This window comes from Euphorbia lathyris, chromosome 9 (genome assembly GCF_963576675.1).
Source record: "Euphorbia lathyris chromosome 9, ddEupLath1.1, whole genome shotgun sequence".
NCBI lineage: Eukaryota > Viridiplantae > Streptophyta > Magnoliopsida > Malpighiales > Euphorbiaceae > Euphorbia > Euphorbia lathyris.
In genome coordinates this window covers 15,978,019-16,036,144 of record NC_088918.1, presented here as the reverse complement: position 1 = coordinate 16,036,144, position 58,126 = coordinate 15,978,019, and the positions used below count along the sequence as shown (strand labels likewise).

The 58,126-nt window shown below is 36.1% G+C and overlaps 4 protein-coding genes and 1 long non-coding RNA gene across 9 annotated transcripts; 3 read left to right on the top strand and 2 right to left on the bottom strand.

The window, feature by feature from the left end:
- Positions 1 to 2,990: 2,990 nt before the first annotated feature.
- LOC136207265 (uncharacterized) lies at positions 2,991 to 6,686 on the bottom strand. Its single transcript, XM_065998558.1, has 5 exons — positions 6,627 to 6,686; positions 5,757 to 6,299; positions 5,109 to 5,330; positions 3,721 to 4,602; positions 2,991 to 3,427 (listed from the first exon to the last, which is right to left on the bottom strand). Exons 1-5 carry the CDS (start codon positions 6,684 to 6,686, stop codon positions 3,056 to 3,058), a joined length of 2,079 nt encoding a protein of 692 aa, XP_065854630.1. The 3' UTR covers positions 2,991 to 3,055.
- A 10,821-nt stretch (positions 6,687 to 17,507) lies between these two features.
- Positions 17,508 to 22,501, bottom strand: LOC136206233 (putative pentatricopeptide repeat-containing protein At5g40405). Of its 3 annotated transcripts, none has more exons than XM_065997202.1 (4): positions 22,298 to 22,501; positions 18,386 to 21,030; positions 18,177 to 18,258; positions 17,508 to 17,963 (listed from the first exon to the last, which is right to left on the bottom strand). In XM_065997202.1, exon 2 carries the CDS (start codon positions 20,827 to 20,829, stop codon positions 18,433 to 18,435), a length of 2,397 nt encoding a protein of 798 aa, XP_065853274.1. In that variant the 5' UTR covers positions 20,830 to 21,030; positions 22,298 to 22,501; the 3' UTR covers positions 17,508 to 17,963; positions 18,177 to 18,258; positions 18,386 to 18,432. The 3 variants fall into 3 exon arrangements, with proteins under 3 accessions (XP_065853274.1, XP_065853275.1, XP_065853276.1); XM_065997203.1 differs by having other exon boundaries at positions 18,184 to 18,258; XM_065997204.1 differs by having other exon boundaries at positions 18,386 to 20,795; positions 22,298 to 22,453.
- On the top strand, positions 17,841 to 21,578 carry LOC136206235 (uncharacterized). The gene is made up of 2 exons (XR_010676230.1): positions 17,841 to 17,977; positions 21,359 to 21,578. It is a non-coding gene; the product is annotated as an uncharacterized lncRNA (long non-coding RNA).
- A 183-nt stretch (positions 22,502 to 22,684) lies between the features above and the next one.
- LOC136206234 (uncharacterized) lies at positions 22,685 to 25,489 on the top strand. Its single transcript, XM_065997205.1, has 6 exons — positions 22,685 to 22,841; positions 23,220 to 23,580; positions 23,741 to 23,955; positions 24,061 to 24,810; positions 24,892 to 25,302; positions 25,377 to 25,489. The coding sequence occupies exons 1-4, from the start codon at positions 22,803 to 22,805 to the stop codon at positions 24,154 to 24,156; spliced, it is 711 nt and encodes a 236-aa protein (XP_065853277.1). The 5' UTR covers positions 22,685 to 22,802; the 3' UTR covers positions 24,157 to 24,810; positions 24,892 to 25,302; positions 25,377 to 25,489.
- A 7,767-nt stretch (positions 25,490 to 33,256) lies between these two features.
- Positions 33,257 to 49,331, top strand: LOC136205309 (protein SUPPRESSOR OF QUENCHING 1, chloroplastic). 3 transcript variants are annotated; one of them, XM_065995842.1, is made up of 28 exons: positions 33,257 to 33,722; positions 35,465 to 35,565; positions 35,646 to 35,702; positions 35,789 to 35,883; positions 36,345 to 36,444; positions 36,751 to 36,809; positions 37,026 to 37,150; positions 37,449 to 37,569; positions 38,641 to 38,728; positions 39,435 to 39,513; positions 39,620 to 39,680; positions 39,799 to 39,874; positions 40,051 to 40,161; positions 40,455 to 40,550; positions 41,825 to 41,947; positions 42,119 to 42,316; positions 43,005 to 43,109; positions 43,239 to 43,303; positions 43,448 to 43,541; positions 43,699 to 43,856; positions 43,994 to 44,043; positions 44,154 to 44,275; positions 44,575 to 44,682; positions 45,219 to 45,348; positions 45,498 to 45,745; positions 46,247 to 46,396; positions 47,648 to 47,820; positions 49,091 to 49,331. In XM_065995842.1, the coding sequence occupies exons 1-27, from the start codon at positions 33,350 to 33,352 to the stop codon at positions 47,795 to 47,797; spliced, it is 3,243 nt and encodes a 1,080-aa protein (XP_065851914.1). In that variant the 5' UTR covers positions 33,257 to 33,349; the 3' UTR covers positions 47,798 to 47,820; positions 49,091 to 49,331. The 3 variants fall into 3 exon arrangements, with proteins under 3 accessions (XP_065851914.1, XP_065851915.1, XP_065851913.1); XM_065995843.1 differs by lacking the exon at positions 49,091 to 49,331 and having other exon boundaries at positions 33,258 to 33,722; positions 39,459 to 39,513; positions 47,648 to 47,935; XM_065995841.1 differs by lacking the exon at positions 49,091 to 49,331 and having other exon boundaries at positions 33,258 to 33,722; positions 47,648 to 47,935.
- The last annotated feature ends 8,795 nt before the right edge of the window (positions 49,332 to 58,126 follow it).

Here is a 58,126-nt window from a genome sequence, read left to right as displayed (position 1 = left end):
CGTTAGGGGTAAAATTGCTCCTGACCCAAAACGTCAGGGGTATTTTTGCCCCTTAACCCTTTTTTTTATCGTAACGTGTTCCACATAATTTTAATTTATTTTATAATTTTAATTTATTATTAAATAATAGTATGTATTAAATTTTTTTTTGGTAGAAATAGTATGTATTAAATTAATTATTATATTGAATAAATATTTTTATAATATTAATAATTAGTATTGAAATAATTATATTATTGGTTAAAAAATTATTAATTGTATATTAATCAAGTTAATAGAGTGTTTTATGATAAGTGGAGTCCACTAAAATTTAAAGTGATAAAATATTCTAATGGTATGTAACTAGAAGATGTTATTTTAGATGATGTGAAAGTGGTAAGTAACAAAGTTTTTGAAAGATCTCTTAGCTAAGCAGAAAAGACGCGGTTTGAGTCTGATATAGGACAAAAAAATTAAAAAAGAAAAGTTCAGCTCTTCATGTGCCCATAGAAGAATATGGAGGGGTAAGTAGAAGTAGTTTTCAAAATTGTGGGGTCGAATTTTAAATAATACTTTAATTAATAAGGAATGTTCTAAAACATTTTAGTGAAAATAATTATCTAATACTACCCTCTAATTTGTAGCCACATTCTTTGTCGTGATTGTTACTCAAACTAAAAAATAAAATCAGCAAGATTAGTAAACAAATATTATTAATGAGTCAAAGTAGATGAGTCCAATGCCTACTAAATTTGTTCCCCTAATTTCATGACATTGTAACATTTGAATTTTCATGTCAAATATTTTTAGAAAATTAGATATAAAATCTGTTTTGATTTGTGTCGCGGATACGACTTGATTTCGCGGTTTTATATGATGGTTCATGTTAGCCGACCCCGAATCATTTCGAGACTAAGACTTTGTTGTTGTTGTAGTAGTTATATACAATTATTTTGATTGGGTTTCAAAGAAAAAAAGAAAGTTTTCCCTTTAATGCTAAAATCACTTTTAATTTTTATATACTTATATTTTAAGAGATTCTTTTTAGAATATTGGATAGTTGTAAATAGTTAATCTAATCATGATTACTACGTAGTGTTCACATGGACCTGATGACTAAATGAATTTGACAATTTACCGTTAGATCTAGACTGATTACATCTAAGTATTAGAATGCTTTGAATCTTCATCCTGAAATTTTAATCGGTCTAAATCTAACGGTGAATGACTAAATATTTAGTCATCAGAGTACATGTGAATACTACTAATAAACTAAGGGTCAAATACAGGAATATCATAATTAAATACAAAAATTACAATTAAGTCATCTCACCAAACTTAATTCTTAATATGTCATTATTCTCTATATATTATGATTTTACACTATCATTTAAAAATTATAGACTTCTAATTTATAAATTCTAATCCTTAAAATATATTAAAAGTACTGATTTTACTAGTTTGACATAATTTAAAATTATAACTTGACATAGTTGTAAATAGTTTTTAAAAGATGAATTTCTGTGTAATTTTCCCATAAACTAATATGTACTTATCCATTTTTTTTTCGGGATAATTACTAATCTGACCTAATCAAGGACCCCAATTTACATATCTAACCCACATTGCTTCCAAGTTACCAAATTAGACACTTTCACCCATTTTGGACAAAACTACCCTTATTTGTATATAACAACCATCTCCTCTTTCCCTTTCATTTATTTTCACATTCTCACAACAAAATTCATCAACTCAACCCAAGATCTAAGCACATCCATACCCCATTCAAGTTCATGTAAGTATCATTTCTTCATTTTTCATACACATTACTAAAAATACGCAGTTGGTATTCAAATGCATTTGCTTGAATCTTGACATTTTCCGATTCCGCCATTGTCGTCCGATGTGTCGCATTCTGGTGCTCAAATGCGACACAGAGAATCCAAATGCGACAAGGATTCACATATAGCTTGTCGCATTCAGATCCATGTCGCATTTGCGGTCGCATTTGATGTAGCATGTCGCATTTAGCTGTCGCATTTTGATATAGAATGTCGCATTTGATATAGCATGTCGCATTAGATGTCGCATTTAAGTCGCATTTTGATATAACTTGTCATATTTGAGTCGCATTTACATATGAATTGGCTTTATTATGTTTTGATCACGTGTCCATTTTACTAAATGTAGAAGTATGTCAACCAAAGAGAGGTGTACGCGTTTTTTTTGTCTTGGAACGGACTGTGGAGAACATAGGGAACTGTGATGACATACGTGGGTGGTAAAGCGAAGTTGTTGGTTTTGCCAACAGAGATTGACTTGCAAAAGTTGAAAGAGAAAGTTTATGGTGCACTTCGCGTTGATTCAACCTCGTATGATCTCCAAATGTCCATGCAGGCGACATATGGTCCAAATAAATTGCGTGGTGGGATAGCACATATTGATGACGATGAAGATGTCATGGGATTCATAGAGTATTGCCGAATGAATCCGATCGATTTGATTCCACTGTATGTTACTCTAAACATGCGAACAACAGAAGCTTCAGCATTGCGACCTAACAAGGATGGACATGTTGGTCAAAGCAAACCAACGGAAGTAGTAAGTAATGATCCCACCATCGAAATGGATGCTCCTATACATGGTAAGGATGATAACGATGGTGGAAATGGTATCGATTATCAGAACTACAATAATGATGATTATCTGAATAATGATAATCATGATCATTATGATGAGCATTATGATAATGATCATTGTTACGATAATGGTGACAATGTGGAAAATGAAGATATCACTCGGAATGAAATTCCTGTTAAAAGTGTTCATGAAACAATCTGAATGCGTCCAACGTATCTCATATGAGGATGGTGATGAAGATAGAATGAAAAGGATGACTGATCCATTTCGATGGTGTCCAAAGCCATGTGTTGCGCCCGTGAATATGATTGCACCTAAGCAATCAAACGGAGAGACTACTTTGAGGGTCAATGATATATTTTCAAACAAAGTTGAATTGCAAGATTCACTTGGAAAATATGCAATTGAAAATTCATTTGAATGGAAGGTTTACAAATCAAACAAGTCTTTGTTTGAAGTGAAATGTAAAGATGTGGACAAATGTAAATGGAGGGCTAGAGGGATCGTCATTCCAGGTTCCAATTTGTTCAGGCTTTCCAGAATGGATGGTATGGACATCATATAAGGCTAATGGATCGGTGTACTGTAATGGATCGGTGAACGGTGAATTCAAATACTTGCTCACTTTAGGAACCCGTTTACCTCGTCCACGTGCTCTCCCTCTACCTCTAACTGTGCCTCCACCCCGGGTTGGACCTTTATCTTCACATTTCCCAGTCCCTCTACCTCCTCGGGTTGGACCTTTATCTTCACCTTTCCCAGTCCCTCTACCCCTCATTGGACCTTTATCTTCTTTTATGGCAACCACCTACAAAAGGAAAAACATGGTAATGAGCTTGTCTCATTGAAGCTGTAATGTAATAGCCTGTCGCATTGGAGGTGAATGCGCTCCAATGCGACAAGATTTAAGGTAATATCTTGTCGCATTGGAGGTGAATGCGCTCCAATGCGACAAGCTATTACCCTAAATCTTGTCGCATTTGGAGGTGAATGCGCTCCAATACGACAAGCTTTAAGGTAATAGCTTGTCGCATTGGAGCGCATTCCACAACAAAATGCGACCCAGAGATACGGTTTCATATATAAATGCACGACTTCTACCTTTTGGACTTCTTGGACTTGCTGCAACTTTGGTTTAACTTCTTTGACTTGTTCTTTTGGCACTTCATGGACAACCTCCCCTACTTGGGCAACTTCCTCAGGAACATAATCATCAAGATGGACAACTTCCTCGGGCACAGAATCATCTAATACGACAATAACACTCTCAACCTCCTCTCGATTTCCACCCATATTAACCTCATCGCCCTTGGTCAAATCCTCTTGAACCATATCTACCTCCTTCTGAACGTTTCCATCTTTACTTGGCTCCTCTTGAACCATAATAGCTGCCTCTTGCTCCTTTCCATCTTTACTTGGCTCCTCTTGAACCATGTCTACCTCCTCCCGAACAATACTGGCCTCAGCCTCCTCATTCTCCCGAACCTTCTCAACCCCATTCGCATTGTCTTCATCGATCTGATTAGTATTGGGTCGACTAGTCGCCTTTAAGTCTTTTATATCCCCCTCAATCAATGATACTCGTTCCTCTAGGCTGCCCAACCTACTACCGACCTTGCTAAATTCTCCCTTGCACCACCTATGATGCCTATCAAGCACATCCATCAGAACTTTCTGGAGTTGATCTATCCCGACCGTTTGTGTTCTTGATGCAATGATATATCTATCAACTTCATCATCCCCTTCCTCATCATCTTCAGCTCCCTCACCACCCTCTTCCTCATCACCTCCCTCCTCATCATCACCCTCCTCATCACCTCCCTCCTCATCATCTTCCACTTTCTCCTTACCTTTCCCTACTTGGGAAAATATTGCATCTATATCAGCTTCCCGTCCTTCAACATGGTCCACCAAATACGTGTACCAATCCAACTCTTTTTCTTCCTCCTCGACCACAAGACGCGCGTCTGGAGGATCAGCAACCTTACATTGCAAAAAAATAGCGATGTATTGGTAAAAAAATACAAAATAAATAGAAAACACAAAAATCTCATTGAACTTACAGTAAACGTTTCTCTAACTGTTTGGTTTAAGGGGGTTACTCTCTGGGTCCATCTCAGCAAACGTGGAAGTGGGTTGCCACTTCTCTTGTTGTAATATGCATGAGTCACCTTCCACAACTCAAGAATCCAACTCTGGAAAGAAGAGGTATGCTTTGATTAGCACTCAATACTTATAATCTTGTCGCATTCTATTTGAATGCGCTCAAATGCGACAAGGTTATATTGCTAACCTTGTCTCATTGGAGGTGAATGCGCTCAAATGCGACAAGGTTATATTGCTAACCTTGTCGCATTTGAGCGCATTCAACAATAAATGCGACACATATGTACACATAATAATCGCATTCGAGCGCATTCATACACCAAACATATATATACAGAAATCATACACCAAATCAATACCATATATAAAAATACAAACCATACCTGGAATACGTGTGCAAATCCGATAAGTTGATATGGAACACGTCCCCTCTTTCCCACTATATTTGCCTTGACTTTCTTCATCCTTTTCCTAATGGCCCAGTCCAATGTCCTATATGTCTCCTCCCAAGCCAACGTACCCCATGGAAACTCATTAAACAGTTTTGGATAATCTGCAAGATCCAATATCCAATCCTTTGCATGCCTATCGTGTAACATTCGTGTCTAAAATTTTATTTTTCAAAATAAATAATGTAAATTATTTATGAATTTAAATATATTATAGGGTTTAATTTAATGTTTTAAGGTGTGACAATTTTGATATCAGAGCTCTAGGTTATTTTCTTCGGACCTAGTGTGGTGGATTGTGATTTAAGAGTGTGAATTTTGGGATAGAAGTCTGAACGTTATATAGCTCGATAGTGGGTTAACAAAAAATCGTAATTAAGAAATTGTAACGATTAATTGTACTGAGTAAAAATCGGTATGAATTTCGAGGACGAAATTCTTTAAGGTGGGTAGAATTGTAACATCCGTGTCTAAAATTTTATTTTTCAAAATAAATAGTGTAAATTATTTATGAATTTAAATATATTATAGGGTTTAATTTAATGTTTTAAGGTGTGACATATCGTTAGCATTGTCCAGTACATTGCCATGCACAAAGTACAGCATGGCAATCATCACAGCATCTTGGTCAAATCTGTCAGTCGCATCCTTCTTCTTCTTCCATTCTATACTTTTCAAAACTTTGAAGAAGTTAATTGTCGTTATTGTCTTATATTGCTTGAAGTACTTCTTTCGCAACCTTTGCGGCATCTCTAATTCATTCATCCTTTCCATGAATTCTCCCGTGTTTACCCCAAACCTTAAACCACTAATCAGGCCAAATTCCCAATCTCTAAACCTCATATCAACTCCTCTCACCCTGAACCACATCTCCCTGTGTTTACTTTCTTTATGTTTAATCTCCCGCGATAGGACATGATGAACTATTGCAGAAGAGAAACTAGCAATCTTCATATCCAAATATTGACCAAAACATGTTTTCCTATAGATTTCTAATTGCTTTTCACTCAAGTACTTCTTTATCATGACCCCAGAATCCAAATTAAACCTCACTGTTATTTGAGCATCCGAATCAGACGCCTTGGGATATTTGAAAATGGAACTCTGTTTGCCCTTTTTGGCTTCCTTGGGATCATGTTGTAACAATTTTAAACATACACATATTAAATTCACTAACAAATCTGACATATTCTATGTATAATTCCTTGTTTTACTTACAACCTTGTCGCATTCGTCTGTGAATGCGCTCAAATGCGACAAGGTTTAAGGTAATAGCTTGTCGCATTTGAGCGCATTTAGATAACAAATGCGACAGGTTTATATACATGTACAATGCTCGCATTTGAGCGCATTCACAGACGAATGTGACAAGGTTTCCACGGTAGCCATTAACGTCGCATTCAAGCTTCATTAATGGCGCAAACAACAAGGAAGAAGATGAAGTATGCATACCTTGTGTTTCGTACGTCCTTCCTCTTCGTTTGCTGCCGCCGCCTTCCGTTTTCTCGCCATCCTCACCGCGCCGCAGTAGATGAAAACACACCGGAGGTAGGAGATGAAAATATAATGAAAATGCAGAGAAGAACGGACTGGATTATATATAGTGATGAAAATAAAACGTATAATGCAGTTGAAACGAACTGAAACTGAAGAAGATGAACCACAATGAAGTTGAATGGGAAAAGTCAGGTGAGGAAGTCGAAGTGGAAGCAGCGGGAGGTAGGAGATGAACCTTCAAACTAGAATAAGGGTAATTTTGTCCAAAATGGGTAAAAGTGTCTAATTTGGTAAAATGGAAGCAAGGTGGGTTAGATATGTAAATTGGGGTCTTTGATTGGGTTAGATTTGTAATTCTCTCTTTTTTTTCTTTCTAATTTCCCTTATTATTACTATCACGGTTGCATTTAACAATTGAACTAGAGATCCACACCGTTAGAATGGGCTTTGTCTTGGGTTATGGGCCACATTTGTTTGCTATTTCTACATGAAAATTAAAGGGAAAATTACATAGAGATTCATCTTTTAAAAACTATTTACAACTATGTCAAGTCATGCTCTGGTGGAGGTGATAGATGGCTAAGGGAGGAAGAGGAGGATGCCCAAAGCTGGCGGATTAGAACAGGAGCATTAGCTAGTGAAGCGAGCAATCTGCGTATGTTGGGGCGCAATAAAGGAAATGTGCAGGATGACAACTCTAATGCTATTTTACTGCATGACAAAACGGAGAAAGAGAATGGGGGCCTAATTTTTCCTGATGAACGTAAACGAAGAAGGGAAGAGGGGTGTGGAAGTAAAACTGGTACAGATTCGACTACAGAAGGGAATGAGATTGAGGCTATGATATGCGACTCTGACCGGAGTGGAGGAATAGGGGAGGAGCAAGTACAATCATTGGAGTCCGATCCAAAAAACGGAAATTTGGCAGGCCCGGATGGAAGGGCTTGCCCGAAGATATGAAAGTCCTGAGTTGGAACTGCCGGGGGCTAGGAAGTGCCAGGGCAGTTCCCGTTTTCTGTGAACTGGTTCGAGTTCACAGACCTGATATGATTTTTCTGTTTGAGACTTTGGTGTGTAAATCCCGTATTGATTTTCTACAAAATAAAATTAAGTTCGAAGGAAGTTTTAGTGTGGATTGTGTGGGGAGGAGTGGTGGCCTTTGTGTGTTTTGGAAGTCCACCCGGGACTGTTCTTTATTATCTTTCTCGTCAAATCATATAGATATGGAAGTTGTAGATGGGGTGAATGGAAATTGGCGAATTACTGGGTTCTACGGCCACCCCGAGAGATCGCGCAGGAGGCTTTCTTGGGCTTTACTCCGCTCCTTATCTGATGCGTCCACCTTACCATGGGCCATCCTTGGGGATTTTAATGATCTCCTATCCCCCGATGATAAATTCGGTTTACATGATCACCCAGATTGGTGTTTTAGGGGTTTCAGAGAGGCCATTGGAGATTGCGGGTTAATAGACATGCCGCTAGAAGGGTACCAATTTACATGGTCTCGCCATCGCGGGAAGCCCAACGAGGTGCAAGAGAAGCTTGATAGGGTCTTTGTTAATCAAGACTGGCAGCAGGTCTTTCCAAATGGCTCTTCGCACAACATGACAGCTCCGCTGTCCGATCACAATCCGATTGTCTTACAGACCAGCTCGGATGTTTGTTATCGGCCCTATAGACACTTCATGTTCGAGAATAAATGGTTGAGGGAGCCGGACTTAGAAGCCCGTGTTCAGGAGGGCTGGACGGCAGCGGCAAACTGTATGATTACTGAGAAATTGGCGTCAGTTGCGTCCATCCTCGATGGTTGGGGTCGACGTCTGATGCAAGCAGAGAGGCAGGAGATCAGAACTAATATGCTGCGCCTTGAGCATTTACAGGGGGATTCTTCAGCCGCAGCACTAGCAGAATACCAGCAAACGCGTCTAACAGTAGTGGACAGGTTGCTGAAATTGGAAGATCATTGGCGCCAGAGGGCAAAGATCCAATGGCATATGGAAGGAGACACGAACTCTAGATTCTTTCATGCTGTAGCGAACGGAAGGAGGAAAAAGAATAAAATTCTTAAGTTACAAAAGGAAGACGGAGGCTGGGTGTCAGATCAGGAGGGTCTTTGCGGTTTAGCCAAAAATTACTTCACCGAGCTGTTTGACGGAGGGGACGGAGACTCTAATCTGGTGACAAATTTAATTTCCCCAAAAGTATCTGCAAAGGATAATGTTAAACTGCTTCAGCCTTTTACAGTGGATGAATTTCGGTCGGCTCTATTTGAGATGCACCCGTCGAAATCCCCGGGGCCTGATGGCTTTAATCCGGAATTCTTTCAAAAATTTTGGGGGTTAATTGGTGAAGAAATTTTCCTTGCAGGCACCTCTTGGTTGAGTTCAGGTATTTTTCCATCCGAATTAAATCATACTATTATCTCGCTCATTCCTAAGGTGGATAATCCTATTTCTATGAAAGACATGCGACCTATCGCGCTTTGCAATGTGATTTACAAAATAATCTCCAAGGTCTTAGCAAATCGGCTTAAACTGCTTTTACCTAAGATTATTTCTGAAAATCAATCAGCCTTCATCAAAGATCGCTCGATCCATGATCATGTGCTTCTTGCCTTTGAGTTAATTCACAGTATGAAGAAAAATGTTGGGAAGAAAACTGGAGATGTTGCCCTTAAAATTGATATTAGCAAGGCCTATGATAGAGTAAGATGGGTATACCTAGCTTCTATGCTTAAGCAATTAGGCTTTGCTGAAATTTGGATCAAGTATATTATGCTCTGTGTGACCACTGTTACCTATTCGATTAAGATTAATGATAAACTTGTGGGGCCAATTACACCAAAACGGGGCCTTCGACAGGGTGACCCTTTGTCACCATATTTATTTCTCCTATGTATGGAAGGGTTGTCTGCTCTTATCGCCCACTCTGAAAATTTGGGTCGGCTGCACGGGATTAGGGTGTGTAAGCGGGCTCCGTCAATTTCACACCTACTTTTCGCAGACGATGCTTTCTTGTTCTTTAAGGCTAATATTGAGGAAAGTAGAGAGGTGAAACATATTCTTAAGTTGTTTGAAGAAGCCTCTGGGCAAGCTGTCAATTTTGCAAAATCAGGCATTCTGTGCAGCAGTAATGTAAATTGCTTCCTTAAAGAGGGCATCTCATCCATCTTGGGAGTCTGGCATCCCCTAAATACTGGCAGATACCTGGGATTACCTTCCTTGGTGGGTAGGAAGAAGAGAGCTATTTTTGCTCATATAAAAGACAGGCTTTGGAAAAAACTACAGGGTTGGAGGGGGAAGTCGTTGTCTAAGGCGGGCAAGGCAACATTGATTAAAGCTGCGGGCCAGGCGATTCCGGTTTATTACATGAGTGTGTTTCTAATCCCTCTTTCTTCTGCAGAAGAATTACAACGTATGTTGAACTCCTTCTGGTGGGGTAATCGAAAAGAGGGGTCTCGGGGCATTAATTGGATGTCTTGGGAGAAGATGTGTGTGTCTAGAGACGGTGGTGGTCTGGGCTTTAGAGATTTCACTGCTTTCAATCTAGCATTACTGGGTAAACAAGGGTGGCGGCTACAGTCATCCCCAGATTCTCTGGTCAGTAAAGTTTACAAAGCTAAATATTATCCAAATGGGGACTTTTTAAATGCTAGGCTGGGAAACTCACCTAGCTATATTTGGCGGAGTATCTGGAGCTCTCAATTTTTGCTTGAAAGAGGCGTGAGATGGAAAATCGGAGATGGTCGAAGGATTAAAGTATGGAAGGATCAGTGGTTACAGGATGAACACTATCAGAAGATTACCTCGCCTATGCCAGAAGGAATGGAGGAACTGACAGTCAGTGATCTATTTATTCCTCGCTCCTTTGATTGGGATCTAGAGTTACTCCAGGAGCTCTTTTCAGAACAGGATATTGCTGCCATTTGTAGATCCACGGTTCGAACGAGAATTGGAGCAGATAAAATCATCTGGCATGGCTCACGTGATGGTATATACTCTGTTAAGAGCGCCTACAGATTGGCAACGACAGTGCTAACAAATGATGAGGAATTGCAAAAAGAAGGGGCCTGGGAGATTATTTGGACCGCTGCTGTCCCCTATAAAGTTAGATACTTCTGCTGGAGGCTGTTACGCGACTGTGTCCCTACCTGAGCAAAAATTAAAAGTCGAGGAATTCAAATTAACGATGTCTGTGTCTTCTGCTCTCAAGATATTGAAGATATTTGGCACCTGTTCTGGCATTGCCCGAAGGCTCAGGAGCTTTGGATGGAATCGGGTTTGCTTGCTCCCATCGCTGCTGCCGCTGCTGCCACAGACAATTTTTTCGACTTATTCTTTCATATGTGCAGGTCTGCTGATAAACTGAGACAGGAGAAGTTTATGATGTTGCTCTCGTGGTGGTGGAAAGCACGGAACGATTTCATTTGGAGGCAGGCGAACACAACAGTGGCCCAAGTTGTGATTAGTGGATACAAAAGCCTTGCGGACTGGCAGCTAGCACAGAAACGCAGAGGAAGCTCGGATCAACGACCCTCCCAAAATCGCTGTGAAGTGTACTGGCATCGCCCCCCTCCGCACTTGGTTTCCTGCTGTACTGACTATAGTTCATTCACCATCCTGGGCCTGTCCGGTTGCAGCGCGGCGATAAGAGACACCAACGGGAACTTTATCAGTGCTAGGTCGAACCTCACCGAAGGATTGATGGAGAGCAGGGAGGGCGAGACTTGGGCGTTGCTGCAAGCTATGGAATGGATGATTGAGCTTGGTTACTCAAATGTTATTTTTGAATCAAATTCCCAACTAACGATTCAAGCTCTTCATTCACATCAGAAGGACCTCTCGGAATTTGGCGACCTTATTGCTCACTGTAATCGGCTTCTTTCAACCAACAACGGATTCTCTGTCCGTTTTATCAAAAGACAGGCAAATAGTTTAGCCCATGGTTTAGCAATGGCGGCTTCTCAACATGCCAGGCCTACTGTTTTTCACTCTTTACCAAGTTCTTTACCTTTATCTGTACTTAACTTTTGTCCTACTTTGATTCATTAATGATATTCCTTTTCAAAAAAAAAAAAAACTATGTCAAGTCATGATTTTGGATTATGTCAAACTAGTAAAATCAGTACTTTTAATATATTTTAAGGATTAGAATTTATAAATTAGAAGTCTAGAATATATTTTCTAGGGTTTATGATTTATGAATTGGAGTCTAGATTTTTTAAATTATATTGTAAAATCATAATATATAGAGAATAATAACATATTAAGAATTAAGTTTGGTGATATGACTTAGTTGTAATTTTGTATTTAATTATGGGGTAAATTTCATCAATGGTGTACAACCTTTACCCTATTTCACACTTTGGTGTACAACTTTCAATTTGTCTCACTAATATGTACGAACTTATAGGTGACCTCCCACTTTGGTGTATGTCCGATTAAAATGACCGGTCAATACCGATCAAACTGCCACGTCAACATTTTTTAACCCTTAAAAATGATTTGAGGGACCCACCAATTAAAAATTACTTTTACACCTTCCAATTAATATATTTTTTTCCTCTTAAATATAGTTTTCAATTATTCCTTCTATCTCTTTCAAAAAAAATTATTCCTTCTATCTTTTCATTTTTTTTCTCACAAATCACATAACTCTCCTTCTTCTTCCTCACATGTTTTATCTGTATGTGTTCCAAGTTGGCCAAATTCAAATCCTAGCCCTCCATTTTTTTCTAATTATACTAATGCACGGTGAATCAGAGAAAAAACCATAGTTTAAACACTTTTTATAAAAAAAAAGCTTCGCATATCTTAAAGTTGCAGATTTCCGACCGGTAAAGCACCGATTTAACGATCCAGATATATTTGAACGATTCAAGCCGTACAGGGATCATGTGATATCTGAGTAATTATAGGTGTGTATTTTCCAGTGGCAGTCTAGGTCGTCCGACAAGGTTAATTAATGAACTTTTATTAAGCTTCTCATTTGCAGCTTTTGATAAAATCATAGAGGTAAAATCAGAGAGGGAAGATACATTGAAAAAATAAGAGCATGTGAAAATGGAGATATATTTTGATATATCTTAATTAGTTTTTCAAAGGTCGTTCAGGATACCTCTTGATAATTAATGATATGGTAAAAAATTGGATTTTAAACAAGAGAAAAATCATTTGATATTATTTGATAATCAACAATATTGTTCGATCTAATTAGATAAGAGTAAAATTAATTGAAGAGAAATAAGGGAGAGAGAAGGTAGAAAGAGAAAGGGCAAGGAGGAAGAGGGGTATAAAAGTAATTGGTCAAAATTTTGACTTTTTGACCAGTCAAACTGCTGACATGGCGCGTTGACCGGTCATTTTTAACGGCTATATATCAAAATGTGAGGTCACCTATAAATTCGTACATATTAGTGAGACAAATTGAAGGTTGTATACCAAAGTATGAAATGGGGCAAAGGTTGTACACCATTGATGAAATTTACCCCTTAATTATGATATTCATATACTTGACCCAAAATTAAAAGTAAAATTAGTTATAACCATTACAATAAAATCGTACTATAAAATCTACCTCTCAATGTGTCAATACAGATAAATATATTTATTTTTTTTATATAACACAAATAAAATATACTTTTATATCATAGTTTATAAATTCTAAACCACAATTTATAAATCTTAAAACCCTAAAAAAAAATATGTGATCCAAAAAAATATCCTAAACCCCTAATTTATAAATTCTAATCTCTATAATATATTAAAAATAATAGTTTATTTGGTTTGATATAATTCAAATTATTAATTAACTTAAAAATGATATATCCCTGTAAATTTGCTTCTACTTGTACTTAAAAATACTATTAGAAACGAATTAAGGATAAAAAAAAACCTGGAACGCATTTGGTTAGCTCAATTATATTTTTTTAGAGTGAAATTTTATCTTATAGTTATTTTCTGGGGAAAATAGTATATTTCGATATAAATAATTAAAATTAAAATCTAAAGTTCTGATATTTACAGCCCTTAGGGCTGTAAATAAAAACCCAAAATTTCTATTTTTAGTATTTATTTAGCTGTTCAATACATAAAACTTGTTAATACTTACATATTTTAATACCGAAATATATAGAGTCATAATATTTTGTTACATTTTCAATACAAAATAAATGCTTATTTTAGAGTTAAGACTTTTTTTTTATTGAAAATATAAGAATAATTAATGCTTATATACAGCCCTAAGGGCTGTATATATCATTTGCCCAAAAAAAATTATAGATAAAACTATTTTGTTTTTCCACAAAGGAAAATATGACAAATGCTTATATAGGAGACAAACGACGATCATCCAAATGTGTGAAGACTTCCTTTATAAATATCTCCACCAAATGCTTTATAAGCAATGTGAGATTCTTCTAACTCTTTTTGACAAAGTTTGAGCTTTTTTATTATAAATTCAACATTAGACCAAATAGCTTACCCCCAACAAGTGTAAATAAGTCCTTCCCCAAATTAAAAATTACCAGTCTCAACTCTCACTCTCTCCAGACCCTTCAAAAAAAAGAAGTAGAGAGAGAGGCTCCTCCATCTCTCTACCCTTTTTCTTTTCCTTTGCTCTTTTTCTTTTCAAGCTTCCGCCACCGTCACTGCCTTGCCTCGTTCTTTTGTTCAGGTTCTCTTAGATGAGGCATCCTCCCATTTATGTTTTAGTTTTTATTTTTTTAACTTCAGTTTTATTTTTTCTTTCTAGTTTGAAGTCTATATACTTTCTCGAATCTCTTTTCCGTCAGATCTACACCTGTTAGCTATACTTTTATCGTTTATTCTTTTTTCGATCTTAGCAAAAGCGGAAAAGGTTCATCTTGTCCGCAGATCTATAGATCTGTGTGGTTGCAAAAAAAGAAATGACTCAGATCCGAATGTCCAGAAGAGGCTAGATAATGAAGAATGGATTACAACTGTTTTTCAATGGGATTCGACTTCCGAGAAGTATATGATTTCTATTTTGTTGTATTTGTACCCTTTGTGGTTTTTTATTGCTCTTTGCATGCTTTATCTTGCTCTTTGTAGTCTTTTTCTTGCTTTTTGTAGTCTATTTTCTTCCCTTTGTAGATCTTATACTGGCTATAGCCTATATGGGTGGGAAGTTTTATTGTGTTATATTTGTACTTTATGATTTTATGGAATGAAATATGGCACTTTAAAATAAAAAAAATAAAAAAAAAAAAAAAAAAAAAATCCTTCCCCAAAAGCAAAGGGCAAATCTAGACTTTATCTTTTTTTTCCAATCACATTCGGTTTCCATGTTTCAGATTATTACATAAGGTCTTTGATGTTGTTATTGTAATTCTTGCTTTTTGACTTGTGACCAACCAAAGTGATTAATTAGATGACTTTAATGCCTAATACAGATGCTTAAATTCTTGGTCTGGGATAGAGGTTGTTATAAGCTTTGGTTGGAATCCGATTCAACCTTTGTTGTGGAGCTGTTTAAGTCAAAATCTACTGTCGTTTCTTAGGAAATCCGTCATGACTGGTTAGCATGTTTTTACCTCTGTTCGAGATACTTGTCACGGTCTCACACATTTACAGGGAAGGTAACCGAGTCGCAGACGCTCTTGCTTGCCATGGTCTCACTGCTAATCTTTTAGTATTGTGGGACTATAGATGTTCGTGGATCAATCCAGAGGTTATTGGATTGAAAAACCAATCCAATCCAATAAAGGAAAAAATCCATGGATTGGTTGTAAATAACCAATCCAATCCATAGATACTCTGTAGAGTTAGATTGGATTGGTTATGGTTTGGATTGGTTATTAACCACCAATCCAATAATTAATTTCATCGAAACTTATTTTTAGCAAAATTAAATAATTCAATCAATTTTATTTAAATATATGCAATATCCAATTTTTTCAATAATATTATTTAGAGAAAAAGAGAAGAAAACGTGAAAATAGAAAAAAGAGAAAAAGAACAGAGAACATGAAAACGGAAAAAAATGTGACAAACAGAAAAACAGCATAGAGAACGAAAAAACATGAAAAAATGAATTAGGCGGAAAACTGACAAGTGAAAAAAATGGAAAACATGAAAACGGAAAAAATACGGTATTCTAAACTCTAGTATAATATAATTGCTACTTGTACATGTTTTTCTGAATGAATTACTCGTACATGTTTTTTCGAACGAACTATTTATACATGTTTTTTTAACGGATTACTTGTATATGTTTGATATAATTGCACTAGTATTCTATTTTCTATAAATAACCACAATAAAAAATGAGGTTGGATTCAGTTTAATTAGAACCAATATATCTTCTTCTTTTTCAAATTTAGACGACTTGAACATTTGCTAGGTATTTCCCCTTTCTTTTTTTATACTAAATTTTAAAGGTATTTCAAAATTGAACAATAATTAGTTAATTCAAATGGAAAGTTCAGTCTTAATTTGAATGTGAAATAAAATAATTGTTGTGTCAAACTTGATGAAAGCAACAAATTCTTGAAAAGCTATGGGTTTTATGGACGTAACGATTAAATATTTAAACTGAAATAGTTGACCAATATTGTAGATTACACAAATCTTTCACAACTAAGTGCTCTTATTTGCATTTGTTATTCACGTTTTCCCCATTTTTCTGCTTTTTATGTTTTTCTATTTTTGTGTTTTTCACGTTTTTTTCCTTCTGTTTTCTACGTTTTTCTGTTTTTCGCAAACTATTTATTGAATCATTTTTCTAGCCATAAAAAATCTCACCATTTTGTTTAAGGTTTAGTTTGGATTGGTTATTAACCGGTTAATAACTGGTTAAATTAACCAATCCATATGAAATAATCTATTGGATTGGGTTAAACCATTGGATTGGTTAGTTTTTTGAACACCCCTAGGTGGGAGACTGTCCCTAATTTTTGTGCAATCTTTGCGTTAGATGACATTTTAGGTCTCTTTCAGTATAGGTTTACTTAATCTCATGTTTTGAGGTTGCTTGTACAACTTTTTATTTTGTTGTTTTCTTTATTTTGGGTCCGGTTTGGTTTTGTTTTTTTCTGTTCCTTCCAACTTGTTGGGGTGTTTAGAGTTTCCTTCTCCTTTCCGGCCTCCATCTCTAATAATAATAATAATAATAATAATAATAATAAATGCTTAAATTCTTTCATTGCCCTGTTTGTTTATCGAAAAATATTAAGCATTAAAATATTTTTCTGATTTTCAGTGTTTATTTGTTTAGGAAAATAAGCCAATGGAAAATTTTAGGTTAGTCAACAGAAATATTTACGAAGAAAATGAAGAAAATGTTTCACTCTTTTGAAAAGAGTATAACATTTTTCTGAACTTTTGGAATCTACTCAATTTTTTCTTTTCCGGTATTGTAGCCAAACAGAGGGCGAGCCTTGGCGCAACGGTAAAACGTTGTTGTCGTGTGACCAGAGGTCACGGGTTCGAGTCTTAGGAGCGGCCTCTTGCCAATTAAATTGGCAAGGGAAGGCTTGCCCCCAATACACCCTTGTGGTGGGACCCCTCCCCGGACCCTCGCTCAGCGGGGACGCGTAATGCGACCGGGCCGCCCTTTTTTTTTTTTTTTATTGTAGCCAAACACCGGAAAATATTTTATTTTCCAACATAAAATTTTCTATTACCCGATATTTTCCAAAACCCAACAAACAAACGAGGTCTTATTATTCTTTGAATTTCTGCAAGTGTAATACCACTACCATTTAGTAATTTACTGTCACCATTTATAAGAACTGTTAGAAGTGTTCACTCTGTTCGCTTTAAAATCAGCAGTCAAATGACTCAAAAGTACAAAAGAAGCTGTACTAGTATCATGTTCAGCAATAGCTGTGCTTTTATTTAATAATTTAAACTAGTTAATTTTACTTTAATGCCTAAATTATGCTATGATTCCCTTTCAAGCTAAGCAACCAAAATTCAAAACAGCCCCAAAATCTATGTTGCTCTCAATTCGACCCTAACAGCCACTAAATCAGCTTCAAAATTGATCAAAAACCAAGAAAAACTCCATGATTTGAGATCCAGAGAAGCTGCAGCTATGGCTAAAATTCAAAACAGTCCCAAAATGCTAGCCTATGTTGCTCTCAATTTGACCCTAGCAGCCAATGAATCAGCTTCAAATTTGATCAAAAGCCATTCGAAGTATGTTTTGATTCAGATTATAGATTGGAAAAAGTTATAGGCAAAGAGATACCAAAGTGATGATCACAAGTGAAGAAGTTGAAGTCCACTCCAAATTCAGCAACTATGAGGTGAAAGTCAACCACTCAATCTGCAAATAAACAGGTAAAACAATAATTTTGAGGAATGAGAATCACATTCTGAACAAAATTAAAAATATTTGAGATACAGCACAATCGAATAAATCATTGAATCATTTGGTGTCTCCAACGTGTTCTTATTACTTCTTTAATGTAAGAGAGAGCAGAGAACACGTTAGGTTGAAATTTTGGCTAACGTAAAACTGCAGGAATGTGAATCTTACGCAATACCCATGTTTTCCTTGGGCAATATACTGGTTTGTGATGGTGGTGGAGCTGTCACGATTAGGATTCAGGATCTTGCGCCTGAATTTAGAAAAATTAGAACAACTTCGGTGGAGAATTTAGATGTCAATTAGATTGCAATAAGAGAAATTCAAACCAATTTCAAAAGCAAAATTCAATCAGATTACAACAAGGAAAAGAACACTACCTGTCTTTGCTGCTGTTTGAGGTAAAGCAAATTTCGATGAAGTTTTGCTACCAATAATCCAAGCATGAACAAGAACCCTGTTTGAAGTGGTGGAATCGATGGCGATCCCTAATCAAAATTTCTCGATTAAAAGCAGCAGAAATCAGCTTTGCAGCGGTGTGACAGTCATTACATATCCTCAGATTCTTAATTATCCTTATTGGTGTTGGTGGCTTTATGGTGATCAGCCCAAAAGCAATGGCAAGCTTCTCACTATGTCTAAACAAACTACTTTCCTTCTCTTCCTCATCAATGTCAAGTGAAACCATATCTGTTTCTGGTGCATAACCTTCCATCTTCAATTTCTTAGCCATTTCATCCAGCATATTCTCAATATCATTAATCTGAGGATGTGTTTTATCTCCTGCAAGAAACTCGTGAACTGTTCCATTTGCTTCAATCATGCTGCAACCTGGAGTTTTAATCACCCCATGTCGTGTCATCGTCCCCCTGATCCGAAGAACACCATCCCAATTACCTTTGGAAGCATATATATTCGATAGCAATACGTTGAATCCTTCGTGGTCTGGCTGCAATTCGATGAGCTTCCTTCCAATTCTTTCCCCCATTTCACTGTTTCCATGTTTTTTACATGCCCCAAGCAAGGCTCCCCAAGTCGAAACATCTGGTACCATAGGCATAGTCTCAATTAGTTCTTCTGCTTCCCTTAGTAAACCCGCCCGTCCTAGCAGATCAACCATGCATCCGTAATGCTTAACATTCGGTTCTAACTTGTGTTCCTGAATCATGGAACTAAAATGGTGGCGCCCCTCGTCTACTAATCCCATATGTCTACAAGCTCCAAGAACTGCCACGAAGGTAATAACATTAGGCAACACGCCAAGTTCCTTCATCTCAGAAAATGTACTTAGTGATTTGTCTACTAAACCATTCATTGCCAAACCATGAATGACAGCATTCCAAGTCGAAACCCCCTTTTTCTCCATCCCATGGAAAACTTCCAAAGCATTTTCAACGCATCCGAATTTCATGTACATGTCTATGAGAGTTGTTCCCAAAATGACATTGATACTCAGGTTGTTTTTTTTCACATAAGCATGAACCCATTTTCCTTGGTCAAGGGCAGCTAAGTGTGTGCATGCTGAGACTACACTTACCAATGTTGTCTCGTCCGGCTTCATTTCTTCAAGCTGCATTTCCTGGAACAACACCAATGTCTCATCAAATCTGTCATGTTGAGCATAACCTGATATCATTGCACTCCATGATATAACATCTTTCTCAGGCATGTAATCAAACAATACCCTCGCCTTTTCAACTTCCCCGCATCTTAAATACCCCGAAATCATAGAATTCCAAGATATCTGGTCCAAGCAGAAACCCCCGTTGAACAACTTTTGGGCGGCCTCTACTTCCCAACAATCTGAATACATGTGAATTAAAGCATTTTGAAGATTAACATAAGATTCAACACCAATTTTAACAGCCAAACTATGTATTGATTTCCCTGTCCTAACCACCATCAATTGAGTACAAGCAGAAAGAACAGTGACTAACACAACCTCATCAAAAGTAATTCCTTCCGCTTTCATTTGCTTAAACATAATCAAAGCCTCTTCCTGCAATTCATTTTGTTCATACCCAGAAATCAAAGCGCTCCATGATACCATATCTTTTATAGGCATCTCTTTGAACAACCTATAAGCATCTGCAACGTTACCTTGCTTACAAAACAAAACAATCATCGAATTTGAAGCAATAATGTTCCTTTCCGGCATCTTACTGAATATCTGTTTAGCCTCCTCCATATTCCCTACTGAAACATACCCAGCCAGGATGGAATTCCAAGAAACCGAGTCTAGAACAGGACTTTCGTCAAACACTTTACGTGCATCACTCAATTTCCCACAAACCGCAAACAAATTGATCAACGTATTCAGCACATAAACATCTGAATCAAAACCCAATTTCAATACGTGACAATGGATTAACCTGCCTTCAAACTCTGCCTGTCTAAGAGAGCAAGACTGGACTATAATTGGAAATGTATAATTATCGGCTTGGACATTCTCTTCCAGCATCAATTTATATACACACATTGAGTTATGGGGAGCATTTCTTTGAACATAAGCTCTCATCATGGTGTTAAAAATGAACCCATTTGGGTTTTCAATATGGGTGAAGATTAGATTGGAATGATTGGTGTGAATGAAGGGAGAATCAGTGGAGAACTTGAGGAGTCTACTTGCAGCAAAAGTGTCACTGAGGTAACCAGTGACTATCATCTGAGAAAGGATTTGATTAAATTGCCTGAGATTTCGACATTGGAACAAAAGATTGTCCAAGATTGTGAGAGATATGGTTGGCTTGAAGGTGATCTTGAAACTAGAAGTACTTCTTAAGTTGATAGCTGGCGAGACAAATTTTATATTGGTCAATTTCATAGACAAAAATCAGTACTTGATTGCAGAAACTGAACTGTTTTGTCTCATAGATAACAAAAGGACGAAGAAGAAAGCAAAATGGATCAAAGGAAACTTTGAGCTAATAAGGCGGTGAATCAGATTTTGGCGCTTTAAAGTTCCCAGATACAACCACTCAGTGGTGGAGCCAAGAATGCTCCACTAGGGGTGCAAAGTTTACAACTGCATGTATACATAAATTTTATCACAAGAAAAAAAAAATATACATAATAGAAAATAGTGAACACAGAAAACTAGGCATGTTATTATGCATATTAAAATAAGGCATAACTTATATAACTTTAATACATCAACAAACTATACACATTTTCAAATGCCATTAGGAAACTCTATATCAGCCTATCAGCAAAACTGTGTCATTAGGAAGCTCTATATTAGCATTTCAGCCAAACTTAACTATTAAAACAGTCTTTAAGCTAATTACTTCTTTTTACCAGCTACTCGCTGTTAAACTTAATCCTATTGCTACTGTTTTGGTTTGGTTGTGCAGAGGAATCAGAATCGGACTTGGTAGATGAATATCTTGAAGATGAAGAGGATGATATTGAGAACCTTGAAGATGAATTTGATGTTGGAGATGATGATAGTAATAGTGGTGATTTTGATGAGGGGTGAATATGGACTATGAAGACTTTAGTGGTTGACAAAAAGTAGTTATTATTAGACTATTGTTAGTTAATTAACTTATTTTATGAGTTACGATTATTTTTCTTTAGTGCGCCTTGAGCCTAGGCTCCAAAACCCCCTTGAGCCTTAGTGCGCCTTTAAGAACTCTGACTCACTTTATCAACAACGCTAAAAATTCTCCCCCATTTGAATCATGAAAATGGAAACTGGTAACAAAAGAATAGGAGATGAACACATAACAACAGAGTTAGCTACCAGAGGAGATAAAAGAGACTGTGAACACAAATAGACCTAATTGCACATAAGCTGAAACTAAGGATATGCAAAAACACGAAACCTTAGGCTGCAAACGAACATGAGAACAAATTGAAACAAAAGTCTTAGCACATAGAATAAATAAGAACAGATGAGATAGGAAAGACCATGGTAAAACATCAACAAGTAAATAACAAATATGACTTCTACAAAATAGAGACATTTAGATAGGAACATTAGACATCCTCTTTATGGAACCCGATTGCCTCATAAACAAAAATTACTTTGCCCTGATTCGTTGTCAGTAGTCATAAGACATATTGCAGAATTTGAACTTCAGAACATCAGTTACAATTGATTTGTTGTTTTACTCAAAACGAAATGTCAGGTGATTCATATATGGCCTAAACTAAACAACAAATCAAATTCTAATATGCTAATAACACCAAACTGAAAAATACTATTCAGTATTGAACAATAAGTTATGTCAATTTCTAATTAATTTACTCAAACTTAAATGGAGATATAAAGTTTTTTATTGACTGACCGATCTGAGACTGAAGCTGCTGAAGTGGAAGTGGCGGCCGGCGGCGGAAGTGAGCTGCCGGACTAGAAGCTGCTGGTCTGGTGGGGTGTGGGGTGGGGCGCGCCGCTGGAAGTCTCGGGAGAAAGAAAAAGAAACAGAAGGGTAGACTGCAGAGAGAAGTGGGGTTAGCAGCAAGGATTGGGGGATTCTTGAACCTCTAGTACGGATTTCTTGAACTAACTGAATTGAACACAAAACATTCGGAAATGAATTGAATCATTTTTTTTATAAAGACTAACCGAATTAAACCGTTAATTTGATAAATTGAGATTTTTAAATTTACATTTGATCATATAAATTGTAGATTTTTTTTTTTTAGTGAATTTGTATACCTAGCTACTAATTTATACCTCTGGCTTCGGAAATAGACCGAACTACCCTTTGCACTAAAATTGAAAAAACCCAAAACCTCTCAAGAACCCTATACAATCTTCGATCAAATCCGGACTAATTTTTGAATCGAATCATGGATGGTGACAAAAGCCATAAAGGGAAAGCGAAAATGGTAAGATTTACGGTTTTATTTCGTTGATTTACGCTTCAAATTTGAATCTGTGGGTCGTTTTTAAAAATCGCCGGAATCGCAGTCGGGCGTATGAACATCACGCCCAACCTGCGGTTCCGGCGTAAGAACATCACGCCCGACCAGTGGTGCAGACGTGATAGCCACATGCCCGCACCACTGGTCGGGCGTGATGTTCAAACGCCCGCACCATAGGTCGGACGTGATGTTCATACGCCCGACCAGTGGTGCGGGCGTGATGTTCATACGTCCAAAGGTGTTTTTTTTTTTAATTTACATTATTTACATTTAAATTAATTTAGTGTAATTTATAATTTATATGTTACAATTTTAGATTAACTTGGTGTAATTTTTTTGTAGACGGAGCGGCCTACTAGGGGTGGGAAATCCATCCCGTCATCTGCTCGTCGTCTAGATATGGACGACGAGGATGATACACCACGCCATACGAGATTGCGTGGTATTGATCTATCTACTCGTAGGCGGAGAGGGGCTGCGACGGAGCAGGTGAGGAGGGGGCCGATTGTGGATCAGCCTGATATTCATGGATCGGAAGGGGCGACTGATTTTGGTGACAGAGAGCTTGATAGCGATTCTGTGGAGGACTACCTGGATGTGGTAGCCCAGGTACTGCGACAGTCTGCAGCTGCACGTGAGCGCGAGGGTGAGGATATCGATGAGCAGCCGACCCAGCGCATAGGAGGTCGCTTTGCGACTACAGGTATTTTTTAGTATAACTTTAGTATATTTTAGTATAATTTTATAACTTTAGTATAGTTTAGTATAATTTTATAATTTTAGTATAATTTTAGTATAATTTAATAGTTTTAGTATAATTTTAGTATAATTTTACAACTTTAGTATAATTTTATAACTTTCAGGGACCAGCAAACGTTCCAAAGCTAGTGAGGACGAGAGCTGGCTAGTTAGTGGTCCGGTGAATGGTGGCCCCGTTGATGGTTCCGTGATTCCTAGTTTTCTAGGACATGTTGCCTCACGGATGCTGGGAGGAGAGCTTCGGTCGTTTCTGACATGCTACAACAGATCAACAGCATGTCGAGATTTGTGGGTGTGGTTTTCTGGTGCGTCACCCGAGGTAAGAATAATTTAGTTTGCCAACATTTATTGTAATTTGTATTTTTAACTATAAATATCAAAAATATTCAGTAATTGTATAAATTGTATATGTGTCATTTTACAGCTGAAGGAGATGATCGAGAAGACTGGTTTGTCTCACCTTCCACATATCATGTTTAGGAACCTCGACACTCCGCTGTTGACTACATTTGTGGAGTAGTGGCAGCCCGATACGAACTCCTTCCACATGCCGTTCGGGGAGATGACTATCCAGCTGCATGATGTATGGCAGATTCTTCGGATCCCGATCGACAGTCCGATGGTGTCCGAGTCTCCCACTACTGACGGGCTTCATGCCATGTGCATGATGATGTTTGGGGTGGATCGGGAGCAGCTTTTGTCGCTGACCCGACGTTTCTGGAGTGGTGGAGGTGTATTTGTTGAGGCTGTACACAAGCTTGTCATCCAGGGTAGGGATGACGCTACTCGGGCCACAACGTGGATGTGGCTTATGCTTGGATCCACTTTATTTGTTGCCAAGAGTGGAGATAGGATTAGGCCGTCCCATCTTGATGAGGTTTACGGCGGTGTCAGAGGGGCAGCTGGATTTTCATGGGGGTCTGCTACACTTGCCACGTTGTACCGGCAGCTGGGGATAGCGAGCAGAGGAGACTGTTCTGGTATATGCGGATGTTTAACCCTACTACATGCGTGGATATACGAGTATTTTCCGGTGTTCTGGCCTCATAGACTAGCTCACGTGATCCCAGCTGACCATGCACGTGCACTGAGATGGGAGGTCGGGGTACCAGGCATGATGACCGCCCGACTAGATACCATACGCGGGCAGCTGGACCGTATGACGGCAGCAGAGGTATTTTATAAAATTTTAGAATTAATTTAAGTATTATTTATAGTATATTATTATTTATTATTGAGTATTATTTTTTTTCAGGTGACGTGGTTGCCTTATGGTCCTGTCCCCGATGATGATCGACTTCGAGTGTCCTACATCGGTTGGATACGGTGTAGAGACATCGTCGAGCCGTATATGTCCGATCGAGCGCTGCGACAGGTCGGATATACTCAGCTTATCCTAGCTGAGCGTATTAGACCTGATAAAGCAGTACGACCATGGAGATCTTTATCGTACAAGCTCACGCATTCCTCTGTCACAGTTGAGGATACTTGGCGGAGATTTCCATCGGCTCGGGGCATTGATCGGAGGAGATGCCGACCAGTTGGATATGATCCCACTGCCTGTGATCCTGCTTATATGGACTGGTATATGCGATATTCGCATCCTCATCTCCTTCATGCACCACAGGCTGGACCGGTCCAGCATGCTCGCGTCAACAGCGAATTTGTAAGTTTATTATTATTTAATATTAGTTTTTATGTGTTTATTTTTTAATATTTATTTTTTTTATTTTTTTGCAGTGGGTTAGCTGGTTGTGGCGTGTCACCCAACTAGCGGCTACCCATCGATATGACGAGGATGCTCCACGCATTAAGAGGGAGATGGATAAGTTTATGGAGGCGTGGCGTCGGGCGAACTAAACTATTTTTGTAGAACTTCATACACTTTAACACTTGTGATATTATATGTATTCTTTTATGTTTATTAATTTTTATGTTTATTAATTTTTATTTTAATGTTTATGTTTTTAAATTTTATTTGTTAAAGGGTAATCCGAGTTAAAATGCCACAATTTTATTTCTAAACGGATAATTCAAGTTAACCACAATTATCAACTATTTTTTTGTGATTTATTCATGCGGGCGTGAGGTAATCACGCCTCACCACAGGGTGAGGTGTGAGTTACCTCATGCCTCACCATGTGGTGAGGCGTGATTACCTCACGCCCGCGTGTCGGGAGAGGTTTTTTTCCCCCATTTTTCCACCTCAAAGCCTCAAAGGATACTTTCGTCCTTTCACGGGGCTAGAGGTGGGAAATTGGGGCTGGGTTTAACAACACCCTTTTTTTTAAGGAGATTAAATATCCAATTAAAAAGTTTAACAATTAAATTGTTGTTTACTAGACAACAATTTAAAATTAAGTGTGGAGTGATTTTGTCTTCTCAACAATGTTATCTAACTTTAAGTGGTGATTACTCTTGGCATTATAACATGTTTAAATAAAAGGCCTAATACACAAATAACCCCCTGAACTTGTCCAAATATTGCAACTGCCCCCCTCAACTTTCAATTGTAACAACTTACCCCTTAAACTTGTCCAATTGTAAAACATAACCCCAAATTGAGAATTTTTTTACCCCGTATTTGAAGCAACCATAAAAAAGTTTCCCCGGATTCGTATCACGTCAAAGATCTGATTATCATACTCCACGAGCGTTGCAGATTTTGTATTTCACGTGTTTCTTCAATTGCAGTCCATGTCAGCAATTTAGGGTTGTGTTTTACAATTGGACAAGTTTAAGGGGTAAGTTGTTACAATTGAAAGTTGGAGGGGGCAGTTGCAACATTTGGACAAGTTTAAGGGGTTATTTGTGTATTAGGCCTAAATAAAAATACTTGGTTTCGATAATTATTTCGTGGTGAATAGTAAAACTCATGGGGTTTAGTATTATTATGGAAGTTCTTAGCATGTGAAGATGAAAGTCATGCTTTTTTTTGTGAATGTTTAGCGGTTAAGTTTGTTTGGGAATATTTTTTGTGATAATCGAATGGAGGTAATTAAAGATGTTAAAGTCTGATTGGGTAATATATTGTCATTAGTTTTGCCAATTAAGTTTGCAGAGATAGCAATTCTCATCTCGACACTATGGAGAAATCAAACTGCGGCGGTATGAGAAAATAAACGGTTACAACCAGTCCAACACAACTGTCAGACGAGAGTTTGTGGACTGAGAATCCGCACAAAAGTTTCACTCGAAACCTCCTTGCATCTTCGACCTTGTTTCTCATAAGTGCCACAAGCCTCCATCGGGTTCCATGTACTACAATGTGGATGCAGCAACGTTTAAAGAACAAGACTATAGTTCCATTAGCTTTCTCCTTCGAGATTCAGATGCACAATGTTTATATGCTCATCATTGTTCTATTTCAGGATGTACTAGATCAGTTATGGCAGAGACAATAGCGATTTGAGAAAAACTATCGTGGATTAAATTGTCAGGTAGAAGTAATGTGGTAGTTCAATCGGATTGCCTTTCGGTTGTTCAAGCCATCAATAAATCAGATCATTATTGATCATATTTGGCTGATGTGGTTCAGGAATGTGTCAATTTCATTAAAGAGTTAGATAATGTGTCAATTTCCTATGTCAAGCGTCAACGAATTCTGTAGCCCATTACTTAGCTAAAACGGTAATTTCTGTGTCTGTTCGTGGAGTGTGGAAATGTCTACCTCCTTTTTCTTATCGATGTATTGGTTCCAGATTTAATTTAACGAAGTTTTGTTTCAAAAAATAAATTGTTTTTTTAAATGATAGATAAGGCTTTAATAATCGAGGCGCTAATGAGCAGTTCAACGTTCGGTTTGATAAAAGTTTAATTATATTTGATTCGATTTATAAACAAACTGTACTTGAACACGATTTTGAGTCTCAATTTGTAAACGAGTTAAGATAGTGCACGACGAAACTCCGCTCAAAAGCGTACAAGCAGGTTCAACTATAAGTTCGTGAACAAGTTCGATTATAATGTTTATAAACAGATTTGTGAGTAAGCTCGTTTCGATTTTTTTTAAAATAATATTTTTTTTATTATTCTATAAAAAATGTAAACAATGTAGTTTTATTTACGAGTTTTACTCGTGAGCTTTCTTATGAATATAATTGATGAGGAATGTGGATCAAAGGCAGCCCACTAGGACCAAACCAATCAAACCCAATACAAACAAGGCTCCTTAAGCTCATAAGCCCACCACATTCACTATAAATACCATTGCAAATGGAAGGTATCTCTCTCTGGATACTACTTTATCTCTCTACTTCTATACTCTTATTAACTTTAGCATCGGAGTGCATACCGGGGGCCTCCTCTGACGCAGGTTCAACGACCGAAGCGACAACAACCTCGCCTCATGTACCCGATCCGCTTTGAAGATCCAACGTCTCCATTATTTGGTGCGGTGAGCGTGGACTACAAGCGATCTTCAGATCTACATTCGGAGAGTTGTCCGTCGAGGCACGTCATCAAAACCACAATCAAAATACACTGGTTTTAGCACTTTTCTGGAAGCCTTTTGCTGCTACACTTTGAACTCTAATGTCAAAGTTCAGGTTTGGATCCTTTTGTGTAGGACTCTATGTATAAGTATTACTAGCATACTTTGCATCTGCGAGCTCTACCAATTTCTTCATGCCTATGGAAGATACTTTTCAAATTAAAGTAAACTTGCATGCTCCACATAACCCTCATATGCACAGAATGTGCCACTTTGATTCTTATTCTCTTGGCATAACAAAGTTACCGTCGACACGTAGCATACTATAAACATGTGTTAATGAGCTATGCATGAGAATTGTATGATTGTTATGATGGCTTTCATGTGTGCATCCTAAATCCTTTTCGAGGACAATCATATTCCGATCTAAGCATTATCTCGAGGCCAATCATATTCCGATCTAGGTCGGAACCATATCGAGATATGAGGAGAGCACCTCGGTTCAATCACATCGACATAAGATGGAGCACCTTGGTTCAATCCTATCGACATATAAGGATAGCACCTCAGTTCAATCCTATCTACATAAGACGGAGCACCTTGGTTCAATCCTATCGACATATGAAGAGAGCACCTCGGGTCAATCCCATCGACATAAGACGGAGCACCTCGGTTCAATCCCATCGACATATGACAGAGCACCTCGGTTCAATCCTATCGACATATGAGGAGAGCACCTCGGTTTAATTATATTCAAGTTTACGCCGTATCGAAGCCACCTAGCGAGTCGAACTCGTTCAAAGTAAGAAGCTCCCTGCTTAAATGTGCAAGATGATTTCCCCGACGTCTTGACTATGTTATGGTCTCTCCAAATTCGTCGAAGTTAGTCCATAATCTATGGACCCATCACAGTCAGTCTGTCCATTCCAGATATATCCAAGGATCCAATCCTCTAAATAGCCGAAGCTCACAGGTTACGCCTCATACGGCGGTCGGATCCAAATCAAAATCGAAGGCCTCAAGAGTTCTGTGACTCAATGAAGAAGCATATTTGCATAATGACAAATCATATATGCATGATGACACCTTTCCATCAGAATAAAAGACCATGTACATAGCACACATCAAAACCGACTCAGGTATGGAAGTTTACAATTTTACTCAGAAATAACCTTCCCCCCATGAGCATTGAAACCAACAACGTTGGTGGAATGGAGGCTCTTGGATCGACTGACATTTCGATGAGGGGCATTCAGTGAAATCCATGTGTATGAACTTGCACCCAGAAATGACATGTGCTCCATTTTACAAAATCAAACCAGAAGCTCACTTTCAATGAGGGAGCCCGCGGATCTCAACCAGGATGTCACAACTCTTTTGCTCAATTACCAGTTCTCTGATCTCAACTATGGCAACTCATCTCGAACTTCAGCTTTTAATTTTTATTGTCTCACCTAGCTATAAGTTTTATCAGCTCACCTAGCTATATCGAGGCTCCACTAACAAATTGAGGGCAATCTCGGATCAAACATTGAGCACCCCTCCTACCTCGGATCAAACATCGAACATCCATTTGATCAACAAGCTCAACATCGGGTAACCTCGGATCAACATCGAACAGCCATTCGATCAACAAGCTCAATATCGGACAACCTCGGATCAACATCGAACACCCATTCAACAAGCTCAACATCGGGCAACCTCGGATCAACATCGAGCACCCCTCCCATCTCGGAACTCATCAGACCCCTCCGAAGGAATCTCACTGAAGTCAGAAGCTCTCCTCCTTTAGTCGGAAGCTCCCCGGATCTCAATCGCACCCTCCAAATCTATAAAAATAGATCCACTGTGCAACATACAACACGACGGGAGAAATATAATGTTAAAAGGAAGAAGACAATGGAGATCATATATCAAAGCTTGCTTCATTCTAAGGAGTCTCACTATAATACAGGTTTATCTTCCACTTTCTTCAAGTATAATTCCACATCATCTCTCATGCATAGTTGAGTGCTAACACATGGGATGTCTTCCACACATTTATCCCTTACTCACCTTTTCAAACACACCACGTGTATATCATGCACAAGGTTGTAAACTATGCAATGTCAACATAGCTTTGACTTATATATTCACAAAGTACAAATCATCACACCAATACCCATCACATACATCTTTTTTATATGTATAATATACTTATGAATGATGGGCACCATCATTTTTCATTATAATACAATTATCCGCTCATGGAATCCATAGCAGATGGGTTTGATCAGGGCATACACCATTTTGTTTCCTCACGAGACAAGAAAACATTTGATCAATCTCCTAGCATTTATATTGATACTAATAAAATAAAGAGCAAGCACCATCCTATACATATCTATTACACAAAAGTTTTTGTACCATAGAGAAAATAAATTATTCCACGTATAATTTTTAGAGACTGCTCCTATGCATATATATTTATCTATTTGTCGAAGACCGTTTCCGGACATGTATATTTATCTATTGGTCGAAGGCCGTCTCCGGACGTGTATATTTATCTATTTGTCGAAGACCGTCTCCGGACGTGTGTATATTTATCTATTTGTCGAAGGCCGTCCCTCGACGTGTTTATATTCATTTATTTCTCGAATGCCGTCTCCGGACGTGTATATTTGTCTATTCCTCGAAGACCGTTGCTCGACGTGTATATATATTCATCTATTCCTCGAAGACAGTCCCTCAACGTGTTTATATTCATTTATTTCTCGAAGGCCGTCGTTCGACGTGTATATATTTATCTATTTCTCGAAGGCCGTCTCAGGACGTGTATATTCATATTCACTTATTTATCGAAGGCCGTCTCCGGACGTGTATATTTATATTCACTTATTTGTCGAAGACCGTCGCTCGACGTATATATATATTCATCTACTCCTCATAAACCGTCCCAAGTGACGCAATTATTCATAAGCCGTCCTAAGCGACACCATTATGCCAATATTATTAATAAGCCGTCCCAAACGGCGCAATTATTCATAAGCCGTCCCAAGTGACATAATTATTCATAAGTCGTCCCAAGCGACGCCATTATTATTAATAAGCCGTCCCAAGCGACGCAATTATTCATAAGCAGTCCCAAGCGACGCAGTTATTCATAAGCCGTCCCAAGTAACGCAATTATTTATAAGTCGTCCCAAGCGACGCCATTATTATTAATAAGTCGTCCCAAGCGACGCAATTATTCATAAGTCGTCCCAAGCGACGCCATTATTATTATTAATAAGCCATCCCAAGCGACGCCATTATCATTCATAAGCCGTCCCAAGGGACGCAATTATTCATAAGTCGTCCCAAGAGACGCCATTATTATTAATAAATCGTCCCAAGCGACGCAATTATTCACAAGTCGTCCCAAGCGACGCCATTATTATTAATAAGCCGTCCCAAGCGACGCAATTATTCATAAGTCGTCCCAAGCGACGCCATTATTATTAATAAGCCGTCCCAATCGACGCAATTATTCATAAGCCGTCCCAAGTGACGCAATTATTCATAAGTCGTCCCAAGCGACGCCATTATTATTAATAAGTCGTCCCAAGCGACGCAATTATTCATAAGCCGTTCCAAGTGACACAATTATTCATAAGTCATCCCAAGCGACGCCATTATCATTCATAAGTCGTCCAAAGTGACGCAATTATTCATAAGTCGTCCCAAGAGACGCCATTATCATTCATAAGCCGTCCCAAGTGACGCAATTATTCATAAGTCGTCACAAGCGACGCCATTATTATTAATAAGCCGTCCCAAGCAGCACAATTATTCATAAGCCGTCCCAAGTGATGTAATTATTCATAAGTCGTCCCAAGCGACGCCATTATCATTCATAAGCCGTCCCAAGTGACGCAATTATTCATAAGTCATCCCAAGCGACGTCATTATTATAAATAAGCCGTCCCAAGCGACGCAACTATTCACAAGTCGTCCCAAACGACACCATTATTATTCATAAGTCGTTACAAGCGACGCAATTCTCATTCATAAGCCGTCTCAAGTGACGCAATTGTTATTTACAAACTGTCCCAAACGACGCAATTACGTTCATTACTGCCCCTAGAATGTTTCGAACCTCGCATAAATACTCGAAAGACCATCGAGGGGGAGGGGACTACTTAATGAGGAATGTGGATCAAAGGCAGCCCACTAGGCCCAAACCAATCAAACCCAATACAAGCAAGACTCCCTAAGCCCATAGGCCCACCACATTCACTATAAATACCCTTGCAAAGGGAAGGTATCTCTCTTTCCCTGGATACTACTTTATCTCTCTACTTCTATATTCTTACTAACTTTAGCATCGGAGTGCATACCGAGGGCCTCCCCCGATGCAGGGCCAGCGACCGGAGCGGCAGCAACCTCGCCTCATGTACCCGATCCACTCTGAAGATCCAACATCTCCATTATCCAACGTCTCCATTAATAATTAATGAGTTGTTCAAGAGTAAAATTCATTAACAGAATTGACGAGCTACTCGTGAGTAAAGTTCATGAATAAAATTAAGAAGTTGCTCGTAAGCAAAACTCGTGAACAAAATCAACAAGCTGCTGGCAAGTGGCTCATGAATAGTTGATTTTCTTAATAAGTCAAGCTCGAACAAGAGTTTGAGTTCGAGCTCATTAATTTTATGTCCAGCCGAATATGAGTAGGACAAAACTCAACACAACTCGATTATAGTCCTATCGGTCGATCTGGATTCTACTATTGATTCCCATTAGATACAATTGTAGAGATTTTCAAATTCTCAGATTGAACCAAACCAATCTCACACTTAGTAATCCCATATTGACAGATAGATTCAAATTTTTTTTTCGATCAGACTAAAACAACGTTGTTTTTAATATAGACCTTCACTACTATATCGTTTTCAATATACATAGACACATTTTAAATTTATCACACTAAATTATTATATTTTTGGGCCATATAAATTGGGCCTTGGGTCAGCCCAACAAATACCCTTCCTTCTTCCTTCACCCATAACACTAATAATAGAGATTCAAAGAAAAATAAAGAAAAAAAGAGTGGTTATAAAGTGGATAAAGCACCAAAGTATCCAATACCTTATATCCTAAATCACAAAATGAAAAGACCATAAAACCCAACCCAAAACTCATCCTACAAAGTAGAACTCAAGGACAAAACCGTCCTAACAAAACCTTCATATAACCAGAAATCAATCTCAGCCCGCCATAGAGCAGAAACAGTTTACTTTAGGCACAAAAGTTAAATCCGATGGCCCTCAAGCTACTTTCTCCTCCTCCTCCCTCTTATTTATCATCTCCCACTTCTCTCTTCGTCTTCTTTACATCAAATCCAAGGGGAAGAAGAAACCCCATTTCTAATTCAGTTCAATTTTTCCAATTGAGATCAAAGGGTACAAGTTTTAATTCTAGAATGCTGGTGAAGGCGTGTGTGAAAGTAGAGCAGAAGGAAATTGATCCTGATGTAGCTGGAAGTAATTGGGGGAAAGTTTCTGCTGTGCTTTTCGATATGGATGGAGTCTTGTGTAATAGTGAAGAGCCTTCTAGAATGGCAGCTGTTGATCTTTTTGCTGAGATGGGTGTTGAAGTTACAGTGGAGGATTTTGTGCCTTTCACTGGCACAGGTAAAATTTTTCCTTCTAGTTCTAATTGGCATTTTGATAAGGTCCAGATTTTTCCTATAATTTACTAAGGATTCCAAGCAAGATTAAACGAGCTGGTTTGACGGTTATTAATAACACTATATGTAAACATTTTAGATATTTTTGACAGTTTCTTTTGTGTGATTAACTTGTACGCGGAAGACTTAGTTGTTAAATATTAAACGTTCTAGAGATAATTGAGGTTTAGAAGCACCTATATGACAGTCAAATAAGGGTCATACTATTCCTTTCAAATTTTTTGTTACATATAAGGCTGTAACCTGAGGGCGAGCCTTGGGGCAACGGTAAACGTTGTTGTCGTGTGACCAAGAGGTCACGGGTTCGAGTCTTAGGAGCGGCCTCTTGCCAAATAAATTGGCAGGGAAAGGCTTGCTCACAGTACACCCTTATGGTGGGACCCCTCCCCGGACCCTCGCTCAGCGGGGACGCGTAGTGCGACCGGGCCGCCCTTTTTTTATATAAGGCTGTAACCGAGTGCTAGCCTTGGCATAACGGTAAACGTTGTTGTTGCTTCGAGTCTTAGGTGCGGCTTCTTACCAAAAAAATTGGGAAGGCTTACCCCAGTACACCCTTGTGGTGGACCCCTCCCCAGACCCTCGCTTAGCGGGGACGCGTAGTGCAAGTCAAGTTTTGGCTTGCTCATGCTCAGCTGAGCAGAAAATGGACGATCTCAAGCTCATGTTGGTGAGTTGATTGCGAGCAGCTTGTTTATATGTTCTCGGGCTTTGAAATCTACAAAATTAAAGTTTCGCCAAAAACTACTGAAGCTTACAAAAACGTAAAATCAAATCGTGTATTCTCTCCCTTCACTCCGTCCTATCCACTGCCATATTTTCCCAGTAAACTCATATCACTCTCAATCACCCTCTTCCAAGTTTGCTTAGGTCTTCCCCTACCCCTCACCATTGCATCCCTTTGCCATTCTTCAATCCTTCTAACCGGCGCATCAAGCGCTCTTCGTCTTACATGGCCGAACTAGTCGGTTTTTCTTCATTTTATTCTCAATAGATGTAACCCCTACTTTCGTCCTAATTATTTCATTCCTCACCCGATCATTTCTCGTATGACCACACATCCATCGCAACATACGCATCTCCGCCACCGATCGACATCTTATGAATGTGACAGTGTTTCACTGCCCAACATTCTGTACCATATAACAATGCAAGTCTAATTACCGTGCGGTAGAATTTTTCCTTCAATCTATTAGGCACGTCGGGGTTGCAAAGGAAACTCGTAGCACTCTTCCACTTCGACCAACCAGATTTAATCCTATGAGTAACATCTCCACCCACTTCTCCATCCGTTCGAACCAAGCTTGCTCACGAACCTGTTCATGAACATTATAATCGTGCTTGTTCACGAGTTTGTTCATAAACCTTTCAATGAGGCTCCTTGCGAGCTTTCGAGTCGAGTTTTATCGTGCTCAAGAGCCGAACACGGTCGAACCTTTACCGAGTTGAACACCAAGCCGCTCATGAGTGGCTCAGCTCATTTAAAACCATAGTTACATAGGTGTAAAATTGTTCTTGTTTGAAATGTTAATGGTATTTTATCATTTCATACATTAGGTGTAAATATGCACTCCCCAAAATAGAAGCAGATTTGAACCTTATCCCTTTTTATTAAGTTTTTTGAATTTTGAATTTGATAAAAGAAGATGTTATCTTTATGACTTTATCCTCTGATTTCATTAATACTAGGTGAAGCAAACTTCTTAGGAGGTGTTGCTAATCTTAAGGGAGTCAAGGAATTCAATACTGAAGAAGCAAAAAAGAGGTTTTTTGAGATATATCTTGAAAAGGCAATTATTCTTAATATCATCATCTGAATTTGTTATACACCATTGGTTTATTTGCCCTAATGTCATTTTTATTCTTGCAGTATGCAAAACCAAATTCTGGTATAGGATTTCCAGGTGCCCTTGAACTCGTTACCCAGGTAACATAAGTCAATTGTTCATGGTTCGCTTAATCGTCGAGGTTAATTTAGTTGGTATGAATGTAATGAGGGACTTTGTCTATTAGTGCAAAGATAAAGGTCTGAAAGTTGCTGTTGCATCTAGTGCTGATCGTGTCAAAGTCGATGCAAATTTAGCAGCTGCTGGTTTGCCACTGTCAATGTAAGCTAATTGAAATCACGGACGTCCTCATCATCAGGATATCTATATGTTGTTGTTTACTTGTGCATTATATTCTCTGAGCTTAATTAAGTAAACTGACCTTAACAGCATAGGCTTCAGATCTTTATTAGGTCTCAAGTTTTGAATTCCGTAGAATGTGATGTCAGTTTTATGGGAAGGCGTGAGCTAGCTAATTTCACTTTCTGATATGGCGTGAATCTTGAAACCTTGATGGCGGTGTATACTTGATTAAACACAAGCTGCACATGTATAGATCAATGCACTGAACTTTGTTGAGAGCCTAGAATGTAATCACGCCAAAATGACTTGGGATTGTGCATATGCTACTCAATTTCATTGAAACTCCATAGGTCTAGATTCTACTAAAGAGCGAATATCTGAGGGATGATCTATCCTAGCATGGTTAGTACTTAAATTATCTTGTTACCTTCTTTTATCAGGTTTGATGCTATTGTTTCAGCAGACGCTTTTGAGAATTTGAAGCCAGCTCCTGACATTTTCTTGGCTGCATCAAAGATCTTGAATGTTCCCCCTAGTGAGGTATGCTATTTGTTTGTGATTTAATTGTCTATATTTGTAACTTCTAGTTACATAAATTTTGTAAATGGTTAAATTTTACCACTTAAACTTATAAGGCTGCCCTTTGACATGGAATTTCTTTTAAGCCTTGTTATTTGTGGTAAATTTTCTTGATCTTGAGGCCAGAAAGATAATGAAATTTGTCAGCTAGAATTTTAGTTTTTGTTTTATTATTTTAAATTCGTAGAAATTTCTGTGAAGTAGGCTTATATTTTCCATGCTCATGCTCATTGTACTAATTATAATCCTTTTCGCTTGTAATTTCAGTGTCTTGTTATTGAAGATGCGCTTGCTGGAGTACAGGCTGCAAATGCTGCACAGATGAGGTAGATTTGCTAAAAACAAGTGTATTTGGTTTCATCAGGATATTTATTGTGAATAATTCTTCGTAAACCTATGAGAAATGCTTTGCAAAAGTGAGTGAGAAATGCAGACAACATTCGATTCCTTTTTCCCTATGCTAATCTCCTGTATTTATCATACGAGCCTTGCTTTTATGGTTTGATTGCTGATCTGTCTATACCATTCTTCACTTCTTGTAGATGCATAGCTGTGAAAACTACACTATCAGAAGAGACTCTAAAGAAGGCTACTCCATCCTTTATCAGAACGGATATAGGAAATATTTCTCTTGATGACATCCTCAATGGTGGATCTGATGGCTATAGTATGTAGCTCTGAAGATGTGACTTTGTACCATCAATAATTGGAATCATGGGGCTTCTTTTCCGTCATATTCTAATAATTTGAAAACACTTTTTTGTAATTGGTTTGCTTTGTAAACTTTTTTTTCTCCATAAACTATAAAGTGATTCCTTATACTCAATCAATTGGGTTTATGTTGTTATTTCAGACTTTTCGGAAAATCATATATGTCTTTGTTGTGCTCTTAGCTGTTTTATCCTGGTTAGTAGTTTAAGAGTGTATTCTAGCACAATAGATCTGATTAACATATACCATTGCAGATGAGGTGATTCAGGGACCTCAGGTTCTTTACACATCTGATCAAACTTCAGCAGCAATGCTTGAAGAAACAAGTAATGGACCAATTCTAAAAAATAATGCTACCAGTGGCATATCTGAGGGGTAAGATAGGTTCTTTTCCTTCAAAATTTCCATTGACACATGATCACAAGTCATCTAACAGTGTATGATCAACTTTAGGGTGGGTTTGATACGAAGGATGGGCGGGAGGGGAGCGGTTGGTTGCACAATACCCCTCCCTCCCACCCATTCTTCATACCAAACCCACCCTTAAAGTTTGTTCTTGTCATAGTTGTTAAAGGCCCGCCTAAAGCTCTAGGCTCACAAGGAACGAGGCCGAGCGCCTTAGCACCCCCTAAGACGCAGATTGTTTTCAAGGGAACAGCAAGACGCACCTTTGTACTAATGTAGGGTTTTAATCTCTACCATTGGATTAGACACATCTAGTGTCCAAAATAAACAACAAAAGAAGAAAAAAGAAGATTTTGAAGAGATGCAGATACACAATGGGAAATTGACTTTCTAGATGAGTATGATGAGGATGAAGTTTGATGAGAAGTAGTTGTTAGTCAACTTAGGATTTAGGATTTGGTTGAACTCTTGAATTTTAGAATATGGGGGCTATTGCATGTTAGAATTTATAATTAAGAATATTGTCATGATTTAGTATTTTTGCATTTTGATTTTAGAATTTATCATTTCTTATATTTTAAAGAATATCATTTATGGTTTCATATATTTTTATTCTTTTAATGCACTGTGTGTGGCTCAGGCGCTCGTCTGCACCTTGTGCCTTGCACCAAGGCTCCATGACCCTCTTGCACCTTAGTGCAGCATGCGCCTTTAATAATTATGGTTGTGCCTAATGAAGCAGACAATATATTGGTACTTCGAATAGCAGATTAAGTAAATCTTGTGTATTTATCATTGGGACGTTTAGATTCTGCTATTTCCATGACACCTAGATTTCATGTACAGTTCTTAACTTCTCCAAAAATGAACAGTTCTTTTGAAACTTTAGAAGGCTGTTGTCTTGTTGCCATTCTTTTTTCTTTGGATGTCTAGAAAATTGAATCTAATATCTGTAAGTACACATTGTAATTGTCTCTTTCTCACAAAGAAGATGAAGCTTTGGAATAACTACTTCAGGAAGCAGAAATAATTTGTGGACAGGTGTCAGGCTTCTCGGCGGAACATATTAAGATATGCAAGTTTGGGGATTGCTTTGTCTTGTCTGTTCTTTACCATCTCTAACCGGAAGGTAATTTTCATTAAAGAGAAAATAAGAATTGGTGATTGTAAATCAGTTAATTTTATCACCACAGTAGGATCAAGAATATGCAGGGTAAATCGCACACGTGTCCCCTCAACTTTTCCCTTACTTTTCTTATGGCCCTGAACTTCATAACCGAAACCGGTGATTCCATGGGAAGTGTAGTTCTAAACAACTTCAATTGTTGGAATTTTTCCATTTTGATATCGCCATTGGTTGAGGGCGAGCCTTGGCGCAACGGTAAACGTTGTTGTCGTGTGACCAAGAGGTCACGGGTTCGAGTCTTAGGAGCGGCCTCTTGCCAAATAAATTGGCAAGGGAAGGCTTGCCCCCAGTACACCCTTGTGGTGGGACCCCTCCCCGAACCCTCGCTCAGCGGGGACGCGTAGTGCGACCGGGCCGCCCTTTTGATATCGCCATTGGTTATTTTGACTTGGTCAACGACCATTATGTTAGTACAGAGTTCAAGGGCTTCAGTGTCCAGTTTTGAAAGTCAGGGGCCATTTAAAAAGTAAGAACAAAGTTGAGGGGCCATTTAAAAAGTAAGAACAAAGTTGAGGGGCCATGGGTGTAATTTACTCGGAATATGCAACTTAAGCTTTTGGAATAATAAATTGTTTAACAAAGAGGGCACCTTTATTTTACTTTCTTTTTTCCTTTTACTCTTCATTTTTGCAACCTATACATGTTTTAGGCAATGCAATATGCTTCTCCTCAGGCTATATGGAATCTGTTGTTTGGAGTTACTAAGCCAGATTTTGAGCAGAATAAAGGTAAAAGTACATCATATTGACTATATATAGTTTTTCAATTCCTCGTTATGACGTAATTTGGTTTTCATAATATCTGTGGTTAGTAACTAGCATATATTTGTTATAGGTAAGTCCAAATATTCACGAGTCCAGCAGTTCGTAGAGTATATATCTGATCTAGAAACCAGGTATCCAATAATTTCCCTTCTGACCAATGTAATTAAATAGTAGTATTTGCTGTCCCATTTGATCAAGTGCTTTTCATGTATTTGATATGTTCCGTATTTATTGTAATTGGTGTGTCAGAGGAACTGCACGTGTTGTACCGGAATTTCCACCTCAACTTGATTGGCTGAACTCAGCTCCCCTTCAATTCCAAAGGGTAAGACATATTGAGCTCAGAGAGATTGTGTTTAGAATATATTTATGTTCCCGATTGCTACTTTCTGCATCAGAGAGATCCATCCTTAAGTAATAGAATTCTGCTACATTTCAGAAAATTTTCCTCTTTCAAGTCTCTGTGTATAACTTTTAGTTTCTAATGTCAATTTCATGCAGGAGTTGAAAGGAAAAGTCGTGCTGCTAGATTTTTGGACCTACTGTTGCATAAATTGCATGCATGTTTTGCCAGATTTAGAATATCTAGAGAAAAAGTACAAAGATATGCCGGTACACCCTCTCTCTCTCTCTCTTCTTTCCTTTCAGTTATCGTTATTTGTTGACTGCTAAAAATTCTAATTATTTGTTCTCGGAAACGATAAGACTCCTAATTGAATATGAATAACGATAAAAAATGACAAGAAATGAGATATTACAGTATTTTTTGTTCAAGGTTTTGTATGATGTTTCTTGCCATCACTCTTTTTCTTTTCCCCCCAAGTTCTCTTGTTCTTTTTATATCTACTTGACTTATTCAGGATTTGGTGTTATTCCACATGATGTTTTTGATAATGCTTATGCAGTTTACAGTTGTGGGGGTGCATTCAGCTAAGTTTGACAATGAGAAAGATTTAGAAGCAATTCGGAATGCAGTATTACGCTATAACGTCTCTCATCCAGTAAGTTCAATTTATTTGAAGTGAGCAATAAACATATTTATAATCTAAGCATGGTTTTGGTATCGTGGAGCTCTATGCATATTTGAGGTAACTTCATGCCTGTTAGTGAAAAACATAAACCAAATCCTCAACTATCATAGTTATCAATGGCGCACCTCAGGCTCAAAAGACGCTAGGCTCCGGGCATGTCACCTGAGAAGCCAAAAGGCAGGCTCTATTCTGAGTGCGCCTTTCTGAGGCTAAGGCCCGCCTAGGCTCAAATTTTAGAAGCTACCCTGTTTTTTTGGGTTCCAAGTTAAAAATAGGATGTTTTAATCAAAATCCTTTCCTATTTATATGATCAATGGCTGAAATTAAATTAGAACAAAAAGAAATAAATAAAAGGAAAGAAGATCTGATGGCAGAAATATCGCAAAGAACAACACAAAATACACTGCTCCATTTTGAGGTGTTCAGGAGTGTTGCAAATAGAGACCTTAGTCTTGACGAGAAGTAGTTATTAGATTATTAGTTAATTAACCTGGGATTTGGTTGGATTTCAGTCTTTATATTTAACATTTTTATTATGAATTATGATTATGGAAGGGTTGGTAGTTAATTTGGATTATGATTAAGATTATGGATAATTTGATATGATTTGGTATTCGAATATTTTTTGCATTTTAGAAATGATAATTGTTGTTCTTTATGATTTTATATATTATTTTTCTTTAGTGCGCCTTTGTCGCTTAGGGCACACGCCTAAGCCTTGCACCTAGGCTCCAGGACCCCTTTGCGTCTTAGTGCACCTTGCACCTTTAATAACTATGTCAACTATAGTTCCAAATAAAATAGAGATAGCAACAGACTTGTAGTTGCACCATTCAAGAATTCAAGTATTTATGTTGGCCGCACTTTGATTTTCATGCTAGCTTCCTTTATTGTGGCAAGCATCGAGGTTGTTCGACAAGGATTGATGGATCAAATAAATATGAAGACTCCTTGATACTGAAGAAAAAGCCATAAACACATTATATTTTCAGTTTGTCAATAATGATTCAAAAATCTTAGTCTTCTATAGAATATAAGGTTGTGAATTTGATATCCGTGCCCGACTCTTGCAACAAGCATATCCAACTAACTGGGGAAAAACTCTGTTTAAGAATTCATTGATATTTCACAAGCACACCATATACTTTCTATTGAAACATGACTTCATTTCAATTGCTTCTTCACTCGAATAATTAAATACATTCATATTGTTTAATCTTAATCTAGTCTCTCTATCAGTATAGGTTGTCAATGATGGAGACATGTATTTATGGCACGAGCTAGGTATCAACTCATGGCCTACATTTCTCCTGGTTGGACCCAATGGTATTGTCCTAGCACAAATATCAGGAGAAGGCCGCAGAAAGGTACGGTATGCATTAGCAGCTATAATTTGATTTAAAATTCATATATGTGATTCTCGGTTAAAGCAAAATTTGGAGATACTTGTCAAATAAGTACATTATCGATGCATCCATGTATTTTTTTCAGCAATGACAGAGAATAAGTGAATAACTCTTTTACCTTATTAAATTTAGGATCTTGATAATTTGGTGGAGGCAGCTCTTCAATATTATGGTGGGAAGAAGCTCCTGGATAACACATCAATTCCCCTGAGCTTGGAAAAAGATAATGATCCTCGTTTATTTAGCTCTCCCTTGAAGTTTCCTGGAAAGCTGGCAATTGATGCAGTTAACAACAGGCTTTTCATTTCAGATAGTAACCATAACCGAATAGTAAACCATCTCTCTCTCTCTCTAGCACACTTTTAGAGAATAAGGTGAACATGAGGTTTTTGTACTTCACACCAAAATGCTAGTGTCAACTATGTTTGTTTATCATAATCTGCAAGTGGTCTTTACTGGGAAGCACCGACACAGGTACTCATACGGGTGTAGGTGTGCAAATGGAATTTTTAAAAATACGACACCGGCACGGTAGGGACACGCCAAATTTATATATTCATAAGTCACGATATACTATAAATAACATCCATAATAACTAATAAGTCATTAATTCATCAAAAAGAAATATTTAATACTCCAAACTATTTAGACCGCCAAAAGAGGCGGTGGTTGCTATATTCTTTTTTTTAGATTTAGATTTTTTTTTTCATTGAGGTTTTATTTTAGGTAAAATTATTAAAGAAAAACCCCTATATTAATTAACTGAGAAGCCGTGTCCCCGATGTGTTCCAGAAGTGTCTCCGAAGTGCTCCCATATTAAAAAAAAAAAAAAAGAGGGGACACTTATTTTGGATTGTTGAGTGCGTGTCCCCGGAGTGTCCGACACTCGTTTCTCCTAGAAGTGTCGGTGCTTCCTAGGGTCTTTAATAGTTTAAATTTCTGTAATATAAAGGCTGCAAGGATGTGGAACACTTAACCTTGAATTGACATTTGGCCATCATGTCATTCTCAAATGCAGGTGGTTACTGATCTAGATGGGAACTTTATTGTCCAAATTGGGAGCAGCGGAGAGGAAGGTTTTCGTGATGGTTCCTTCGATGAAGCCGCGTTTAATCGCCCTCAGGTGAAAATCTAATTATATGTTAATTTCTCAAAAATATCTCATGGCTTAGCATTTTCTCTCTAGTTTTATTTAAGCTTCCTTTTCATTCCCAAACATTTGGAGTAACATGTCAGCTATGTGCTTTTCCAGGGTCTTGCTTATAATGCAAAGAAAAACCTCTTGTATGTTGCAGATACTGAAAATCATGCTTTGAGGTAAGCAGGAATTTAAAACCATCCTGTAATTGTTTTCAAGTCTTAGCTAGCTCTGGCTTGCTCGTTATATTAGCTGAAAAAACGTGACCTCATTTTCTCAACGACGCTTTGGCTCATACTTGTTCAACTTTGTTTCTGTTGTAGAGAGATTGATTTTGTCAATGACATAGTGAGAACTCTTGCTGGAAATGGAACCAAAGGTTCTGACTACCAAGGAGGAGGAAAAGGAACCACCCAGGCAAGACCGAAGAAAAATGAATTTCGGATGCATATCGAAATGCTTTGTCTACATAAAATTGAACAACTTCAAGCGCATATTTAGTACATATAACTCTTTGTACATATATAGTACATATGTCCTGTGTATTAACATCTTTGTATGCACCTTTCTACAGCTTCTCAATTCTCCATGGGATCTCTGCTTTGAGCCTGTAAATGAGAAAATTTATATTGCAATGGCTGGCCAACATCAGATATGGGAGCACAATACGGCTAACGAAATTACCAGAGCTTTCAGTGGTGATGGTTATGAGAGAAACTTAAACGGATCAAGGTAAGATACCGGAATAGGTTTACCCTTACCGTCTCAGTTAACTTCCACACGTTCTTTCTCAGTTCCTGACTAGATTTTCATGCGTAATTTATAATCTTGAAGAAGTTTTCTGACTATGATTCTTCTTGTTTCATTAGCTCCACGAGCACATCATTTGCGCAACCTTCTGGCGTCTCACTATCTCCTGGTAACATTTTTAATTTTCCGGCATATCATTAAAAACTTCCAGTGCCACTTATAAATCATTGCTTGAAGGTTTAAGTGTAGTAAAATTTTTAATTTGATCATCATTTATAGATTTGAAGGAGCTATATGTTGCTGATAGTGAAAGTAGTTCCATTCGAGCTGTTGATCTGAAAACAGGAGGATCACGGCTGCTGGTTGGTGGTGATCCATTTTTTGCTGAGAACTTGTTTAAGGTAATTTATTGTCTGGCTAATAGGAAAAATTCTATAATGGTCCGAGACCATTCAGGAGGTGACACAGAAGCACCACTGCGATGTGTCACCTCATGATTGATCCGTGACCAGTTGGTCCGGACCACTGTGGAAAGTCTCGGGTAATAGACCATTTGCAACATTTACTGATATACTATTTTTTTTTTCCAAAACAAAAATGTATAAAATGTGGAACCATCATTTCGGTTTATTGAAGTTTATGCTTAGCAACTTTTGCACTTATTGATCTTCCATTCGTCCCCCAAAAATTAATTTTTCAGTTTGGAGATCATGACGGAACAGGGTCTGAAGTACTCCTTCAACATCCATTGGGTGTATTATGTGCTAAAGATGGTCAAGTATATGTAGCAGATAGCTATAATCACAAGGTAAATTAATAATTGTTAAAGATATTTAAGACACTTCTAACTTCTACAAAAGACTACATGGGTTTCGGGCAAAAGTTAAATTTAGTGCTCCTACTTGACACAATTTGTTTTTGGCCCCTGCATTTCATTTTTGGCACATTTGACCCCTGTACTTCAATTTTTTGTAAAATTTATCCCTTGACAGAAAATATATTCCATGGTAGATTGTTCCATTGGCAATGTATTATGCCCGTCGTTACACAAGTTTAGAAAATAGTTTGACCACATGCTGGCATGTGGAATTTACTGGTAACTGAATTATCCATAAAGGTCCATATTTTGTTAAAGGTTGGATATAAGTATAGGCGCCAAATGTGCAAAAATCTAAGTATAGGGACCAGAAGTGATATAAATCCTGCCAAGTACGGGGGTTAAATTTCAGCTTTTCTCATGCATTTTGGAATCAATACATTGGTAACTCGCTCGTGTTGTTAATTTCTCTTCCTGATATCTTCCACCCTTTTAAATTTTGCTCGTCTTTTTCTTTTCGATTTCAGATCAAGAGGCTAGATCCTGCCACTAAAAGAGTTAGTACAATAGCAGGAACAGGCAAAGCTGGATTCAAGGATGGAAAAGCACTGGCTGCGCAGCTTTCAGAGCCATCCGGAATCATTGAAGCTGAAAATGGTGATTTACTTATCGATCAAATGCAATACACAGCTCTTCACAATAATAAAATTTGCATTTTTTGATATTTCCTTCTTGAATTCGATCAGCATCGTCTATCTGTTTCAACAACAAATAAGCATATTTCAATGTTTTTCTTGTTATTGCAGGGAAACTTATAATAGCTGATACAAACAACAGTCTTATCAGATATATAGATTTGAACAAGAAAGAAACCGAAATTCTTACTTTGGAGCTGAAAGGAATTCAGCCTCCTGCTCCAAAATCCGGATCCCCTAGACGTCTCAGGCGACGAACATCAGCTGATACACAGACAATTAAAGTTGATGGAGGTTCATCTAGAGAGGGAGATCTTTATCTCGAAATATCGTTACCAAACGATTGCCATTTCTCAAAGGTCAGGGTCCAATCCTCAGGAATATAGTTTATATTAACCCCAGTTGCTTTTGCTACATGTAAGCTATATGCAAGAAAACTTTGATTTGGAAGTGTTTGACGTTTTTGAAACATTTCAGATATTGAAACTTCCGGAAACTTGTATGAAATGTTTCGTGTCATGTTTCCTTAACTTAAGAAAATTGGAAACTCGTTCTTGAAATTTGAAAACTCGTTTCCTTATTATGTTACTTCTTTGTAATGTCCATATATGTATTAAAAAGAAATTAAACATACATCCTTATAATTTTAAAAATTTATAGATGTAAATGCCCTTATATTTTCATTATTTACACGTTTCCTCCACATCCCGTTCCCTATATCTCTTACATATGTCGTTTGTCAGTGCCTGTTTCCATTTCGGTTTCTGTTTCCATGTAACATAGCATATACGCAGTCTGTTACCTTTTCATAAGCTCATCTCTTTATGCTTAATCATATACTCCCTTGTGCATAAATGTAGGAAGCACGAAGTAAATTTCTTGTCGAAACTGAGGCTGAAAACGGAATTTCGATTGAGCCCTCTGATGGATATCTTAGTCCAGAAGGAACTGCAGTCCTTCATTTTAGGAAATCCTCTGTATCAGCTTCAACAGGGAGAATAAATTGCAAGGTATGCCTACTTCATTTTAGTCCATATACTTCGCACAATTTGTCACTTTAACCCTGTTTTTTTTTTATGTTGACACATTTAGCCCTGTACTCTTCACAAACAATGTGACCTTTAACTGGGGATTCTGCTAGCAATTATAACACATCAGCACCCGGTCAAACTAATTTTTCCAATTGTTATCCATTAAAAACTTAACGAAATGATGATCTAGACGAATTTGACTACATCATGGCTCTTTTTTAATCCATGTCACCTTTAATGCAGTTTAGGGGTCATAATGTTATAGTTCAGGGACAATTATTGTAATTTACCCAATTGTTTAGCGGCATCTACTGCAAATGGAACTATATCTCAGGAGCTAAACTTTACGAAAAATTAAAGTACAACAGGGGTCAAATTGATAAATAGTGGAAAGTAGAAGGACTAAAATTCAGCTTTTTCCTGGTTAGGGGTGATTGGTATTTGGTTTCATGAACTAGAAATAAAATGAGAATTTCATAGGATAGAACTTTGGACTATTTCACACATTTTGAAAACAAGGCATGTATGTAGACAATGTCAAAGAATCAATTAACCCAAAAGCTTAAGCTGATATTTTTCTTTACCAACGCAACTCGTGTTGCAAAATTTTGCATTTTTTTTTACTTTGTCAAATTTGGCCGATAAAGACCTCAGACTGAAAACTTTCAAGAATTAAAGTTGTTTAGTATCATATTTACTATGGAACCATATTTTTTATTTTTCAAAATCATCATTTTTTGAGTTTTCTCTCTCTAAACATTATCTTTCTCTCTCATAAAAAAACAACACCTAAATTACCTCAAACCTAAAAAGTTAAAGAATTAAAGTTGCTTAAAATATCATTTAACTCTTGAAAATTTTCATTTCGAGGTCGTTATCGGCCAAATTCTGACAAGATGAACCCAAATGCAAAATTTTACAAACCAACCAGGCTGCGTTTGCAAAATAAAATACCACAAGTACCCATTTACAAATCAGCGAAACCACAGGGCATCTATATGCAATCAACCCTAACTTTTATTATTAGCTCTGGCATACCTCTACATTGTGAACACCCTCTGCCCTCTGAACTTGAAGTCTGTATAACACTGACCCATCTTATTATGTGTTGAAATTTTATCAATAAATGAGGTTGTCAGAATTTGAATCCTCGACCATTTGGTCTAAGACGCTCTTATAGCTTTTATTATAATTTCTCATGTAAACCTACCTATTGGTTGATCTATGCAGGTTTACTACTGTAAAGAAGATGAAATATGTTTATATGACTCACTTCTGTTTGAAGTTTCCTTCCAACAAGAAATCTCAGACTCTACCCCTTCAAAAGTCACACTTGCTTATACTGTCAAGCCCAAAGCTTCAACAACTATTGGTATCTGAAAATAATTCTATGCCAACCAATTGTAAGATCCCTTCAAATATTTAGACTTATGAATTTCAATTTAATGTCTGTTTCGTTAGGATTGAGAAACAATTGTTCATAGCTATTTCGGAAGGAAAATTAGCTAACTTCTACCAGCTACTAGCAAGAACAAACTAACAGCAGATATGAACAACTGAACCAAACATAACTTTAGCGGCTGTACTTTAACTGTTGTTGAAATTCAGCTCATCACACCGTCGGGAGTGCATCATAAAGTCACCCGTTAAATGGCAGGTGTGACATGTCATACAACTTATAAACGCTCCATTTAACAGGTCATGTGGTGCACGCTTAACGATAATCGAAGTACACAGTTTAAGTGTTTGTTTGGTTCTCCTGTTGTTTTACTCGAAACAATATGTATACAGTGTTTGTTTAGGATTTAGAAACAACTACTGATAGCTAATTTGAAAGATAATTCAGCTAATATCTACCCGTAACACAACAAACAGTGAACAATAACACAACAACAACAACAACAAAGCCTTAGTCCCAAAATGATTCGGGGTCGGCTAACATGAACCATCATATGAAACCGTGCAATCAAATCGTGTCAGCGACACAAATTCTCCCCCTCCACTCTATCCTATCCACTACCATATTCTCTTCAATTCCTAGTAAACTCATATCACTCTCGATCATCCTCCTCCAAGTTTGCTTAGGTCTACCCCTACCCCTCACCACTACATCCCTTTACCACTCTTCAGTCCTCCTAACGGGCGCATCAAGCTCTCTTCATCTTACATGGCCAAACCACCTTAGTCGGTTTTCCCTCATTTTATTCTCAATAGATGTAACCCCTACTTTTGTCCTAATTATTTCATTACTCACCTTATCCTTTCTCGTATGACCACACATCCATCTCAACATACGCATCTCCACCACCGACATTTTATGAATGTGACAGTGTTTCACTGCCCAACACTCCGTACCATATAACAATGCTGGTCTGATTGCCGTGTGGTAGAATTTTTCCTTCAATCTATTAGGCATGCCGAGATCACAACAAACAGTGAACAATAACAACGAAACTAAATAGATATTTTTGTACAACTAGATATCAAAATATAGACAAATAAAAGCAATAAGCTGTCGAGTAGTCGTTATAAAATAATGTAAAGTAGTGACTTCCAAGGTTGCAATAATTTCTAATGTTTTGTTTTTATGTTGATGTTGACAACTTGTTATATCTTCTTAACGTTTTAATCCTGGGAGGGAGACAATGAAAGCTGATTATTGTTCTACATCAGGATATACTGAATAGATGTTACATCATGGAGATAAATAACTCAAAGGATGTGTCAATTCTGGTTTTCGTGAAATAATCGTGTTATGTTGTTTATATTTTCTATCTGATTTTATTATAGGCTTCATATATGTTTAGCTTATGCATGTACTTGTCTAAAAAATTCAAATGCCCCATGTACTTTGAAAAAGTTCTATTTACCTCCCGAACTTGCTTCAAGTAACTAGTTGTCTTTCTGAAAGGTACCTATTAGTCCATGAACTTTTTTTAAAATGATCTATTAGCCTCGTGAACTTGCTTAAAGTATATACATTTTAACTTTTCCAAAATCTCTTTTTACCCCCACGTGGATTTTAGAGGGTTAATAGATCACTCTAAACAAGTTCAGGGACGGTTACTAGAGATGTATTAAGCCGATTTTATATGGTATAAATACAATAAAAATTGATATCTGTATAAGTCGGGTTGTCTCGTATTATCTGTTACATGTGGAGAAGAAAATAAAAACTAGGGTAAATTTCAAAAAAATTACCTTTATGGTTACACTCTGTGTCAATGTGGATTTTTTTGAATCCACACGGAGGTCTTTTTTTTGTGACTAGGAGATGACCGAGCTTTTTCGCATTGCTAAAAACAATGATTTTTTTTTACACTTTTAAAATGACAGTTGATGACTTAAAATTGAAAAACTCCAAGAATTAATGATATTCTAAACAATTTTAATTTTTGAATTTTTTAATTTTGAGGTCATTTGAGTGTTTCGTGAGGAAATAGAAAGCTCCGAAAATGCTAATTTTGGAAAATAAAAAATTTGGTTCCATAATAAATGTGACACTAAACAATTTTAATTCTTGAAATTTTTCATTTTGAGATCGTTAACGGTCATTTTTATAACGTCAAATTAAAAGATCCTCGTTTTTAGTAATGTGAAAACCTTAGTCCCCGTCTAGACAAAAAAAAAAAAAAAAAAAACCACAAACATGCAATTGACAAAAAGTGCAACCAATTTTTTTTTTCCTTAAAATTATGTAGTCAGAATGGGTGCAAGGGTAAATTGTATTTATAGCACTTGAACTATATCGCTATTAATATTATAATTTTTAAACTATTTTTTAACATATTTTTTTGTTTTAAATTTATTATTGTAACCTTAAAGTTCAAATCAACAAAACTTTATTAAAAAAACGAAATGATAGGTAATATCGGTATTTGATCCTAATTTATGGTGATATAGGAAAAAGTTAATGATGTAGTTAAACTTTTTTTTGGTAAATATTTTGTTAACTTTTATATTTTGTTAACTTTTTTTTTTATGAATTTTTATTGTTTTAACTTTAATGTTGGAGTAACGTAAAATTTGTCAAGAAATGAAATTTATACGCTATAATGTTAGTTGCCTAATAATTTAGGAAGTTGTAATGCATTTTACCCAACAAAAATGACAGGGTAAATAAGTTATACGATTTTGAATTTTGCATATTACACTAGTTAATTTTTACACTTTAAAATATACATTTAGAAGCCCTAAATTTTTTTAAATAAATTATTTAGTCTTTCCATTCAAAATATTGTTAGACAAATGTTAAATTTTATATCATCTATTAATATTTTATAATGCTCGATAAACTTATCAGTTTATATAAAATTTAATTTTTGGCTGACAAAATTCTGAATAAAAACATCAAGGATTTTATAATATAGTTTTTAAAATAAAGAACTGAGTAGTATTAGTATGAAGAAACTTAAAAATTAATAAATTTACCTAAAATAATAACAGTGTCAAATGTATCATGCCAATCGGGTTAAAAGATTCAAATGATTTCTTATTTTGTCTAGTTACATTTAATATATCTTATTCTTATTCAATTACATACAACACTCCCATGAACTTTTAAAATTCCTAATTATTTGTCTATTTGATATTTTCTTTTTAATATATAGCAAGCACTTTGACACATGATGTGGTGTATCTCTTATTTTCTGCATCCAACAAATTGTATTGAGAAATACTGAGTTATTAAATACAATTGGACAAGAATAACCTATTCACAAGCCCCAGTACCTGTCCAGGCCCGTGTCTATTGGGCCGGGTTTGGACAATGAAAATTATTCTTAGGCCCAGTTTAGTTCGGACCGTTAAAGCCTGTTTATTTTTTGGGCAGGTTTGAGATTAATAAAAATAGTATGGGCCAGTCCAGTCCGAACCTGCCTTATTAATATTAATTAGAAAAGTTATAGAGAAAATTATACAGAAATTCATCTTTTAAAAACTATTTACAACTATATCAAGTCATAATTTTGGATTATGTCAAACTAGTAAAATCAGTACTTTTAATATATTTTAAGGATTAGAATTTATAAATTAGAAGTTTAAAATATATTTTCTAGGGTTTATGATTTATAAATTTGAATCTAGATTTTTTAAATTATAGTGTAAAATTATAATATATAGAAAATAATGACATATTAAGAATTAAGTTTTGTGATATGATTTAGTTGTAATTTAGTACTTAATTTATGATATTCATGTATTTCACCCAAAGTTATATATGTATCACTAAATATTTATTTTTAAATATAAATTTTATTTTTTATAATTAAAAACAATATTTTTTTTTTAAATGGGTTTATATGGACTGAGTTTGGTATGAACATTATTATATAAAAGTCTGTTATGCTTGACCTGAATACAACATGATCCATAAACACGTCTAGATAAGAATAAAGTGTCATTCGAAACTTTTTGATAGTTTTGATAGCTCAGAAGACGGTTGCAGTTTTAGATAGTCAGAAGAGTCAACAGATGGATTAGGCCTATATATTATATATTATATGTTGACATGTGGAGATGAAATTAAAAATTATTTAGTGATAGAATAGTTGGAAGAATGCAAGTTTTTCTTTTTCTGCAATTACATTGGGATTGAGATTTGGTTAAATTATAAAAATGAGGAAATGAATGTATTGATTGAGGGAGACAAGAAAGAGTCAATTCCAAAAACTCTAGTTTCTTTCTTTCTTTCTTGCTCAGTCAGAACAGAACAAAGCAGGTTTCAGCTGGCAATTATATAATTTAATATTAATTTTATTGTAAATGAATAAAATTCAATTTTACCATGTGATTTTCTTTATTGTATTGACTCATTTTTCAATTTATTCAAAAGAAATTAAGAAAAAAGTACATCTTTATAACTATTTTTATGCTTTTATAAAAGTCTTTTTGGATAAAGAGCCATGTTGAATGTTGAATGAAATTCTCTGTTGAATGTCTTAAAAGTATATTCATCTTCTGTGATTTAATTTAGAAGAAAATTAGCATGTAAGGAGACACATTAAATCGCGCGTGAGATGATTGTTAATTGGGTGAGGAAGAACTAATATTCTCCGAAGTTGTAGATGCGGTGAAACAAGTATATTTTTAACGTAACGATATTTTTTATAGATTAGAGACTAAATAATATTTTAATTAATCCTACATAACCATGGTTTATTGGGATGTTTCACTTTTTAGTGAGTATCGACACGTGTTACAAACATATGGAAAACTCTAAAGAGGGTTCGACAAAGAGTTGTGAATGAAACACATGCTATAGGGGACAATATGGAATCTCCGCTAACTCTAGACTAGTGAGTCAACATTAGACTTAGGTGATCCACTATAGTCCATTGGGGACAATGAGGTTCGCATATGACCTTGGAGAATGACTTCACAGGCTATCAGGGTTGTAGTGCGTGTTCCTACGATGGGTGAGATTTGATACACATGAGAATCAAAAGTGATTTACGTGTATGTACTTAGATTCGGCCCTACTCTTGAAAGTATGAATTTACTGAATACTTATAGTTGCATGAAAGAAATCTCTTAGTTATCAGTTGGTCGGTTGTATATTTGGAGAAATCTCGACGCCATATCGGATTTTGGTATAGTCCAATTTGTCTCCATCATATTGGCTTAGATGTGAGATATCAGATTCCAATACAATACACAATTTACAGAGTTCATTCAACTTACAATTCGTTTGATACAATATTAGGGTTTCATGATTTAATGATTTTCATTTAATTTTTTGGACAAAAAGCATTATTAGGCCCTGATCTTTCATTTTTTTATTCATTAACCCATTGATCTTTTATTCGGATACATTAAGCCCCTAATCATTTATTTTTGGTCTCATTAAGCCATTTATGACCAAAAAAATTAATTTTGAACATAAAAATCGGTTAACAGACTGTTATTCATTGTATCTACATTCGAAATTTGTATTTTTCACTGTTTGAAAGCAGTTTTGGATGTATAATATGGTTGTAGAAAAACTGTAAAAACCTTAATTCAAACTGTAAAATTATTTTTGTTTAATAATTTCAAATACAGATGAAGTTAATAACGTATTTTTAAAAGAATTAAATTTCCATAACTTACTAATTTGGTTATAAAGGGCTTAATGAGACCATAAATAAATGATGATCAGAGCTTAATGTATCCAAATAAAAGATAAATGGCTTAATGAACTAAAAAATGAAAGATCAGGGATCTAATTATGTTGTTTGCCTTCTTTTTTTTCAACCTCAAACTCCCCTAAGTTTATTATTCAACCTCCGAAAGATTTTATATTCACATCCCTCTCCTATACTATATTTCCCTTTTATCCACCTAAAATTGTAATTCAACCCATATTTTAATTTTTAATTTTCCGTTTGATCTTTGTATTATTTACTTTTTTACTATTAGACTAATTTCACTTTTGGTCCATATCTTTATTTATTTTTACCTTTTTATCTCTAAACTAATTTCACTTTTGATCCATCTTTATTTATTTTTACTATTTTACCTTTATACTAATTTTACTTTTGGTTCATATACTTTATTTTATTTATATTTTTGCCCCAAAAATTAATTTTGACCAAAATTTTTATTTTTTCAATTCATTTTAGTTTTATTATTTATTATTTTATTTTTAAAATATATTTTTATGCATTTTCTTTGATAATTGTATTTCAATTTCTTTTTTCTGACCGTTTTTTATTTTAATGGTTGAAGTAATTGATTTTAATTTCTATAATTACATGTGATTTAATTTATCAATGCAGAACATGTAAGTATAAAAATTATTGTTAAAAAGAATTCACAACTCTAATTGATTCTCTCATTTGAACCAAACAATCACAAATAAAAACAGAGAATATATCATTCTCTTTCCGAAACATACACAAACAGATAGAGAAATTATGGGTCATTCATTTCTTTTCTTCTTGTATTGATTTCTGAATTTCTTTCCGTTACCCCAACACGAACCAAACACCTCTTTGTTATTGCATTTATATCTTTCATAATCAGGTAGCATATAATGATCACGTAACACGATTATAACTCGAGAATCCAATTTGAGTTAGATGAAACATTATTAAATGAAATTAAGAAGATAATAATTTAAGTTAGAGATTAAGCAAGGGATTGATTGCAAAGCAAGGCATGCACTCGTGTGCAAGTTGTCTTTATTTTTTTGGGGTAATCTAATAAATCATGTGAAGTCAATTATTTTATAGAAAATATGTATGGAAAGAAGAGGACAGATTATCTCCCTATATACCTAGCAAATTAAATTTGGAATCTTGGATAATTTAAATTTTATAGCATGTGAGGTGTGCCCCTTTTCTTCATTTTATTTATGTTTTTTAAATCAAATTATTATACTTCAACTTGACACCCCTAAAACGCGTTGGTTCCACCAAATTCTTTTATATATATGGATTTACATTATTATTATTATTAGTATAAGGTTGCAACTGGTGCGGGGATTTTCCATTTTTATAGGAGATTCGCTCCAACGGAGATAGGTATCCCATTATCTTTCCTCGTGAAGTGAAAATGAGAGGAAATAAATCTTTAGAGGTGGAGATGGAGCGGTAACGGAACCTCTCTCTTACATTATGGATATCTCCATCCCTGTCATGTTAGAATTGTTTAGAAATATATATTTTATAACATTTTCATATATATAACAGTTCAATATAATTTTATTAATAATTAAATAATTAATAACAATTAGCTAACAACAACAACAAATAGTTTATTGCAATCACAAACAGTTAAAAGTAATAGCTGAACCAAACAGATTGTTTAGTCTTTTTTCTTTAAAACAAAAAAATGCGAAGAGCTTAAGTATTATTACTCTATTTTTTAAGAGAAACTACATCAATAAGCCTTGTACGGGCAAGCACTTAACAATACAAAAGAAATAAAACTCAAAAAATTAAGATAAACATGAAATAACAATATGAGTGAGCAAACACATAAACCGAAATGTTAGCTTATCGCTCAATAAAATGAATTGAGTAGGTGTCGTTTTGAATGAGAAGAACCTTGTATAAACCCATATGACGAGGTTCCCTTTTTCTTTTAAAAAAAGATAAGAATATGTTAAAGCAGGAACATGGAAAACACAAGTTTACTGGACATTGTAATGAGATGAGTCGCAAACAAGATTGTTCTTTTTAAGATGTTTGGAGAACTGTTTTCAGAAAGGGTAAGCAGCATGTAATCCGGTAACCCCCAGGATAAAACAACACACTCTCAATAAATACGAATTCGTATTACACAGTACGAAGTAAAAAAAAATACACAATAATTGGGGTATTCAAAAATTAAGTTTGCTAAAAGAATATAGCGTCATCTCCGTCCCCGTCCATCTAACTGAGCCGAGCCGGGTTGAGTGGAGGTGGGATGTACACTATATTTTTTGAGATAAATTTCGGAATACTCATGTAATTTAATTAAAACAAATGTATATATTTTAATTAAATCTATATTCTGTTGTGAATTAAATAATTTTTTGGGCATACAATATATATATATATATATATTTATTTTTTTTTTTGAAAAGGGGCATACAATATTTATTTAAGAATATATTCACTAGAACATGATGAATACAATACAATAGTTAGTTGAGCTTTTGTCTTTGTCAATGGCTTATTAGACAGCCAAATTAGTAGTCAAATCCATGTCTTATAATACCCTTCTTGGCCTACCAACGTGTTAACAATCCAAACCATATAATTATTAATAATAACATCAAAAATAAATAAACAAAGTTTATTACATCAATTCAAACTCGAAATCTCTAACTTAAAGAATTTAACTTAAAATCTTTAATCATCAAATTCAACTATATAAAAATACATTGTCAACAACTAGAAGCAATTTTATATTTAACGTATAAAATGATGAAATTTTTCTTCTAATGTTGGCAGCTAAGAGCAATTTTATCTCTTATTTGGTCAATTTCAAACATTATTATAAAACATAAATATTTTATTCCTTATTCTACACCAATTGCATATCAGTTCGTTTAAAAAAAAATCATACTTTTTATGATTTAATAATAGAATTGGAGATTAATATTTATAAATTTAGTAAAATATTTTGAATTTTTTTTTGTCCAACTCGTACAATAGATAATATAATTTTTTAATTTTTTTAAAAAATTCACGTCTAATCATATTTTATGATATGTTACTAACAAGTGATAAAAATGACTCATATTTGAAGTGTAGTTGACAAGATTCAAAACAGAAAAGATAGTTTGAGCAATTATTTCTCAAATTGGCACAATTTGACAACTTTAGAGGTAAAATTGCTCTTGCCTGTCAGCATTAAAAGTAAAATTGTACACTTTTAAACGTTAATGGAAAAATTGCTCATGACTTTAACATTAGGGTTATTTTGTCCCCTTAATATATTTATATTGCTAGTTTTAAAATTTTAAGTGTCCTGTAAAAAAACCTGAGGCCTTGTTTGATAAACCACTTAATTGCTTAAATTAAAATGTTAAGCACTTATTTAATTTAAGTGCGTTTGATAGCGGTTGTTTCTCCACCACTTAAATTAGTTAATTAAGTTAAAAACCATTTATTTTGATAAGTCAAAATATTTAACTTAACATTTTAAATTAAACATTATCAACTAATATTTTTATATAAATTAAATAATTCAATGTTTTGAGCACTTAAAATTTAGTACTTATTTTTTCAGCATTTAATTTTCAGTTTTATCAAACAACACCTAAATAAAGCATTGGAGTAATAAAATGAAAAATTTAATTGCAAAAAGTAAAGTAAAAATATTTTTTTTTTACATTTTTAGGACAAAAATTAGTCTAATTAAGCTCTTATAATCAATATATCAAGCAAAACATGTTCAATAGGTAATAAAACTAATTCATTTAATTGTTTTTGTGGCACGATTTAATCATAAATATGATTTAGGTCACATTTATTTACTGTGAAATATTTTTTTGATTTTCTAATCTTTGATTGTTTAAGAAAATAAGTCAACAAAATTGTTTTAGTTAATCACCAAAAAAAATATAGGAAGAAAGTGAGGAAAATGTTTTACCTAGGTAAAACATTTTTCCAAGCCTTTTGAAACCATACTTCATTTCTTCTTACCATTTTGAGAATAGGAACCACCCACAACTTCTTTCTGTTTTCCGGTAATAGCCAAACACCTGAAAATAATTTATTTTTCATTTTTTTTTCTCTTACCCAATATTTTTCAAAATACAATATTTTTTATAAACAAATAGGGCTTTAAGTAACTTTAATTTTCAAAAACTCATTTCTGCATATGCAACAATAACTAATATAATCAATTATATCACGTAAACAATAAATACATATGAAAACAATCAAATCGTTTCAAATAATTGAATATCTCAATAACATTTTCTTTCTCTTTTTGATAAAATAGTTTATAAATTTTTCAACTCTTAAAAAAAATCTTAACTATCAATATCACAAAAATCTTTATAGCGCTCACTTCTAACAAACCCTCGTGACCAACCCTGTATATCTAAAAGTTTATATTCGTGAGCAACAATATTTCAAAATCCTTTTTTTAGTTGGTCTGTTGGTTTTTTCAGAAAAGACCGAATCCTCCTAAGATCTCTTTAAAATTGCACCATGTAGTGTAAAATGTGACGCCTCATGAATCTCAAGGGGTCTTAGGGAGTAGGGATGGCAACAGGTAGGGTATCCGCGG

Bases quoted from the DNA above. Each gene is read 5' to 3' on its own strand.
- LOC136207265 (XM_065998558.1), bottom strand. From the start codon at position 6,686: ATGGCGAGAAAACGGAAGGCGGCGGCAGCAAACGAAGAGGAAGGACGT. The intron at 5,331-5,756 runs GTACTGGACAAT...ATAAAATTTTAG, and splicing joins TGTACTTTGTGCATGGCAAT to ACACGAATGTTACACGATAG. The intron at 3,428-3,720 runs GTAGAAGTCGTG...TTCCTTTTGTAG, and splicing joins AAGTCCAAGAAGTCCAAAAG to GTGGTTGCCATAAAAGAAGA.
- LOC136206233 (XM_065997202.1), bottom strand. From the start codon at position 20,829: ATGAAATTGACCAATATAAAATTTGTCTCGCCAGCTATCAACTTAAGA.
- LOC136206234 (XM_065997205.1), top strand. From the start codon at position 22,803: ATGGATGGTGACAAAAGCCATAAAGGGAAAGCGAAAATG. The intron at 22,842-23,219 runs GTAAGATTTACG...ATTTTTTTGTAG, and splicing joins ATAAAGGGAAAGCGAAAATG to ACGGAGCGGCCTACTAGGGG. The intron at 23,581-23,740 runs GTATTTTTTAGT...TATAACTTTCAG, and splicing joins AGGTCGCTTTGCGACTACAG to GGACCAGCAAACGTTCCAAA.
- LOC136205309 (XM_065995842.1), top strand. From the start codon at position 33,350: ATGGCCCTCAAGCTACTTTCTCCTCCTCCTCCCTCTTATTTATCATCT. The intron at 38,729-39,434 runs GTAATTTTCATT...TACATGTTTTAG, and splicing joins TTACCATCTCTAACCGGAAG to GCAATGCAATATGCTTCTCC. The intron at 39,681-39,798 runs GTATCCAATAAT...TTGGTGTGTCAG, and splicing joins ATATCTGATCTAGAAACCAG to AGGAACTGCACGTGTTGTAC.